Source organism: Phocoena sinus, chromosome 15 (genome assembly GCF_008692025.1).
Source record: "Phocoena sinus isolate mPhoSin1 chromosome 15, mPhoSin1.pri, whole genome shotgun sequence".
NCBI classification, from domain to species: domain Eukaryota; kingdom Metazoa; phylum Chordata; class Mammalia; order Artiodactyla; family Phocoenidae; genus Phocoena; species Phocoena sinus.
In genome coordinates, this window is record NC_045777.1 from 50,417,478 (window position 1) to 50,486,139 (window position 68,662).

Sequence of the window (68,662 nt, forward strand, 5' to 3'; positions counted from 1 at the left end):
GCGTGGATGCCAGGTCTCCTGGAGTGTCTTCCAGCCAGATTCCTTGTTCTCCCTTCCCCTTTACCAGGGGCCGGCGCTCTGGTCCCCATTGTACCCTGAACCTCCTGGGTGCTCAGCACAGCACGATGTCCACTAAGCCTGGGGTGAAGCCCCCCGCACCCTACCTCCCAACCCAAAGGCAGGGAAGCCGCATCTTAACAAAGTGCCCACTGAAGCCTGAGACCACGGCCAGGAGGGTCAGCCCAGCCTCTCCCAGGTCCCTAGGGGCTCAGCCCCCACCGAAGGCCCCATGCGTCTGGGGAGCCCACCGTGGCGCCTGCAGACGCTCGCTCACCAGCATTCACACCTCTGCAACCAGGAGGGATGTCGCCAGGGGGACACGGTCTGGGAGTGCTGGTGGCTGAGGGACAAACAGCCCTCATGGAGCATGGAGCAGCCAGGGGGCTTCTTGGAGGAGGGGGCATTCAAGCTGACAGGTGGGGAAAGGGAGGTGGGTTGCGGCCAGGGCAGAGGCTCCGCGGTGGGAGGCAGCATGGAGCATCCAGGGAGTGGAGAGGCCAGCTTGGCGGGAGGATGGAGAGGGTTTCACAGCCCCCCAGGACCCGCCCCAGCTCCTGGGTGTTTCCAGGTGAACTGGAGTCAGCCTCCCTCGCTTTTGAATAATTACGGGGAGCCTCAGCCCGGGTGCCTGAGTACAGGCAGGGGCAGAGTGGCCGGGGGGATGTTACGTCCAGCAGCCGCTGGCCTCCACCTCTGGAAAGGGGGATCACAGGCCACAGCAGAGCTACAGAGAGGGTGGGTTTCCCGTGGGAGGGGTCCGGGGGTCATCCCTGGGGAGTCCCTCGGGCATTGTCCTGTTGCCATGGCTCCCGGCTGCCACTAATCCTCGCCCTCCTCTCTGGTGCTGGCGTGACCTCCGCAGAGTGTCTCAGGGCTTCACCTCACTTGATCTTCTGGGGCTCAGAACCAGGGCTCAGAGGCCAGGGGGTGCCTGGCAGGAGTGGGGGCAACAGAGGAGAGGAAGGCAGCCTCAGGGTGAACTGACCACCTCTCCAGGCATCTTTTCTCCTTTGGAATCAGAGCCCCCAGGGGGGCCCAGGTGAGACAACCCACAAATGTTATGGTGTAGGGGGCGTCCCAGCCTGATGCTGGGTTGTAACTGACCAAGCACCTGCCTGCTCACAGGGCCATGTCCCCCCTGTGTGCCAGGCACTGACCTCCCCCCCCCCCACGACCCTGCACCCAGGACAGTGAGCCTTGGAGAGGCTCTCCCTGGCCTCCTGTCTCCACTGCTCTCTTTCCCGTCACCCTGATCCTCTCCACTTATGACAGTCTAAAAGTACATCCATTGAATTATTTTTGATCTGTCACCCCTCTCTCTGCCAGCCTTGGAGCTCACAGAGTACGGCCTTGTCTGTCTTGTCCGCAGCAGCACCTGCACCATCCTGTGCAGCCACGGCACCCGGGCGCGCAGGGAACTCTGCGCCTCCCGCCTAAACGCATCCAGAGGGTGTGTGCGAATCTGCTGAGTATGCGACAGGCCACATGCACGTGCCAGCCAAGCGGGACATGCAGCCTGTCCCTGGCTTGCCACTTCGTCCCATCCAGAAGGCCTCCTGCACCCGTCACCTGGGACATCTGGACCTCAGCGTGGGCCGTCCCAGCAGGTCATCAGGAGAGACATCAGCTTCCTTTTGGGCCACGGAGCCTCCATCTGCAGGCCAGGCTGGCAGCTGCCCGTCTGATGGCCAGCAGGACTCCTCAGCCCTTGGACAGACTGGCAGGGACTACAGGGGAGAGCTGCACTCCGAGGGGGTGGTTTTCCACTCCCCAACTCCATTTCCCCTTGGCTGGGCTCCTGGCCTCATGTCCATGGGTGTGGGGTCTGTGCAGCCTCCTCAGAGAGAGAGTTGGGGGACACGAGGGAGATAGCCTGGGGTGGGGGAAGGGAGGCTGGTGACTTCCTGAGCATATGGGGGTCTGAGTCTGGCTGGGGAGGGGGTACTGTGTGTTCCAGGAAGCAGCTCAGCCTCCCCAAGGGGAGCCTGTGTGAAGAGAGGCATTGGCCTCCGGGCTGGGATCCTTAGATCTCTAGGTGCTTTTTCTTGATTAAATCATAAGCCATGCTCCTTGTAGAAAATGTAATATCACAGAAAACCATGAAGAAGAAACGAAAGGGTCTAGGCACACAGCCCTGCTGAGGGACCTGCCAGTACCTCCATATACAGGGGCAGCGGGACGCTGTCCCCACCTGTCCACGTGCAGCCCATGGCTGCCTGCCTCCCCTTGGGTGAGGGTCCTGCTGTCTTGGGGGTCAAGCCATCATCTGAGAGCAGCTCATTTCATTCAACCAGAGCTGAGCTCCCCCAGATGGGAGCAGGGTAAGGGTGCTGGGGGCTGCATCCTGGTGAGGGAATGTCCAGACGCCCACCCAGCTCTCCCTGCCTGATGGAGCCCAGGTGCTCAACACTGCTGGTTAAAGTCACTGGCTGTTAAGGTGCGGCCCCTGAAGCAGCAGCAGCAGCAGCACCACCTGGGAGCTTGGCAGAAATGAAGATTCTCAGGCCTGCCCACCTGTGGAGTCAGCACCCTGGGCGTGACAGGCAGACACCTGCGTTTAGATGCCTTCTTTTGGGTGACTCTGATGCCTGTTAAGGGGAGACCCCAGAGTGAGCCACCCAGCCAGCTGTGGCCACCTGCTGCCCCTTGGCCGTCGTCCTGACCCCCATCTCTCGGACACAGCCCCACTCTATCCGTCAGAGTCAGCCTCCAGCGCTTCACCCCGAGTTGAGGGCCCCTCCTCAATCCTCCTCAGACTTTCGGAAGGGCACTTTGAGTCCCCTTAAACCCCTTCTGGGGGCAGGACCCCCAAGCTCGGGTCTAAGGCCAGAGCGGACAGAAGAGAATGTGGTGGGGGTGCCGCTGTTATCGGAGTCGCCGCCTACAGGACGAGGGTTGCGGGTGAACTGCGGAGGCCCGGGGAGGAGCAAGGGACAGAGGTTGGACTGGGCGTGGGGCCCCGCGGGGAGCCGAGTGCCCGCCCCCAGCCCCGCCCCGCGCCCCGCCCCAGGCACCCCCACCTCCCTCCGACGCTTACCGCTCCCCGCCTCCCCGTCAGCACCCCGAGCCCCAGAGAGGAGCCCAGAGTCCTGAGCCAGCGCAGCGCGGGCACTTGGCTCCCCGAGGGCCCGAGGGGCTGTGCTGCCCTGCCCAGGTGAGTGCTGCGCGCCCCTGTCTCCCGCATCCCCGCCCGCGCCCCTTCCCTCCGCTCTCGCCAGGGTCCCTCACAGATCTCCTTTACCCTCTCCACGAGTCTCACCACCCTGCGCGCAGCCCTGCGCCGCCTTGGCACTCCTGGAGCTCTCCTGCCTCCGTCCTGAGTCCCTCCCCTCCCCTTCCGTCTGCCCCCAGCCTCGGCCGCCATCCTCTCCCACTCCCTCGCTCCCCACCCTCGCCACCCTCCGGCCTCTGGACCCGATGTGCCAGAGTCAGGGCAGAAACCTCAGGGAGACTGGGTCGACCCGCTCTGGCTCTGCCCACCGTGCCTTTCCCGGCCCGACCTCCCCACGGAGGGCGCCGCAGCGGTGGGCGGCGCACCCGGGAGGGTTCTCGAGGAGGCTGTGGCTGGAGTGGGTGCGAGAAAAGCAGACCGCGGAGGGCGCAGGAGCCGCGGGGGCTCCTGGGTGGGGAGTGCTGGCAGAGGGGAGGCGGTGGTCCGTGAGCGGTGGGAAGAGTGCAGGCAGTGTCGGGCCAGCTCCAGGGCCCTGCCTTGCAGAGCACAAGGTGCCTGGTCCTGGGGTTCCCGGTGTGCTTCACCCTGGACTGGGGAGTAGAGGGGTTGGGGCCGTGGCGGCTGGGGATGGAACCCTGGCGTGTCCAGGCCTTGGCACCTGTGCTCTGGGGGCCACCCTCTCCAGAAGGGAGCACGCGGCCTGGAAGTTCACCTGTGTGCTATCTGCCCACCCAGGGTCCAGGTGGGGCCCTCACCTGCCCATTTGCCTTGTCCCTGCCCCTCCTGCCAGCTGGGGTTCTGGGGAGAAAGCGAGTGGGAGAGTGCCTGCTGCGCAAAGTGTGAGGCAGTCCTGGCTGCTGCTGAGCCTCTTTTGAAGAGAACAGGTTCCTGGGGACAGCGGCCACTCGAGGGGAGGACGGGGAGCCTCCCGGGCAGACGTGGTCGCTGGCACCGATAACAATGACCCACCATTGGTTCCCAGTGAAATAGTGACCGGGAGTTATGAGAAAGTATGTTGGGGGCAAAATGTGGCTTTGGAAACTTCTTGCAGGGCATGCAGACCCTGCAGAGACCCTGAGGAGGGGGCTGTACCAGCCTGGCCTCCCTGTTGCTGCATGGAGCCTACCCTCACCCATGTGGAAGGGATACCCCAGACCAAGGCTGCCTTAAGGACAGATGGAGTGTGTTTCCGGGGAGGGACAGGAGTGGGGGTTGCCATCGGCTGCACCCACGATCCAGGCCATCCCAGGGGAGGCAGGCCTGGGTGGGGGCCCTTGGGTGGTGCTGAGGCCTGTCCTGTTAGCCACGACATCCTCCGCCCATTTTCCCCCACCCTGCACAGGTGAGGCCCCAGGACCAGCAAGCCTCGATCTCGATCTCGGTGGCTTCCACGGCTGCCCCTGGGCTGCAGGGCCGGCTCCTTCCTGCTGACCTCACACTGGGTGAGCCTAGAAGGGATTGGACCACGCTGATCCTCCCCCAGGGCATGGAACACTTGAGCACCGAGGTCCCCTCCCAGGTCCCCTGGGGAGGCTCTGGCACATTCTCCACAGAGCCCAGGGCTCCTGGTGCTGGGGAGGAGGTGCTGGGCTGTTTGGGGCACGGGAGCGGGAGCGGCTATTGAGTACTACTATGTGTCGGGCATCTCAGCAGCTACTGAGCGCCACTGTGTGCCTGGACTCATTTCCTCTGCTCAGTGGCTTTGTAGGTGTCACCTATTACAGGGAGCCAGGGCTCAGAGAAGTGGTGTGACTTACCTAAGACCCCTTGGCCAGTGTGTAGGGAAGGGCTGGGGCAGGGGGTGGGCTCTATTCCCTGTGCCACAGCAGTGGGCAGGTGGTCCCTTCCTGGTGGGGGCCTCTGGGTCAGAAAGCCCCAGTGTTGGCCTGTGGTCGTTCCTCAGCTACCCCCCACCCCGAATCCCTTACCTGCAGAGGGGAAGGGCTGGAGGGATAAGTTCCCCACGAGCGTGTGATTTCTGTGACTAAGAAGATTGCTCTCTCTGAATGATGGCTCTTGCAGAATTATGTTCCGAGAGGCAGGAGCGGCAGGATCAACCTCATTTCGCTCTTCACTTCTCTGAAGTTTAGCTCAGGTGTTGGGGTATCTGGGGGGATGCAGGGGCCTGGCGGTCTGCTCAGCACCCTCTGGGTTCTGGGCAGCAGGAACACCTGGCCGCTTCCTGAAGACAAGGTGCTCATCTGATTTAGAATCAAACTCACGTTCAGGTGCGTCCGAGCTCCTTCTCCACCCAGCCCCCAGAAAGCCTCTGCTTTGGATATCTTTGGGGAGACGGTGTAGCCCCAGGACTCTCCACCCTGATGCTCACACAATCCACCTGGCTGTCTCCAGACCAGCGTCCTTCTAGAATTCATTCCCCATTAGCACCTCAAGGGAGCTTTAAACATTATTTTACATTTAATTTCTTTTTTAAATGTGAGGGGGCCCCTCTGTGCCAGGCCCTGGGGAACAGGGATCAACAGGTCAATTCCCACCCACCAGATCAAGCCTGCAGGTGTCCAGTCTCAGAGTGTCCGGGGTGTCCCTCCTGCCACCTGGGCACCAGCCCCACCCGCCCCTGCCCCCAACCCAGAGCACAGCCCAAGGGACCCCCAAGCTTTGTATTTTAAAACATCTTTTTTATTATTTATTTTGGCCACGTCTCGCGGCATGTGGGATCTTAGTTCCCTAACCAGGGATCGAACCTGCACCCCCTGCAGTGGAAGTGCAGAGTCTTAACCACTGGACCACGGGGCAAGTCCCCCCCACCCCCACCTGCCGCCAGCTTTGTCTTGAAATGTGTCATCCCTTGGCAGCCTACCTTGGCCTTTTTTTTTAAACAGAATTTTTGTCATACACCTCATATCAGGTCATGATATACAGCAGGTGCGCTCAGCACCTGGACCAGCAAATTCAGCAACGCACAGAGAAAGGTCTCTTTCCCCTTCAGGCCAGCCGGAAGCCTCCTCCAGGTGGGGATTCCAGGGGTGACAGCGTTTCTCTCTCCCCCGGCTCCCCCAGGTCCCCCCCCGCTTACGGAACCTGTTGTCCTATCCTAACCCGCACTGTTCTGGGTTTCCGTACAGACAGCCCGTCTGCGTTCTTCAGGGTTTTCTCTTCGTCCTCGACTCTCTGTAGGTTGACTCTGACGCTGCTGTGTTTTTTCTTTATCCTGTTAGGGACAGGGTTTCCCTTTTGAGCAGGATTCTTGCCCTGAGTCAGTTCTGCAGGTACCTCTGCACCCCCACCTCTGCACCTGCTCCGAGGGAGTCCTTCAGCTCCTCTTCCGATTCTCCCATTCTCTCTTCATCTGTGTCCAGACTTTTGTGGGGCTTTTTTTGGTCCAAATGATGATGTTTTTCACACCCAAGAGTTGTAATTTTCAAAAATAGACACTTGTTCATTTTACTCCTTAGAAGCCAAATTCATTTCAGAATATTTTTATCCATACCTAGAGGATTCTAAACATTTTAAAACATATCTTAAGCACACTTGTTCAGTCATTTACTTTTATTTCACCTGAAACGAATCCACTGATCCATCTTCTCACTGTTGATTTTCTGGGTCGTGTTTCCCAGTGTCTGTTAGCTTCCGGGTGTGTCCGCCCATCTGGAACAGAGGGTTTTTCCCTGTCGTTGTCAGAGTTGGTTATTCTGTCGCCTTGTCTACAAGATTTCAGTTGCCCTCCCCAACCCTGGGGTCCTCAGTCCGGGCCTGGCGGCCTCTGTGCTGAGGTGACTTGGGAGCCCTGGGGGTCAGCTGACCCTGGCTTGTCATTACGGCCCTTTCCAGCCCCGCTCAGGCCCTTGTCTGGGTCCCCTGGGGGCACTTAGACTCCCTGCTAGCCCCACATCCCCTGCTGGAGGTGTCAGCCCCCATCTTCCCTTCCTCCTCTCCTCCTCATCAATGGAGGTATTTATTTTCTCCCGAGCATCACCGTTTTTATGAACAATTTAAACATAGAGAAAAGTACAAAAACGATATAATGGATACACGTGTGCCCATCACCCTGACCTGCAGATGCCATTCCCCCATCTTTGCCTCGGCTCTTTCTCTACAAAGCCCCATCACCCCTGAAGCCTTCCCTCCGTCCACGCTCCCCATATCGTTCCCCCGCCACACACGCACACATGCATTTCCTCCTGGCCAGTGGCTCAGGCTGTAATTCGTCTCTGCCTGTCGTGTGTTTGCTTGTTCACGGTGTGGGGTCCTCATATACCCCTTCCCGCTCGGTGCCCTCTGCCTGGGGCTTCAGACTTGCTGTCCTTGGGCTGGGGGTGATGGACCTGCCAGAGAGCATGTGCATCTATGTCCCTGGTCGTCTCCTTGGCCCAGTGACATCCGTGCTGTGGCGGACAGCTGTTGGGGGCAGGGAAACCAGCTCCTCTTGGCCATGCGGCTGGGGCTTTGCTGGGGTGACACGGACGTGGCTCACCAGTTGGACACCGGCAGAGCCTCTGCAGCCTGAGTTCCGGTTTTTCGGCCACACGGAAAGCCCGGCACCCTCCGATGGTTCTAGGAGGCAACCCAGAGTCCAGCTTTGGGGTCACCCAGGAGAGCGGGCCTGGCGGGTGTCACTGCACTTCTGGCTGGCCTGGGCTTGCGGTGCCCAGCCGATGTTTCAGCCTCCTTATCCTTCCCCCCACCCCTCTCCACCTGTCCTGCGAGTCCCTGGGGAGGTGACTCCCACCATCCTTAGTCCCTTATCTGCGAGTTGGGTGTATCAGTGCCAACCCCAGGACTCCACAAGGCCTCAGCGAGACGGTGCCAGCCACAGACTCGAGAGTGGCCATGGGTGAGCCAGGAAGGGGGGCATTGGGGTGGAGAGGGACGGTCAGGTCTCTGGAAGCCATCGTGGTATCGACAGACGGCGTCTGGGCTCACAGGGCCGCCTGCCCGTTGCCCCCACGGCAGCTGTCCTGCTGCTCCTTCCTCTCTGGGCTTGTTTTCCAAACAATTTGCTTAATGTGATTCCCGGCCCAGTTGAACATGAGTAATCATGTTTACCTGGCGCCATGGGGTAATCCTGCGCCTCCTGGGCCAATCCTGCGCCTCCTGGGCCAGTGGGGCCGGGCGCAGGGGAGACACCCTCCTGGTCAGTCGCTCCGTGTGCTTCATTCTCTTGCAGTGGATGTGCCCGGCGCTCCCGCTCACCCTGCCCTGCCCGCGGCGGCCACGATGGAGCCTCTGTTCCCGGCCTCCCCACTGACCAGCTGGAATGCCTCCTCGGCAGCCACAGGCAGCGGCGGCGAGAATGGGACGCTGGCAGGGCTGGTGCCCTCACCAGGTGCCCGGGCGGTGGTGGTGCCCGTGCTCTACCTGCTGGTGTGCACAGTGGGGCTGGGTGGCAATGCGCTGGTCATCTACGTGGTACTGCGTCACGCCAAGATGAAGACGGTCACCAACATCTACATCCTCAACCTGGCCGTGGCCGACGTGCTCCTCATGCTGGGGCTGCCCTTCGTGGCCACGCAGAACGCCATCTCCTACTGGCCCTTCGGCCCCGTGCTCTGCCGCCTGGTCATGACGCTGGACGGCATCAACCAGTTCACCAGCATCTTCTGCCTGACCGTCATGAGCGTGGACCGCTACCTGGCCGTGGTCCACCCCATCCGCTCCGCCCGCTGGCGCCGCCCTCGGGTGGCCAAGCTGGCCAGCGCCACGGTCTGGGCCTTTTCTCTGGTCATGTCACTGCCACTGGTGGTGTTTGCAGACATCCAGGAGGGGTGGAACACCTGCAACCTCAGCTGGCCAGAGCCTGTGGGCCTGTGGGGTGCCATCTTCATCATCTACACGTCCGTGCTAGGCTTCTTTGGGCCACTGCTGGTCATCTGCCTGTGCTACCTGCTCATCGTGGTGAAGCTGAAGGCATCGGGCATGCGCGTGGGCTCCACGCGGCGGCGCTCAGAGCGCAAGGTGACCCGCATGGTGGTGGTGGTGGTGCTGGTGTTCGTGGGCTGCTGGCTGCCCTTCTTCATCGTCAACATCGTCAACCTGGCCTTTGTGCTGCCCGAGGAGCCCGCCTCCGCCGGCGCCTACTTCTTTGTGGTCGTGCTGTCCTATGCCAACAGCTGTGCCAACCCCTTGCTCTACGGCTTCCTCTCCGACAACTTCCGCCAGAGCTTCCGGAAGGTTCTGTGCCTCCGCAAGAGCTACGGCACTGAGGACGTGGATGCCACGGAGCCACGGCCGGGCCAGAGCAGCCGGCTGCAGGAGGCCATGCTGCCCGCACGCAGCTGCGAGGCCAACGGGCTCATGCAGACCAGCAAGCTGTGAGCGTGGAGGCCGCGGGAGGGGAACCTGGGAGAGGCCGTCCTGGGTGTGTGGAGCGGGGGCAGGTGAGGGTACAGGAACCCACTGCCACCTCTTCTGCTTTCCTTCTCGGAGAAGGAGGGGGACTGGAGCAGAAGAGGAGAAATAGCCAGACAGCAGTGGGGGGAGCGGCCTCCCAAAGCAAACAGCAGACTGGAGAGGCCAGGCCGAGTGGGGCGTACGCAGATGCCAGACCCTGGAGGAATTCGGCTTCCTGTCCTCTCCACCCCCGAGAAATGCGCTCCTCCCACCCCCCAGGCCCGAAAACGGGTCCCAGAGAAGATGCCCTGGCAGCCTCACTGGGAAAGGCCTTGGGCTCCCTGGTGCTTGGGCCTCTTTGCGAGGCTGGAAGGAGAAAAGCCAGAATGTGGGGGTCACTTACCCGCAAGCCCCCATCTGAGACAGCCCTGCCCAGTGCCGCCCCCAACTCAGTTGTCCTTAGTTGTCCCAGAGCAGGATGCCGACATCAGGAGGGTGCGGGGAGCAGGCAGAGCCGTGCTGGGCAGGGGAAAGCCTGGGTCAGCGCTACCTGGGCCTCGGCACGGACCCCAGACAGAGGCCAAGCCCTGGAAACGAGATCACATAATGAGGGCGCTTGTGTTTGACAACCGCTCCCTGAATAAATTAGAGAATAAATGTTTGACTCTTTCCCAGAGCAAATATTGTCCCTGGAGCCGATTGAAGCCAGTGCAAATCAGAGCAAGTGGATCATACTCGGCTGGATGGGGGTAGGCAAACACCCAGCTGGAAGTGGGCAGCGGGACGCTTAGATGATAAGGCAGGGGAAAGTGTACACAAGCCAGCTAAAAGGAACGCCAGGGCTGGGGCTGTCCTGGCTCGCCTCCTGGGGGTGGCAGGGTTAGGATTCGGCCCCGGAGGATGCAGGGGATGCATCTGATTCTTCCATGGCTGGTGGGTGCGGGGAGTGGGTGGCTCGTTTGGGGCCCCTGCCCCCGTCCCTGATCAAGTGGGAACGCGGCCACCTCCTGAGCCCCAGGCTGTCTCTGCCACTCCTGGGCTCCATCTTGGGGGTGGGGGTGACCAAAGCCACCCCCGCCCGGCCCTAGGGGGACCAGCATCCCAGGGAGGGATGGGTGCCTGGGAGAAACAGGTTCGTTCAACCAACCACTTCCCACCACCCCCGGGTTCGGATGCAAAGTGCATCCACTCAGAATAATTTGGGGGAGCAAGCAGATGGCTCAGAAATATCTGCCCAGGTCAGTTTCTCCCAATTGATTTGGCATCTTGATCTCCCTCCCCAGGGTAGTGCCAGCAAAGAGTGCCCGTGTGGGGACTGCAGACACCAGCAGCAACCTGACCAGTCCTGCCTGTGAGGGGTGTGAGGGGCGTGAGTGTGTGTGCATGTGTGCCTGTGTGTGTATGTGCCTCTGTGCGTGCATGTGGCTGTGTGTATATATGTGTGAACGTGTGGGTGTGTATGCATGTGCATGTGTAGACACGTGTGTGCCTGTGTGTGTGCCCAGAGCCTGATGGACCCAGTGAGTGGAGGAGCTGATTCCAGGCAGCCCATGGACCCTGGGTCTGGGTGGGAGCTGGTGACCAGGACTGGCCATGGTAGGACACCGAATGGGAGGAAGTGAGGACTAGGCACTGCTGAGAGCCTGTAGGGAAGCGGGGACAGGAGTGTTCCAGGAGAAATGTGAGCCCAGGGAGCCGTGGACATGGCACGGTGGGCCTGGGGATGCAGCCTGGACTGGCCACTGCCCTCCGCACCCAGCACAGGCTGGGCACAGCTGCGGGGACCACAGAGCCGCCACCACACTGCTTGCAGGTCCCGGGTCCACAGGCCCTGAGTGGGGCAGGGGGCGGGGAGAGCAAATGCCCTCGGGGGGTGACCTGCTTTACTGTCTCTCTCTCCGCATCGATGGGTTTTATTGGCCACTGGGCTCCAGTGGCTCCCAGAGTGACCTTACTCAGGAAATCCGGCCTGCGGGGCAGGGTGAGGCTTCCTCTGGGATCGGGATGGGGGGGGCTGTTTGCCAGGCAGGGGGGGTGCAGGGTGGGAGGGGTGGGTGACAGAGGTGCAGCCCCCACAGGCAGAGCCGGTATTGTAGCCCCACAGTGAGGGAGACCAAGGCTGGCCCACCCTGAGGGCTGAGTGAGGCGTGCCCTGGGTAGGGCCCCAAGGAAGTGTCAGGAAGGGCCCACCCTCTTGGGCATTTTGGGACAGGAGGAGGGCAGACCATGGGTAGACACCAGGAAGAACTTCCCACAGGAATCTGGGGGCTGAGAGCTGGGACACCCTTTGGGGGTGTCAGGGAGGTGATCGACGTTGAGAATAGGGTCTTGGCTGGTCACCTGTCAGGGCCCCAGCAGAACCCTGGACTTCAAGGACTGGGTGGGCTGAGGACCTGGAGAGACTGCTGGGTCCATGACCCCCCTCCATCCTGGCTGATGGGGGATCCCAGCCCTAAAGTGCTGCCTCCCCTCCGCTGCTGTCCTGTACAGACTGGCCCATGCTATCCTGGCTCCTGAGGGCTGGTCTGGCCACCATGAACCTGAAGTGTGTTTGCTGAATGAATAACTGATTGATGTGATAATTGATTGATAATTGAGTGATGGCGGCTCTGTCCAGTTGGGGTCCTTACCTTGAAGGTCCAATGACTATCCAGGAGCCTGACTGGGGTCACCGTCTCCATCTTTCCCTCCCCGAGCTCTCACCCCTCTCCAGGGCCCTTGCTCCTCCCTGTCCCAGGCCCACCCCCTCCCCACTCCCTCAGGCTGCATATCTGGACGTGGTGGTGACAGCTATGCATTTGTTGTATCTGCACTGATGGGGGTCTGGGGGCTCCATCTGCGTGGGTCCCCACACTGGGGGCAGCAGTGTCTCTGCCCGAGCAAACCTCCCTCCCCTGGCCCCTGCCTCTGGGGAGGGGGATTGAGGCCCTTTCTCAGCCACTCTCTTCCGTGACATCTGCACAGACAGCTGACCGTGGCTGCGGGGTATAGGGCGCTGGGCCTGTGGGTGTAGGCACTGGGGCACCCCAGTAGGGGGAGGGGCATGGTCCTCCTGGTGCCATCCACAGGGGCCGGCTCTCCAGATGGAGGAACCTGACCGCTGGGCAGTGGGGACTGGCCATGATTCCCTTCTGCTCCCACCCTGAGTGGCTCCCCGCGCCCCCAATTGTCCCACCCACCCCCCCGCCCCCCAGGAAACAGGTGTCCCCTCCGTTTGGGCAGTTTGAGGAGGGTTTAATTAAAGGATGTTTTGCAGAGTGGTGGGTGGGTAGTTTTACCACCTGGCGGGTGGGGGATGGGGCTCTCAGGACAAGGAGACCCACGGCCCTCCTGCAGCCGAAGGCAGCAGCCGTTCTGGGGACAGAGTGCCCACCCTCTCCCCTTCCCCTTCCCACACGCTGCCAGGCTCCCATTGCTGGGCACCTGAAAGGTGGCCTGGTCCGTAGGGGTCCGTGCCCTTGTGGTCATCAGGCCTGAGAGGGCGGCCCTAGGATGAGGGTCAGCTTCCAGGGTCCCCCGACCTCTCCCCACACTGGAGCCCGGGTCCCACTCTCCCTCCTAGCTGAGCCCCCAGGGGCCATGCTGAGGGGTGCCTGGGACCAGGCAGGATCTGGAAGCTGTTGATGCAAAGGGGAGGGGACCCAGGCTCCCCTGAGCTGCGCTGCTGGGTTTCCTTCTCCTGACCCATGGCTGCGGCCTTCTCGGCCCTCTGGACAGTGGACCTGTCTGCCCATGTGTCCTCTGGAGCCACCCTGCTGGGGCCCACGAGGCCCGGCCCATGGGTTCCTTGAGGGACACAGATGATGGTGGTGATGGCGCTTGGAAACAATATCTGGACGCGATGCCCTTGGTGGTCGGTATAGAAGGAGCACTCCTTCCTTCACGGATGAATCTCCTGTCCTCTCAAGATTTCTCCGTCCATCTGGGGGCTCATTAGAAGGCAGGAACCCCACCCTTGCTCTCCCCAAGGCAGGAGCACTTCCTAGCGTCGTGAGTTTTGGCTTCAGGACTGATGTAGAACAATATTTTCTATTTTTACAAAATCAAACCTATCCCTCTTCTGCTTGGGAAATTCCTCCTTTTTTTAAAAAAAAAATGTCTTTCCTATCCAGAAATTAGCTAAATATTCCCACGTATTTTTTAGTTGTGGTACAATACACACTCCATAAAATGTGTATGGAGGGACCAACAACACTTTATTGGTTCATCATCGATAGATAACCTGGATGTTCCCACTTTTTGGCTGTTGTGCATTGTGTGTGTCCCACATATTTTTAATGGTTGTATTGCTGACAACTCTTTACTTCACTGATATCTGCTTTAGTCCATGAGGTGACCCTTGAACGCAAACGCCCCCTCATCCCAACCCCGCTTGTACCTCGGGCTCTTGTCCCCTGGGTGACTGGCCTCTGGGGGTTCTTGTTGTCTGCCTGGTGGTCACTGCACTCATCACCATATCTTCCAAATCTGTTTCCATGTCCGAGAGAGCACACGGAACTGAGCTGGTTCCTGCCTACCCATTCCTCCAAGCGCCCTTCAACACTACTTTACAAAGTTAGAAAATGGGTGTTACACGCAGGTGTTCACCATAGCACAAACAATAGCCAAACAGTGGGAACAGCCTGAATGTTTATCAACAGGTGAACAGGCAAAAACCGTGGTCCATCCGCACAGCGGGGTACCCCTCAGCCATGGCAAGGGGTGAGGTGCCAGCACACACTACAACACGGATGGACACGAGAGGCCACAGAGTATGTGATTCCACTTACACAAAATGTCCAGAAGCGGCAAATCCATAGACAGAAAGCAGGTGCTGGGGGCGGGGGCGGGGAGTGCCAGCTCGCGGGTTCGGGATTTCTGTGGGGTGATGAAAACGTTCTGGAACCAGATAGAGATGTGGGTTGCACGACATTGTGAATGTACTAAATGCCACTGTATTGTTCACTTTAAAATGGTAGATTTTATGGTATATGAATTTCACCCAAGTTTTAAAAATGGGTGTTTTGTTGGAATTCCACCAAATGGATAAACTGATATGGGAAACTGGCTCCCGCAGGATCCATCTCTCAGGCTGCCCTGTATTCTAGTCTTTTCCAGCTTTCTTCTCCTGCAGCAGGCCAGTCCTGATTCCACCGAGGCCCCGCAGAGGGTGCCTAGAGGCTGCTGCTCTGACTGGGGCCATTTCCCTTCTCATCTCCTAAGTGGTCAGGGCGGCAGCCTGGGCATGTGGATTTCTGAGTCTCGGGCCGCTCATCACTTTGCAGAGATTAACAACTTCACCTTATCCTACCCTGTTCTCAGTCGCTGTTTTTAAATAAACCTGGGCTGGGGGCATGCAGGCACCGCCGCCTTGCCCTGGACCCACCCACAGTGTCCCCTGGCACATCCCTGTGCTCTGAGGCGCTGGCCGGCTGCCTCCGAGGGGTTCTCGGCCACACTAAGGGGAGCCCCCACCCTGCCCCTGGTTCTCTGAGCATGGGGGGTGGCCTTGGATTTGGAGTTGGTCAGACACCCTCTGGCCTGACCTGCTCTGCTCTCTTGGGTCACCAGCTGGGAGCAGGGTCTGTCCCGGGAGACTCAGCCAAGCTGCCCCAGCACCTCCCTTCCAGGCACCGTGGACAGAGTGAGTGAGACCGAGGCCGAGCAGCCATGGGGTCTGAAGCCTTCACAGGAATGCCCACCCTGGCCCTGCACCCTCAGGGCCCAGTACAGCATGGAGGGCTCTGCACCCTGATGCCGGACAGGGGAGCTGAGGCCACACAAGGAGCCAGAAAGAGCCCAGGCTTTGTCTGAAGCTGCTGGACAGGGGCTGCTCTCCTGGCCCTGCCCGGCCAGGTTGGCCTGCAGCATGCAGTGGGTCTGGGTCCCTGTCAGGGTGGCAGGGGAGTCCAGGACCTGGGAGGAGAGAGGGACACTGGGGTCCTTCCAACCCCCCGCACTCCTGTTCGGGCACCTTTATCTCTACAATGGAACCTTCCCAGCCACCACGGCCCCCATTAGCGCTCTGAAGTGGCTCCTGATGCCCTGATGGTTGCCAAGCACCTTGGGCGTGTCCAGCTATTCCAGCCATAAAAGGACACAGGCCAAAGGGCCAAAGTGCAGCCTGAGGCTTTTCAGCCCAACTCAGCATCCCGGGAGGGGCCAGGTCCCAGGATGTGGATGGGGGAGAGGGGTCCCGGCCTTTCCTCTGGCTTCCCGAGGTCCCACCCAGCACCCTCCAGTCTCTAGTGGGGCCAGGGCCTCACCAGTCAGAATGTCCTACTCCAACCCCCGACCCTTTGGCTGTAACAAGCCCCCCAGAGTCTTGCTGCCACCTGCCATGTGCCACGGCTGGGCCTAGTCGGGCCTTGGGGCTCCTGGGGGCAGGAATCCCTTTGAGACCCTGATGCTATGCATCTTGTGGTACAGACCCCTGCCTGTGCTTGGGGTCTGGAGTCACAGGCCTGCCCTGCCCAGGCCTGAGCTCAGGGACCCATGCCTCTGAGTCTCAGCTTCCTCATGGGGCTGTAGGGCCTGCACGTGGGATGCGAGGGTCTCATACCTGGGATGCCAGGAGCCCCTATCCTGGTCCAGAGCTGGCCGAGATCCAGCCTCGGTGGGACTGTCACAGCCCTCAAGGGAGGCTGCAGGCCCAGGCCCTGGGGTGGGCTGCTGACAGAAAGCCCCCTCCCAACTTACCTCAACGTAATAAAGGCTATATATGACAAACCCACAGCCAACATCGTTCTCAATGGTGAAAAACTGAAAACATTTCCTCTAGGATCAGGAACAAGACAAGGGTATCCACTCTCACCATTATTCAACATAGTTTTGGAAGTTTTACCCACAGCAATCTGAGAAGAAAAAGAAATAAAAGGAATCCAAGTCAGAAAAGAAGAAGTAAAGCTGTCACTGTTTGCAGATGACACGATACTATACATAGAGAATCCTAAAGATGCTACCAGAAAACTACTAGAGCTAATCAGTGAATTAGGTAAAGTAGCAGGATACAAAATTAATGCACAGAAATCTCTGGCATTCCTATACACTAATGATGAAAAATCTGAAAGAGAAATTAAGGAAACACTCCCATTTACCATTGCAACAAAAAGAATAAAATATCTAGGAATAAACCTACCTAAGGAGACAAAAGACCTGTATGCAGAAAACTATAAGACTCTGATGAAAGAAACTAAAGATGATACAAACAGATGGAGAGATATACCATGTTCTTGGATTGGAAAAATCAACATTGTGAAAATGACTATACTACCGGAAGCAATCTACAGATTCAATGCAATCCCTGTCAAACTACCAATGGCATTTTTCACAGAACCAGAACAAAAAATTTCATAATTTGTATGGAAACACAAAAGACCCCAAACAGCCAAAGCAATCTTGAGAAAGAAAAATGGAGCTGGAGGAATCACGCTCCCAGATTTCAGACAATACTACAAAGCTACAGTAATCATGACAGTATGGTACTGGCACAAAAACAGAAATATAGATCAATGGAACAGGATAGAAAGCCCAGAGGTAAACCCACGCACATATGGTCACCTTATTTTTGATAAAGGAGGCAAGAATATACAATGGAGAAAAGACAGCCTCTTCAATAAGTGGTGCTGGGAAAACGGGACAGCTACATGTAAAAGAATGAAATTGGAACACTCCCTAACACCATACACAAAAATAAATTCAAAATGGATTAAAGACCTAAATGTAAGGCCAGACACTATAAAACTCTTAGAGGAAAACATAGGCAGAACACTCTATGACATAAATCACAGCAAGATCCTTTTTGACCCACCTCCAAGAGAAATGGAAATAAAAACAAAAATAAACAAATGGAACCTAATGAAACTTAAAACCTTTTGCACAGCAAAGGAAACCATAAACAAGACGAAAAGACAACCCTCAGAATGGGAGAAAATATTTGCAAATGAAGCAACAGACAAAGGATTCATCTCCAAAATTTACAAGCAGCTCATGTAGCTCAATATCAAAAAAACAAAAAACCCAATCCAAAAATGGGCAGAAGACCTAAATAGACATTTCTCCAAAGAAGATATACAGACTGCCAACAAACACATGAAAGGATGCTCAACATCACTAATCATTAGAGAAATGCAAATCAGAACTACAATGAGGTATCACTTCACATCGGTCAGAATGGCCATCATCAAAAAATCTACAAACAGTAAATGCTGGAGAGGGTGTGGAGAAAAGGGAACCCTCTTGCACTGTTGGTGGGAATGTAAATTGATACAGCCACTATGGAGAACAGTATGGAGGTTCCTTACAAAACTAAAAATAGAACTACCATATGACCCAGCAATCCCACTACTGAGCATATACCCTGAGAAAACCATAATTCAACAAGAGTCATGTACCACAATGTTCATTGCAGCTCTACTTACAATAGCCAGGACATGGAAGCAAACTAAGTGTCCATCCACAGATGAATGGATAAAGAAGATGTGGCACATATATACAATGGATATTACTCAGCCATAAAAAGAAATGAAATTGAGTTATTTGTAGTGAGGTGGATGGACCTACATCCACTCATACAGAGTGAAGTAAGTCAGAAAGAGAAAAACAAATACCGTATGCTAACACATATATATAGAATCTAAAAAAAAAAAAAAGGTTCTGAAGAACCTAGGGGCAGGATAGGAGTAAAGACGCAGACGTAGAGAATGGACTTGAGGACACAGGGAGGGGGAAGGGTAAGCTGGGACAAAGTGAGAGAGTGGCATGGACATATATACACTACCAAATGTAAAATAGCTAGCTAGTGGGAAGCAGCCGCATAGCACAGGGAGATCAGCTTGGTGCTTTGTGACCTCCTAGAGGGGTGGGAGAGAGATGCAAGAGGGAGGAGATATGGTGATATATAGCCGATTCACTTTGTTATAAAGCAGAAACTAACACACCATTGTAAAGCAATTATACTCCAATAAAGATGTTTAAAAAAAAAGCCCCCTCCCCCTGCAGACAGGGAGTCCCAGCAGCCTCTCCCCAGTGGGGGCCCATTTCCTGCCTCCCCCACTGTCCCAGGCCATACTAGGGGAGACAGCCCAGTCCATGGAGGGGACCAGCTCCCAGCCCACACAGGCTTGGGGGTCTACACCCCCTTGCCAGGCCTCAGTTTCCCCACCTGTCAAGGATGTGGCCTGGCCTGGCCTGTGTGTTTGGGAGGGTGGGCTCTGCTGTTCACGGGTGGGTGTGGGACATTCCTGGCTCCAGCCTCACTCAGGGTTGATGCTCCTGAGGGATAACTGAGTTCTGTGGTGGCAGGGGAGGATCACTGTGATCCCCGCTGTGTCCCCTCCCTGGGGACAAGGAGGTGCCTGTTTGTGAAAAGGATGAGGGGGCCCCCACCCCCTCCCCACCTCCCCCATCAGCCGATGATGATCTGGAGAGGATCTGCCAGGGCCAGGTGGATGTGGGGCCCCCAGCCAGTCAGAGATCCATCTCAGGATGCTTTGGGCTCCTGGTGGGAAGGAGTGGGGGCAGGGGTAGGATGTGATGAGGAGACAGGATCAGCCAGGCCGGCATTCTGTGGGCCCAAGACTCTGAGGTGGAAACCCCCATGCCTGTCCAGCACCTGGAAGGCCCTGGCCTGCTCAGCACAGCCAGCCTGCAGCTCCAGCCACCTCTGCATGGCCCGGGACCTCAGCCAGCTCGCCAGGCTCTGGTGATTCCAGACGCTGCTCTTGCCAGGGCCCCAGCAGCCTCACTGGCCCAGAATCCTCATTCGGAAGGGAGCAGCTGCAGGAGGGGATGCCAGGGGAGGGCCAGAGGGGAGGCGGCAGGTGATGGGGCCACAGGGGCTGGACAGAAGGTCCCAGAGTGGCCGGAGGACACGTGGCAGGAAAGGAAAGATTCAGAGTGGACTCGAGGGTGGGGTAGCCTGATGGCTCCAACCATGGGGTGGACAGGGGCTTCCTGTGGAGTGAGCATGGCCAAAGTCTACCCACACCCGTCCACAGGAACGAGGCCAGCCTGGTCACTTCCCGTTGCTGCCAGGCCCAGCATCAGCACACCTAAGTAGGAGGTGACACCGTGGGGGTCTGGGGCTCCCCGGGCTCAGGTGCACATCCAGGTATGAGCTTCCTCCCCCTTCCAGCCCATTCCAGACAGACAAGGGGATGCTGAGCCCCAGAAAATCAGCCCACCAGGGCTGGTGGCGTGTTCACCAAGGACGAGACCCGTCCCGTCCAGGCCAGCACCCTAACCTGCTCCATTTCATCCTGTCTTGTGGCCTCTGCTGCCCTCGAACACCCTGGAATCCATCATGCTTCCTGCTAGCGTTGGCTCCAGGAGGGCCGGCATCTGCACTTGACCCCCTTCCCCGCCTACCCTGCAGCCTCCCTAGCAACCAGCCCGGCACCCAATAGGTGCTTTGTAAAGCTCTCCATGACAGTGGTTCCTGGCACAACCTTTATATGCAAAGTAGCTCGACCAGGGGAGCAAACTCCATCGTGTGTGGAGGTGCTCCGGCCCACCCCCCATCCCCCACCCACCACGTGCCCGGAACAAGGGCCTGCTTCCTGAATGTCTTGGTGTGAAACCTTCGTCTGTGTCATCTCCAGCAGGGCAGGCCCGGGTCTGTCCTGCTCCTGCCACAGCCCTGTGCTCAGCTCAGCGTCTGCATGCAGTTGGTGCTCCATCTCAGCTGGCATCAGTCCTGGGCTGCGGGGCTACGGGAATGACTGCCGTTGAGGGCTGGATATGGCGTGGGGGCTGCTAGAGCTCAGCGTCCGGCTTGACCAGCTGGCCGCTGAAGGTGATGTAGAGGTCACCGCGCTCGCTGTAGATGGCGTTGTTGCCATCCCTCTGGAACATGCGCACCCAGACAGCGTCACCCGCAGCCAGCGCCAGCAGCAGGCTCTGTGTCTGCACCCTGCTGCGCTCACTGGGCTGCGCATACAGCACGGCTGCGGCCCACCAGTTGCACGTGATGCGCAGGTACGTCTCCTTGTAATTCCTGGTGTGCACGTTGAGGCTCAGGAAGTAGACGCCGGGCACGGCACAGAGGAAGGGGCCGGAGGCCAGGTCGAAGGCACCGTCCAGGTCCACCAGCTCCGTGTCGAAGGGCACAGCCTGGAGGGCATTGGTGCTGTGCAGCCCCTCTCGCCAGCCCACCGAGAAGGCCACGTAGGCACGCTGGCACAGGGTGCCCAGCGGCCCCACCTGCCCCTTCTGGCCCTTGTGGCCACGGAGGCGCTGGGAGCCGGGTGGGCCCTCCTTCCTGCTCCTGCTGGAGCGGCCTCTGACCCCTGCTTCACCCTTCTCACCTGTGAGGGTGTGCGGGTAAGGGGAAGCCCCTGGTCAAGGTTTCAAGGGTCAGATTCTCTGGCCACACGGCCTTGCAAGTGACCTCACCTCTGTGAGCCTCAGTCTCATCTGTCAGGTGGGCGCTAACCCGCCCTCCACGGGGCAATGAGAAAGAAGCCATACCCTGAGGTCCTGGCAGTTCTGAGGCCTGTGCAGATGGTCACATGGGGATGGCTGGGACGGCAGGGATGATGGGGGTCCAGTAGCTGCCAGAGGAAGTGTCTGAACTGGGTTTTGAAGGAGGAGAGGCCTGGGAAGTTGGTAACCAAATCCAACCTCAGTGTGGCCTCCGTCCAGCCTTCAGGGTACCTCCCTCTTAGAGCTCAGCCTGTCTTGCCTCTCAAAGGGGGCGCTGCTCCCAGACCCCCTTCCCACCTCCCCTTGGGGTGGGGGAGCAGGATTAAAGGAAAACTCAGCCCCGCCTGCCACCCCACCCCACCCCCACCATCTCCCCCAGTCCACAGCCCCTTCCCCAGGGCACCCTGTTCCCACAGGAGGAGGTGTCTATGGGGAGCAGAGAGCAGGCCCTTGTGTGCCCCCCTGGGGCCCAGCCTTCCCAGAGCTAGCCTTGGGCCGTCGCCCTGCTCTCCTGCCTCTCTTCCCATGCCCCTCATTGCAGAGTGTCCCTGCGGGGCTGGGGGCACTGGGGCCGCCTCTCCAGGAACACTCACCTTTGAGGATCGAGATGTCAATGGTGGGCCGCACGTGGGGCAGTCCCACCCACTCATCCCCATCGCTCATGTGGGCGTGTGGGCGTGCGGGCTGGGGGCAGCCAGGGGCCAGGGTGGGCAGCTGCAGTGCATACACAGCCAGCAGGGTGGCCCCAGGCCAGGCCAGGCCCCTGCGGGCAGCATCAGCAGGAGCAGGAGAGCAGAGGCTGGGTCGGGAGGGCAGGATGGGAGGAAGAGGGTGGGGGAGGAAAATGGGGAGTGGAGAGGGGACACCCCTGCTGAGCCCCCACCCCCGCAGCAGCCCAACTGTGCCTCCTTGTGTGGGGGAGACTGCGCTGGTGGGACCAGGGAGCTGCCTGGGTGAGGATGGACAGTTGGGACCCCTGGAGGGGCTGCAGTGGGCGTGGCCAGAGCCTCATCCTGCACCAGACAGGGCACCTGGCAGAGCCCTCCTGGACACTCAGACCCCTGCCCCGACAGACATCACTAATGGATCCCCACACACTTTCCCCTGGACCTGGATGTGGTCCCAGCATCCCCCCTAACACAGCACCTGGGGACCACCATCGATCGGAGGGGCCAGCACGGGGGACCATTCACACCTGCCCTTCCAGAGCCCCAGTGAGTGACCAAGGCAGTCCCACCCCATGGGAGCTGGTGCTTCCAGATTCCTTCTCTGGGGCTGCTCCCTCCTCCCCATAGCTGCCTCCCTCCTTGGGGCCTTAGGGCCTTAGCTCTGGGCAGTGGCAGGCACCCTAACTGTCCATAGCAGGGGAGTCCCGGGGTCCAAACCCCCCATGGCTGGAGACCCCACACCTGGTAGATGCAGGGAGAACTGTATGGAGGTGGGGGCTCTGAATCAGCCCTCTAAGTCCCCCACCCACCTGGGCTGGCCAGAGCCCTCCGGGAGGGACAGCTAGGCTGCTTCAGGGAACGGCAGCACCCCACCCACCGGTGGCTGGGCCCGGGGCCCAGGTGGTTGGGGTCAGACATGAGGCAGTTTCTGCCCGGCTGCCTAGCTTGGCAGAGGGCAGCACCCTCATCCTGACCTCCCGTGGGCCAGGCCAGGCCCCTGCGGGTAACTTGGGGGGCTACCCCATGTGGCCTCCACCCATCTGTGGGTAAGATGGTCTTTAAGCCCTACCAGTCCTAGGCCTCTCGCCTCCACCTCCTCTCCTTCGGAAGACCCTGCCTGACACCTGGCTCATCCACGCCAGGTGGAGGCTCCACTTTCCGGCTCAACCAGCAGCTGCTGGGGGGCCCTGGGTGAGCCCCACATCATTTGGGCCTCAGTTTCCCTGGCAAGTGGGCCCTGCCTGCCCTGGTTTCCCCATGTACGTATGAGAGGCTCAGCCAGTGTTGGTCTCCTGCAAGGGCAGGCGTGTGAGGTCGGGGCCCTCACTCTTCCCTGTACCCTAGCCATGCTGAGCAAACACTCAGGCTCCCTATTCCAGGAAGCCCTCGGGGACTGCGGCCCAGGGTGAGGTCCTTCTTCTTACATAGTAGGTCTGAGACCCACTCCCAGGCTGAGCTTCCCTGGCAGGTGGGAGCCCTCCTCTCCACCACCTCCCCCTCAGAGCCTAGCAGACCCTCACCCACCCCCCTAACCCCATTGGACTCTGCAAGACCCTCCTGAATTCCTCCCGTGGAGGAACCTTATAGGAGTGGGTATCTCCTGGGGAGCCCACTCCACAGACAGGCCTGTGTTGCTGGGGCCCTTACCTTGTTCCCCCAGAGGTCTGGGGTCCCAGGCATCCTGGCCACCTGGCCCTGCTCAGGATGGCTGTGAAGACCCCCACCCACCCCCACCCTCCCTGTTACCATTTCATGATTAGGTGCTGCTGCCTGCCTGGGGTCTCCGGCATCTCTACCCAGTGGCCCATGAAAGAGCTCTTTCATGCCCGCCCCAGGTGCCCGTGGCTTCCCTCTGGGCCATCCAAGACCAACAGGCCTCAGGCCAGCTTCAGAGCTCACGGGCAGGAGGCTCACGTGGCCCTGTCACCCACCGCCCAGCCTGCCACCTGCCGCAACGTCAGTGCAGCCCTGCCACAGGGGCTCCAGTATCCTCCTGACAGCCCATGGGCCACAGCGTGGCTCTGAGGGCCTGGGGTGTCTGGGACTGGGGAGTTGGGGGTGAAACCATGAGCTGGCAGCCATCCTCTGGGGTGCAGTGACTTAGAGAGGAGTCAGGGAGGCTGGTGAGGAGGCTGGAGGCCAAAGTCAGGGGAGACAGACCACCATGCCTGTGCTGAGCCCACCTGGTGACGGTGACGCCCTCCTGTCTCTGGCTGGGACAGGAGGGCTGAGCCTTTTGGGTGAAGCACGGGAGAGAAACGTCGGGCCAGGCCCATTGTGTCTGCCTCCACCTCCCGCTGCACCCTCCCAGGGTCACGGTGCCCAGCGGGGCAAGAGGCCTGCCGTGACACCGTGTTGGGGGCCCTCGGCATTAGCCCAGCCTTTCAGTGGATAAAGGTTGTGTCCCTGTGATGCCAACCCCCTGGCAGGAATGACTCACAGGGCCCCCCGGGCAGTGGCAGGCGTGGGCTACGCCCACACCAGGGCCTGGCCTCATGCTTGCTCTGGGCCTGAGCAGCTGGATGCTAGGTCCAGGGCCAGGGCCTGGCGCCTCAGCCTCTGAGCACGGGGACATGTGACTCCCTGGGAAGCACCCCACCACCACCACCAAGCCAGGCTGCCTGGCAGAGGGAGGCACAGATGTGGCCTGGGGAGCTGTGGCCGCTGTGCCGGAAGACAGGCCGTGGGCAGCTGGGGCTGGCTCTCTCGCCTCTGCACATGCAGGCACAGCCCAGGGTCCGGCTCTCCCCTCAGGCTCCCCATGTTGGCACTCCTCACTGATGACCAGGGAGGGGGCAAGGATGAGGGTAGAGGGCAAGACTGAGGGGCTTCTCGTGCCAGGCTGAAGGGGAGCAGAGCTGGTGAGGGCTGTGGTCGGGAGATCATGCCAGCTGGAGCCGGTTCCCAGATATCCCCCGGCCTCCCTGAGATGCCAGTTCACACTCCAGTGGGGCTCGGTGGCCTCCCACGCCTTGTCAGCAACCACTGCTGGAATTTGGATGTGGGTGGCCTGGACGAAGGGCTTTCTGTAGGCGTCACCCAGGGCTGGGTTAGTCCAGGCTCCGGCGGGAGCTGCTGACTGGCCTCAGTCAACCTGCGGAAGCTCCTCTCTGCCTGCCCCACTTTTGTCTCTGGGGCTTCTGGGGCTCCCAGAGAAGGGCAGACACCCAAGCTCTGCTGCCTCCTGCGTCTGACCTCGGTTTCCCAACCTGTTAAATGGGCACCAGTGGACTCAGAGTGGCCAGAGTGTCCTCTGTGGTGGATGGAAATGCCGCAGGCTTCAGCCACCCTCAGGGCCCTGATGTCCCCCCCGTGACTCCCCGCTCCCCACTCCTGCAGGGGCCGAATCCCTGTGGGTGGGTGTAGCCATCTGGCCAGACTCCCCAGGGAGGCTAATTCTCCAGTGAGACGCAGCCGCAGCCTCGGGAATTCACCGTGTGGCCCAGAGCTACCCATCAGCTCCAGGGCCTGGTCATTTGTCTCTACAAGGGGACACAAGTGCCAGCCTCACGGGTGGTCATGAGACAATTGCAGGCAACGAGTGCCCGGCCCCCTGGGGCTGTGCCCGAGCCCTCCCAGCTTTGGAGATAATGACCTTCGCACAGCACCTCCACTTAGCTCCCCATTAGCAGCCACCCGGCAGGGGTGGGGCGCAGGGACAAGGAGGCCCTCATAGCTGCTGGTGGGGACGCTGTGCTACACAGCCAGCCCGCCTCGGCCTCAGGCGGTAATGGGGGTCTGAGTGGCTGGCGTGCATGCGGCCGAGTTATTATCTCCCAGACTCTTAATGGACACTTCCTGAGTCCTGTTGATGAGCTGCCATGGGCGAGGGGCCAGTGGCCTGGAGCTCGTCCCCAGGGGGCACAGTGAGAGGGCCTCATGGCCACCATGAGAGCACCTGGCCCTGCTTGTGGGTAGCCCCTGATGCTGTGCCCAGTTCTGCCCAGAACCACGGACACAGAGTGTGGGGCCAGGTGGGCAGCAGGGTTCTGTGGCCCTCACCCACCCGCCCACAGCCCAGCCTGACTCACTTGCTGGCTAAGGAGGGGGCTGGACGAGGAGCCTGGCCACAGAGATGACCAAGGTGCTGGGGGTGGAGGCCCCTCCAGCCCTGACCCTCCACCCCCAGCTCAGGGTCTGGTGCCCACCCTGTGCCGGGTGGGGGTGGCAGGGAGAGGTCCCACAGTTCCCCCGGCGGTCACTGCCCCAGGCCCCGCCCTGCGTGGCCCCTCACAGCCTGGGGGCCAAGTCCCTCAGGGGAGAGCTGGGCCAGCAGCGTGTTCTGACACCGCTGCTCCAGGCTTACTCCCCACTAATGAGGGGAGTGCCGGCTGGCCTCCGGTGACAGCGTCCAGGGCACATGGAGGAAAAGGAGCAGGGCTTCAGTTATCACTGCGGCCACCAGAGCCTGTGACAAGTGGTGACAGGAGGTGACACTCCCTCTGAAGCATCCAGCAGGTGGCCCAGGTGAGCAGAGAAACTGTCGATGCTTTGGCTGTGCCCTGTGTGGTCAGCAGTGAGCAATGAGGGGGGACCTCGACGGTTCTTGGCTGACCCCTCTCCCCAGGTGGTGACTGGGGGTGCCCCAAGCAGGAGACTCCTGGCCCACCATGGCTGAAACATGGGGTCAACAGGCAAACCCCACCTGTCCAGGTACACTCTCTGAGTAGAAAGCTAACATGCTCTTTATTTGAGGGGGAGATGGGTCTCTGCGCCCGCCAGGGTGCCCACCCGGTCACTGGTAGCCGGCCAGCTGGAGGACTGTGGGGTAGCGGGTGCGGTGGGCCATGCACTTCTGGCGGTCGATGAAGAGGCTGTTCATCTTGACAGCGATGTCCTTCTCCAGGCTCATGCGCGTGTCCTCCAGGTTGCGCAGGGACTGCTCTGCTTCCAGAAGCTTCTCCCTCAGAGCCGCCAGGGACAGGTTCAGCTCCTCTACCTCGCTCACCAGCCTGCGGGGGTGGGAGGAAGGGGTGAGTTGGGGCTGCCCTGGGACGCCTGGCCTTCTGGGTGGGGAGAGCGAGGCCCAAGGTCAAAGCCTGGGGGCCCCTGTTGGGGGTCCTGGTCAAGACATTTGGCCATAGAAGGGCTCCCAAAAGGCCCAGAGGGAAACCCAGCAGCCACACTGGGAGAGGGCCGGGCCAGGATACCACATGAACTTCTATTCCTCTATTCTTGGCATCTGGAAGTGAGATGGGCGCCCCTGGAGCTGAGTGAGGACCCAGTTTTCTGAAGGAGTTGAGGGACAGGGAAAGAGGGATGCCCAAGGCAGGGGCACTTCTGCTTAAAAGGCGACTGTGAGCTCAATAAGTTAGAAAACAGAAGACGTGACCCCACCTACGCCTCAAGCCAGGGATGTGTGTCCACCGTGACATTGGAGGTGTGGACGGCCATGAGCAGGATGGTCAGGGCGGCCGTGTGGCCTGGGGAGCTCTGCCTCCCAGACCCTGAGATTTCTCACCAGGGTGAAGCAGGGAGTGTGGCCGCCCCTGGCACTAGGAGCCTGGCACAGTGTCCCCCAAGGGACGCATAGCATCCAGTCATGCTGGGGCAGGGTTGGGGACGTGGAAACCGTGTGTGTGTGTGTGTGTGTGTGTGTGTGTGTGTTGTGCTTGTGTGGGGCCCAATGTCTTTCCTCTTCACATCTGCAGGGCTGTGTGTGGGGGTGAGGGGAGGAGTTCAAGGGGGCCCCAGAGGCTGAGGAAAGCCCGGAGGTGGGTTGGTGACCAGGCCCAGCCCAGGACAGCCCCAGCAGCGACAGGCACCTGAACTGGACAGCGTCTCGGCACAGCTCCACGTTGGGCCGGTGGGAACGCTGGTACAGGCGGGTCTGGGCCACTTTCAGAGGCGCCTCCTTGTCCCTGATGGCCTGCTTCAGCGCTGCGACATTGTGCTCCTGGTTCACGATCTCCCGCAGTGTCTGCACACAGGACAGTCCCTGTGGGTCTCCCCCACCACACCCCAAGCCCTGTGCCACGTCGAGCAGGCGGCTCTGTCCGCTGGCTCTGGGGGAGGAGTGGAGGCAGGGAGGATGTGCATGGCCACCTCGTCCTTCCCATGGGCACCCACAGGCCTGGGGGCGGTGAGGACAGCAAAGCTTGTGGCACAGCAGCTCTGGCCTGAGAGCCCCCAGCCCTGTGGTCACCAGCCCCCGACCCTGGTCGGGAGCTGGAGAGACAAAGGCAGCAAAAGTCACCCTGAGAGCTTAGGGTCAGAGCCCTGCCAGGCCAGGGGCCAGCACCGGGGACACCCCACTAGGCAGCCAGGCCCCACCTCCTTCCACCCTCCTTGCTCCTGCTTGCAGCACCCCCTGGTCAGTCACTCCAGTGACAATGCCACCACCCCCAAATGTCACTTGGTTTCTCATCAGCTTAATGAGGGCCCAGGGAGGAGTGGGGGCCCTGCCTCAGGGGTCCCTCAGGATGGGCGGGGCCAAGGAGGGGCAGGAGCCAGGCCAGGTCGTGACAAAGGCATAGTGGCCAGTGGGGGAGGAGTGGTCTGGGTTACCCAGTCTGGGCCTGGTCTTTCTCTGTGGTTACGTTACCAGGGGGTGTCCAGCCCTAGAGGCTGCCCTGGGCGAGGTCAGGTCGTGGGCTGGGCGTGGCCTGGCGGCGGGGTGGGCGTGGTCTGGCGGCGGGATGGGCGTGGCCGGGCGGCCCCACCTCGCGCAGGTAGTGCTCCAGCTTGTGGCGCGCGCCCTCCAGCTCCTCACAACGCCGCCCGAAGGCCAGGTTCACGGCGTCGCACTGCAGCCGCAAGTCCTCGGATGCGTCCTGCAGGATGCAGTCGACAAGCTTCCGCAGGTTGACCGAGGCCAGGCGTTCGCGCTCGGCGCGGTACAGGTTTTCCTGGGTGAACTTGGCCCAGGTCTCGGGAGTGGAGGCACTGCGGGCAGGGAGTGCGCGGGCACCGCGGTCGGTGGGGGCACCTGCCAATGGCTCCGGTTTGCAGCAGGGCCTCCCCGCGCCCGCCGCGCCCGGTGTCCCCTGCGCCGCTGCATAAACTACCACCCCCAGTCCTAGCGCCACTCCCCGTCCCGCCCCCCGCGCCACCCGGAGCGCCTCCCCGCGCGCTCCCCGGGCCTCCTGCTCCCCCAGCTCCGCCCCGCTAGCCCCGCGACCCCAGCTCCCCACTCCGTGTCTTCCGTGCCTCCTGCGCCCCCCGGTGGTTCCCGCGCCCCAGTGCCTCCTACGTCCCTGGGCTCTGCGCCACGCTGGGGCTGTGTTGCGATGGGTGGTGGCCCAGCGCCCCCTGCCGGCCTTATGCGGAGCTGCAGTCAGCCGCCCTGCCTCAGGCGGCCCCGCACCCTGGGTCCTGCCTCCCTCGCAAACCCCAGCCCCTGTGGTGAACCGTGTGTGCTGGGCACTTGGGCGAGGTCCCGCTCGCCTGCCCATCCCCAGCGGAGGGACTAGGAGCCCAGGTGGGATCTCGCAGGTGGGGGCGGGGCGTTTGTGCACAGCCCCTGCGGAAGATCCCACCTCTCCTCGAACTTGGCGGAGTGCGGGTAGAACTGCAAGTCGGAGCTCTGGTTGTGGTAGCGGCAGCAGGCCTCGTCGATGTTGCAGGCCTCCACTTTGTCGGACCAGTCCATCTCGCACGTTTCCTTGTGCTCGTGATTCATCCTGGGGAGAGCGGGCAGGGCCTGCTGTCTGTGTGGGTGGGGAGCTGGGCCCACCTGGGCGCAGGGCAGGGTAAGCCCCCCAAGTGGCAGGGTAGGCCCTGGGATGCTGGCCTGGGTTCTGGATGCCCAGGCCCCTCGGCCATGCAGCAATCTGCCACCCCTACCTGCCCAGTGCCTCCACCCAGCCCCTTGCTCCTGGCTATGACTGGGGACAATCCCTCACTTCTCTGAGCCTCAGGGCCGGGTCACCCCAACTTCCTGCCCATAGCTAGCCTGAGGGGTAGGGGGACATCCTGAGGGCAGCCCTAGAGGCCACTCAGACCCACCGAATCTGGTTCACGACCTGCATCATGGTCCTTTTCAGGAGCTCCTGAATGTTCCGGATGAGGTCTGCCTCCTGGGGAAGAAGACCCCCGTCCCTGGTGAGAGTCTGAGAACAGCCAGGCTGGTGGGGCCCACAGGCAGCCTCTCAAACCTCTAGGAGAAGCTGAGATTTGGGGTGACCCCCAGTGGAACTGGGGGCTCTGCCAGCACCTAACCTCTGCGGGTGGCCTTGGGCCCCAGCTGCTTTCCTGGAAATGGGACATGAGCCTGGCTTTCTCGCCGGATTTATTCTGGGCTGTTTGGGGCGGTGCAGTGGGTCTTTTCTTCTGGGGGCTTCTATGGGCTGTAGGGAGGATCACCCAGAAGTGGTTCCCACTTGCTGGGCACTTAGCACCCCCTGGGCTCTGGGGCCACCCCTGCAGCCTGCCCAAGACACTGAGGGCACCAGCCTGCCCACTGGCCCCTGGACAGCCTGGCGACAGCCTATGAGGACCCCGGCCACCGGGGACCAGGAGCCCCCCTGGGGCTGCCCCTTGGGGCCTTGGGCTCAGAGAGGCCTTACCCAGACAAAGGACACAACGGGAAACCCTGTGTTTCCTCCTGCTACCCTGACAGTTTCACTTTCTGGGCAGGAAAAACTCTTACCCCCTGATTTGAATTTTCCCCTCTGTTGGGCTCTAAACCCTACGTGCCCAGTTCTGACCCGTGGGTCCATCTCCCTGTCCTGGCCCCTTTGTTGTCCATGTACTGCTGGGCGGGGGACCTGGCTCAGGGCAGAGGGTTCACTCCCAGAGCCTTGGGAGGTTCTTGAGTGAATGAGTGTGAGGGTGGGGTGTTGGGGGGACAGAGGAAGGGCCTGGGGCCAGGAGGAGGTAGGTACTCAAGGTTCTGTCCTGAGCTTGGGGTTTGCAGGGGGTCCCCGGGCACCTGGGCTGGCTGTCTGTTTCCCCCATATCTCATGAGTGCCTGTGGCCTACAGCCTGTTTGCAGGTGAGGCTCTTCCCTGCCAGCATCAGGGGCCTGGCCTGGGTGACTCCCTGATCCTTTGGGGGCTTCCCCAAGGACAGGTCCTGCCAGGTTTGGAGGGGAAAGGGCTCTTTGTGGGATGCATGTGGCCCCCACCCCGCTTTATCCCATCCACGCCTGCACACTGGTCTGAGGCTGGATTTCCAACACGGGCATGGGGGCGGGGCATGGGGGGCTCTGCCTCTGGGAACTCAGGGTCAGGCTTAATTTGCATGACCCAGGGTGACCAAAGGGGCTGTTCAGCAGGTGCCAGGACCCAGGGGTGACTGAGGGACCACACAGTGGGTGCAGGCACCACCATGACCCAACCACATCCCAACCTCAGTTAGCCACTCCTGAGGCTCAGCTCAGGCCCTTCCTGGTTTTCGGGGGTGTGTGGAGGGGCATCAGGGCTTATGGGGTACTGGCCAGGCCCCGCCCTGCCTCAGTGGCCTCTGACTGTCTCAGCCTCAGACAATCATCCCAATATACATTCCAGGTATGAATGCTGCCACGGCCTGGGCCCTGCCTCACCCCCTCGTGGGAGCCATAATGGGGCAGGGGGCAGAGCAGGAACCCTGGACCCGGGGCTAGGGTGAGTGGATAAGCACCAAAGTCCAGCCCCTGCCCCCAACCATGCTCAACCCCCATGCTGGGACCTGCCCCCAGGCCACAGTGCACCCAACCCAGCATGTCCTGGCTGGGCCCACCTTGCAGGGAGCAAGGCCTTGCCCAGCACCCACTATAAGGACCAGACTGTGGGAAGGCCAGACCCAGCACCCTCCTGGGGCCAGGGATGGCACCTCCCCCTGGGCGGTCTGAGCCCTGCCCCTGCCCCCAGCCGGGGCGGCCCCAGTCGGTTCTGGTCCCCCACCTACAAGCAGAGCCACCTTCTCTGCGCCTGGGCATGTGTTTGTGTGTCCCTGCATGTGCTGAGGGGAGCAGGCTCCCTGTGCCTGTGTGCAGCCACGTGGTACATGGGCACCAAGGCCTCTGCCAGCCATGCCGTGGGGGCATACGGGTGTCCACTCTCAGCCCAGGGAAGGTCATGCTCCCTAGGGAGAGGTGGGGCAGCCCGGTCTGCAGTTCTGGGGGCTGGGAGGGGCCAAACCTTCAGCAGCTCCATCTCCACGCAGTCACGCACAAGGTCGGGGTGCTGGCGGCGCTCCCGGCACTGCAGGTTGTCAGTGGCTATGGAGAAGGGCACGGCCGTGGCATCCAGGGTGCGCTCCAGCCGCTGCTTCTGGGCCAGCAGCAGGTCAGTCTCTGCGACCAGCTCTTCCACCTGGCGCTGCAGCTCCAACTTCCAGCAGTGCATGTCCTTCAGGCGCTCGCCCACCTTCTTCGTGGAGTCCTGCTGCGTGCGCTGCGCCAGCGCCTCAGTCTCGGCCACCAGCTGCCGGCTCTCGTGGTGCTGCTGCTCCGACTGGTCGAGGTCGGCAAAGGCCTGGTGGTAGCGGGCATAGCAGTTCTGGAACCACTCATCCACCAGGTATTTGGCCGTGCGGAAGCCAGCGGTGGCCAGGCCCGAGGACGTGTGGGCGCCTGTGTTTCGGGCCACATCGTACAGCTTGCGGGGCAGCTGGCATGCTGGCACCGTTTGCGGGGCGGGCTCCTTGGTCAGAAGTATATCTGTCTGCGCCATGGTGTGCCTGGGCACGGGGTGGGGGGGAGGAGAGGGAGGAGGGCCACTCAGCACGGTCAGCAGGGCAGCTCCAGCCACTCTGTCCCCAAGCAGGACATGGCTTCTGGTCTCGTAGACAGATACACACCAAGCCCTCCTGTTGCTAGGCAACAGGGATCCGCCCCCCCCCCCGCCCCCGCGGCCCTCTTAAAGGGCCAGGCAGGCCCCAGCCCCACCTGTCCTGGCCACGTCTGGCACCTGCCTGGAGGAACTGCATCTGCACCACACCCGAGGCCAGGCTCTTGTCTCCTGTGTCTTACTGGTTCCAGTGGGGCTGTACCCCTGGGCACACAGGTGTCTCTGACGGGGAGTTGAATTCAGCCTCCAGTGGGTACCTTGAATCAGATGCCCAAATCTTCCCCACAATGTAGGTAGGTCCTGTCCTGGGAACAGTGTCCCCAAGGCCACCCAGAGCCTGGTGTGTGTCTCCTGGTCCGCGGGGAGGGGTGAACATCTCTAAGTTCCCCATCCTGGGCAGGGAGCCTAAGTGTCAGGGCGATGCCCAATATGGCCAGCAGAGGGCGCCATTGGCCGTGAAATACTGTGCAGCTGGCAGGGCAGCGTCTCCTGGGGTTCTCCTGAGTCAACCCAGCCGGCAACGCTGTGGCCTGGATGACCTCTGGCACCTCGCACTCTGACCCATCCCATGGACCCACCAGTGCTCGTAACAGGACATACACACCCCACCCCCAGCACAGTCCCGTGGTCCCTGCCCCTCCACCTCTCCCACTGCTGCCCCATCCCCCACTTGGGCCACACAAGCCCCCAGAGCACCTCAGATGCACCAGCCTGGGCTTACCCTTGGCCTGGGCGCCCATGCCCTCCTCCCAGGGCCCTGACCCTTGGCACTGGCACCCCTCACTTGACAGATGACATTCGTACCACCTGGCACACAGTAGGTGTTTCAAAAATGTAGGCTTTGGAGACAGCAGCCCAAGACCTCCTCCAACTCAGCCCATCATCGGGGCTGATGGCCTGAGGAACCACCTTGAACTTCTCTGTGCTTAGTTTCCCAGGTGGCAGTGGATACACAGGGCCTGCTGGTGGGGGAGAACCACGGGAGGGACCACTGTCCACCTTTGACTTAGAACCTGCTCTTCACACACCATCTTTCCCAGAGCAGGATGGACCTGCCCGGGGTCCAACCCAGGGAACCAGCCAGAACACGTGGGACTGGAACCGAACTCCCTGACATTGCACGACCCTGGGGTGTGGCGGGTGGGCCAGCAGGGGGCCCTCTTCGCATGTGGGGGTCCCAGTCTAACTCTCCCCGTGATAGGATATGGTCCCCAAGGCGGGGCTCTGGGCCAACCTGGCCCTGACCCTGGACAGCAGTAGATCCCACGGCCTCCGGCCTTTAGTCCAGAGGCGAGTGGCGCTCATGGGATGAAGACTTCTGGGACGACTCAAGCCCTGCGCTTTACCACGTGGCTGGACAGGAGGCCCGCCCCCCCCTGCACCCTGAGCCTCAGTTTCCCCATTCGGGGAGTGAAGTTACACCGGCCTCTGCATGGAGCTGCTGTGGGCATGGCCTGAGTGGAGGCCAGGAAATGGCTGGCCTGGTACCCGGTGCTGGGAGTGACAAGCGCCCCCCTTGGCCCCTTCCCACCCCCGCACAGCACCCCTCCCCAACCCAGCCTTGCAGGGTCTCTTGGGGTGAATCCCCCATTGCAGGAGCTGAGGTGAGCAAGGTCTGTGCAGGCAGGTGTGTACAGCCGCGTGTCAAGACGCAGAGGCGGGTGCATTGATTTATTAAATTTATGTTTCCAAATTGCATTAGCGTCGGGAAAATTGAGTCTTAGGGCATGCCAGGACTGCCCAGCACCCTTCTCTCCAGCAGCATTCAGGCAGTGGCTCAGAGGCTGCGGTAGGGCCAACAAAGCCCTGAGGCCCCAACACTCCCCTCCAGACTGCTTGCACGCCCCCAGGGATGGGACACTCCCCTCCTCCCAGGGCAGCTCTGGAGGGCGCCCCCCAGCATGCTCCTCCCTTGGGGTCGGCCCCTTTAACAAACCCTTCCCAGGCCTGGGCCTGATCATTCTGGATAAACTGAGATAGGAGGAGGCAGATGAGGAGGGAGAGGATGGCGGGGTAATGACACCCCTTCCTGAGAGCTCGCCGGCAGGCCTGCACCAGCATCGTCGGGGGGGCCCCGGCAGCTACTCTCCCTCTGTGCAGAGGGGACACTGAGCCATGGCCCCAGCAGCACAGCCGGGAGGCAGCAGGCCGACTTGGCACACAGGCCGCCGGCATTTGCCCCAGGACCCAGCAGGGGGAGCAGCTCAGAGAGGATGCGGCTCGGCATCTTGGGAGAAGCCCCTCGCAGGGAGGGGGCATGCCCAGGGTCCCCGATTTGGGCCCTCTGCGCCCCGTGGCTGGACCTCCTGACCCCAGTGCCCCCTTTTATGGACTCAGAGTTGGATGGGTCAGCTGAGCCCCTAGAAGCTGGGGGTGGGTCTTCAGTCAGCTGGGGGCCATGGAGGGCACTCTGCCTCAACTGAGCCCCCGGGTTGGGACCCGAACACGGGGAGGGCAGGGCCAAGTTCACCTGGGCCACAGATGGGCCTTCCGGCAGGGGATGGGGAACAGGGTTACAGCTCCATCACGGGCGTCCCTGTGTCAAGGACGATTAGGAGGGAGATGGCCCACCTGGAGGACGGTCCAGAGGCTGCCCTGGCCCGCACCCCGAGCTCCCAGCAGGCATCCTGCAGCACAGCCCGGAAGTGGCTGCAGAGCACCGACCCCAGCTGTGCAGGATAACCAGGACGCAGGGCAGCCCAGGAGACACACACCCCTGCCCCAGGCCTGGGGTCCTGTCCCCACACAGGGCCTACAGCAGGGTCACTCTGGAACGGCTCTGACCCATTCCATGTCACCGTCCCTGGGGACCCCTGTGGGCACCAGTAGTGGATGAGCCTGGTGAGAAGGGCTCCTCCTGCTGGGTCCAGCCCAGCTTGCCCCTGGCCCAAGGCCCCTGCTCACTCGCGGTCCAGCCTGGAAGTTGCCAGATGGGGAGACAGGAGCCTGTCACTTCTGCTCAGCTTCACAGCCTGCAGCTCACCCTGAGAGGCCCAGGTAGCCATGATGGGCCCAAGGTCACTCAGATGCCAGGGGCAGAGACTCAGCCATCTGACCTCCTCAGACCATACCCCCCCACCACGCCCTCCCCACTCTCCCACCTGAAATGACAGCTCAAGGAGCCTCTGGCCACCAGCCGACCACCTGCCAGGCACAGGCAGGAGGTGCATCCTCACCTGTCTCTCCTGGGGCCAGTGGAACATTTTAATAACGGGAGGATTTGCAGCGGTTCAGACAGCCCTGAGCCCGGCCTTGGCCACGGTCACAGTGGATGCCGGGGAAGTCACGGAGCAGGGAGGGGCCCCACATGTAGGAGGGGAGGATGAGCAGGCCCACTCCTCCAGGTCCAGCAGCTCAGAGTGTGGACAGGAGGCCGAGGGGGAGGGGGAGGGGGCTCAGGAGGGCTTCCTGGAGGAAAAGTCCCCTTGGCTGAGGCTTGAAGGGCACACAGTCCAGATGGGGGCAGGCAACCCCAAGGCTGTGGGGGGGGGCATGAGGGTGGTCTGACCCCCAAGACGGCCGTGGAGCCCCTTCCCTGGGGGGTGTGAGGCCCGGCAGAGGCACTGGTGCTGCAAGACCGGACAAGTAGACAGGACTTGAGTGCGGGCAGGCGGGCAGGCGGGAGTGAGGCTGCAGCCAGAGGCCTGGCCCCCGGCCGAGGTGGGCTCCATGCCACATCCCTCAACTAGGCAGCCGGGTGGACGAGAGAGAGTCTGACAAGCTGAGGACTCACTTGGCTCGGCTCCCCGGCCTGGTCCTGCGTGGTGGGGGGAGGGGGGGCTGAGGGCCACGAGCGCTGTCCTGCCCACGCCTCACCAGGGAGGACATCACACGTGGGACGCAGTTCATCCACCCGGAGGTGGGCGCTACATGTGGCAGCTGCAGGTGGCCGGGGCCTGGTCACCCAGAGGCTGTGTGGCTGGGAACCATCATGGGATCATGCCTCTGTTTCCCCATCTGTGAAACGGGGATTCGGGTATTCTCTCCCTTGTGGTACGTGAGGATGGAGGGAGGCGTGTGTGCAGCTCCTGGTACGGCTGCCCCCTCGTTTGGGTGGCCTCACCCCCTGGCCTTGTTCCCACGCTCAGGTCCTTCCTGTGTGAGGTCTGTGGCGTGGAGAGGTGGCCACAGGTGGAAGAGAAGGCTGGGAGGGCCCAGAAACAGGTGGTCCTGGGTACCCACCCGGGGTGGGGGGGGCCGGCAAGGAGCTGATGGTTGTCGAGCAACAGGGGGCTGGGAGGTGGACACCATGCCCTCAACCTTCACCGCCGCTCGGGAACCCTGCTCTCCAGAACTAACTGCACACATGTCCGAGCTCAATGGGTTTTATTTTTATGTACGTGGAAGGTTAGTTATGCCTCTCGACCTCGGAGAACTGGCCCTCCGTAGGGGACGTCCTGTGTGCCCCCGCAGTGCATGCCCCCTCTCATCACCCAGGGGCCAGCGGGCCCCAGGGTAGGTTCTGGGCTGTGTTTGTGGATTTGCTCTGCAAGCTGCCGGATTCTAGCTTTCTGGCTTCTGGCTTCTGCCCCCAGGTGGGTGAGGCTGGTGTAGAGGCTTAGGCCGGCTTCCTGGGGGGTGGGCCCAGTGCCTGCCCACTGGTGGGAGGAGCTGGTGGGTAGGGCAGGTCAAGGGGCGTGTCTAGAGGTGGCTCTGGGCTCAGGAAGTCTTAGGCAGCCAGTCTGCTGATAGGTGGGGTTGTGTTCTCGACCTGTTGGTGTTTGGCCTGAGGTGTCGCAGCTCCGGAGCCTACAGGCTGTCGGGTGGGGCCAGGCCTTGGTGCTAATGACCCAAGCAAGAGATCTGCCTCCAGCGAGGGTTTAACACTCCCGGACAATTTCCGTCACCAGTTTTTGTGACCCCAGAGAGAGCCACAGCTGCCCCCACCTCCCCAGGAGACCCTCCAAGACCGGCAGGTAGGTCCATCCCAGGCTCCTGTGGAGTCACTGCCTGGGTCCTGGTGCAGGAGACCTTGTGTGTGCCCTCCAAGAGTGTGTGCGCCCTCCAGTCCTGTGGAGCTCCTGCGATCAAGCCCCACTGGCCTATCAGAGTCAAATGCTCTGGGGGCTACTTCTCCGGATGCCAGACCCCCAGGCTGGGGAGCCTGATGGGGAGCTTAGAACTCTCACTCCTGTGGGAGAACTTCTGCTATATAATTATCCTCCAGTTTGTGGGTCACGCACCTGGCAGGTATGGGACTTGATTATATGGTGAGTGCCCCCTCCTACTGAAACCATACAACTCACGTGGGATTTGAACCCAGCCAAAACCCAGATTGGGACTTGAACCCACAGGCTGGGACTCAAACCACTGTCTTTTAATTGACACACACCTGGTCTCAGGACTTAATGAAGCTCAGGTTCTTTATGTCTCAGCACAGAAGGAATTCAGCGAGAGGCAAAGTGATAGGTAAGAAGTGGATTTATTTATAGAGATACACATTCCATAGACAGAATGCGGTCTGTCTCAAAAGGCGAGAGCAGCCCCAGAGCATGGGGTCCTCTTGGAAAGTGAGAGCAGCCTGCCCTGAGAGAAACCCTCTGCAGACAGAGTGTGGACCATCTCATGAGGCGAGAGGCCCAGAAATATAGTGCGGTTAGTTTTTATGGGCTGGGTAGTTTCATAGGCTAATGACTGGGAGGATTATTCCAACTGGGAAAGGGTGGGGATTTCCAGGAGTTGGGCCACCACCCACTTTTTGGCCTTTGATGGTCAGCCTCAGAATTGTCCTGGCACCTGTGGGGCTGTCATTTAGCTAATGTATTACAATGAGCCTATAATGAGGCTCAAGGTCTACTGGAGGTCGGATCTTCTGCCAACTTGGGCCTAATCGGTTCTAACCAGTTTATAGTCATAACCACAATGGCTATGTCATTCATAAAGGGTTGTGCCATGCCCCTTTCCCTCGTTTTTCACTACCATCTCATCTCGTTGTGGTTTCTTCTTTGTCTTTGGATGTACAATATCTTTTCTCGTAGGTTCCAGCCTTTTTGATCGATGGTTGTTCAGCAGTTAGTTGTGATTTTGGTGTGATCATGAGATGAGCTCAGGTCCTTCTACTCTGCCATCTTGTCTCCTGTTCTCCTAAACAGGTTTTAGAAGAAGCTTTAAAACTCCAGAACGGATGAGATAGCGTGTAGAACCCAACTGCAGGAGGCATGTGGATGTCTGGCTCTTGGCAGAAGAGGAGGAATCACTGGGCGCAGGACAGACAGGCGAATACTTATTGAAATGGCTTTACAGAGAAACTTCTGCCCAAGGAAGAGGAGCGGGACGGAGCTGCAGGGACCTAAGGAACGAGGCGCGGATGGGTGCCCGCCAGTGAGGTGACCCGGGAGAGCCTGTCCGCATCTGTAAATCGCAGTAACGAGCCACCGCTGGAGGTAAGAACCGTGCCTGGCACAGGGCAAGCCCTGAAGGAGCGTTTGTTACTACTGTCACTGCTTCTTTATTGTGTATAACACACATAACAGAAAATTTACCATGTTTACCATTTTCAAGTGTACAAGTTGGCAGCATCGAGCGCATTCACAAGGCTGTGCAAGTACCACCTGCATCCAGTTCCAGAACTTTTTTGTCACCCCAGATGGAAGCCCTGTCCCCATTAGCACTCACTCCCCGCCCCCTTCCCCCAGCCCCCAGCAGCCCCCAGTCTCCGTCTGTCTCTGAGGATTTCTCTGTTCTGGATGTTTCCGGTAAGTGGAATCATAGGTATTTGTCCTTTGGCATCTGGCTCCTTTTGCTGCACAAGCTGTTTTAAGGGTGCATCCAGGTTGTAGCCTGTGTCAGTGCTTCACTTCTTTTCATGGCTGAGTAATACTCCACCACGTGGCTCTAGCTCATTGTGTTTATCATCTTCAGCTGGTGGACCTTTGGGTTGTTCCCACCTTTCAGCTTTTGTTAACAGTGCTGCTGTGAACGTGGGCATCAGGTTTTTATTTGAACACTGCTTTCCATCCTTTGGAGTGTGTTATTGTTTTTATTACCCAGACACCACTTGAAAATAATAGAAACCTGAAGGACTTCCCGCCACCAACACACCCCCATCGAACCAGGGGAAACGACAGCAGTTTGAAACCCAGTGCAGGCCGGGCTGCGGAGAAACCCACACTTGTCTGTCCTGTGGGCCCGGCCAGCTGGGTCAGCTTTTCTGGGAGCAGTTTGGCAGGTGATGTCGAGAGCCATTCCTGCACCCGACACGGCAATTCCAGCCCTTGAAATCCAGTCCTAGGAAAGAATCGCAAATAAGGGGGAATCTTTAAAAAAAAGAAAAAAGTCACTTGTACCAAGCTGCACAGCACTGAAATTTATAATCAGAACAAAGTGGAAAGAAGCAGTGTATCCAACAACTGGGCCGGTGGAGCCACAAGGAAGATTCAGTTCCAAGGACATGAGTGTCTGGGATCTGGACACAGATGAGCAATGCCTGAGATGTGTTCATGAAACAGAGGGCCCCGAGACGTGGGGTGACTTAATCATAGCATGGTGCGACAAGGTTGTGCTTCCCACAGAGAGTGAACTCCCCATCCGTGGAGGAGTTCAAGCAGCCATGTGTCAGGTTGCAAGGGAGAAGCCTGGAACCGGAATGGGTAGGCTGTCTGTGAGGCCTGGGAGAGTTCACACTGCCCACTACAAGGATGCCAGCACAGAGCAGGCAAGGGAGTAGGACCTGGAGTCAGCCCACAGGAGCTGGACAGAGGCCAGGCAGCTGGGAAAAGCCCTGGCCATCCCGAGGAGGAGGCGGCACAAAGGGAGGACTTGCCCTGGTCTCCATGGGCTCCCACGAGAGATGAGTTCCTGGCGTCCTCCATCCACTGTCTAGTGGGCCTGGACTCCATCCGCCCACCCCGCAGAATGGCAGAGGGATCGGGGACAGCTGGGGGACGCCAAGCAGCTCACAGAGTCACCATCCCCACCATGTGTCTCCTTCCAACGCCCCTGACATGCGACACTCAGGCAGCTTGCACCCTGTCCTGTGCACATGTGCCTTGCCCCTGGGGAGAAGGGGACCAGCCTCGGATGCAGCACCTCGCTCCGTTGAGGGAGGCCTTTGGGCAGACGTTGCAGGAAGGACCTGCACCGGGCCCACCGGCTCCATGTCTCTCCTGGGGGCTCTGGATTGCCGGTGTCCCCAGTCCTTGGGCTCTGTCCCTGTCTGTCCACTCCACCTCGTCCTCTGCAGGAGCGTGTGGCCCACCGAGACCCGGGACTCCCACCCTCGGGCTCTGAGGAACGTCCCTCGAGCATGCCGGCTGGTGGAATTTTGGGGGAGCCATGGGGTCCAGAGCCGCACACCCCACTCTCACTTATGCCGGCCTGTTCCTGCTGACCCCCACTCCTGTGGCCTCCGGTGGCCCCACCCCAGCATCTGCTGGACAGTCACCCTGAGTGCCGCTGGGTCCCGTTTACAGATGAGGAGACCAAGGCCCAGAGAGGAGCAGTCGCTCTGGCAAGGCCGCACAGCTGGCATCCATCTGGACTGGACAACTCTAGAACCTTCTCCCAGGGCAGCTGCTGGGGCATCTCTGGACAGCCAGCCCCTGCCCTTCTTTTAATTCCTCAGCCTTCTGGGAATGGGGGTCTGCAGCTGCTCAGGAGCAGAGGGTCCAGGGACAGCCCCTGGGCAGCAGACTTGCCGCTGTCCAGGCTCGGCTGCCATGGGTCACTTCACTTCCATCTCCAGAGGCAATGTTAGGAGAAAGGTCACGGCAGGAATTTCAAGGAAGATTTTAAATCATGTCTCTTTCCAGAAAGGTTTCCTCCTGGGGCCGCCAGGCTTCTCGCACTCTCTGACTTCAGGGGCCAAAGGCTGTGTTCCACCCCAGATGTCTGTTCCTCCAGGGCATGCCCCCCCTGGCACTGCTTCTCAGTGGGGGAACCCGCAGGCTCTGAGGTTAGGGGTGGGCCCAGTGCACCCACCTGGACAGCAGGGGTTTTCTTCTCCTGGCTGGAGCCAGACCCCGAGTGCCCGGCATCCTCTGTTCAGCAGCAGCCTGTGGCCCCACATCTGTGCACAGGGGGCCCCCAGCAGCCCCCTGAAGCTAGGTGAAGCCCTGGGCCCCACTCTGGTCAATGACAGGGGAGCAGAAGTGACCCGAGTCACTCACGGGCAGAGTATTAAAGAGCTGGCGCCGCTTCTCCACCTGACCTGCCCCTGCTAGGTGGCTGGTGATGTGTCCCTGAGTGAGGATGACATGGGGCAGGCCCTGGATGGCCCACCAGGGACCTGAAATACCTTTGCTGTGGGAAGCCACCAAGATGACCAGACCTCTGTCACTACTGCAAAGCCTGGCCCAGCCAGGACCTGGGTCATCCCAGGCTTCAGCACACCCACCCTCCCCACATCCACACCCATCCTGGAATGCTCTCCAACACCCTTCCTTCTAATTCACCCCTCCCCCAGGAAGTCTGCCCTGATTGCCTCCTGCAGTCTCAGAACTGGCTCGGGCCTCCTCCTTCCTCTGCCTTCAGTAGTCCAGAGACAGGGACACATCCCAGCATTCACAAACCTTTGTTGGAGTAAAAGGAACTCAGACCCAGCTAAGGAAATGCAAGAAACCAGCTAGAGGTGTATGCAAGGGAGAGGTGAGAGGCAAAGGGAGGACAAGGGGGCCAAGTGGGCAGCTCACAGCACAGAGCACACTCTTGGGTTCGAGCCATCACCTGTCCACTTGCTGAACACCACTCCCATTAAAAAGACAAATCCAATAATAATGAGCAAACCAGACAAGAACTGCCCTACCCACCAGGATTTCTGAGGCCCCTGGTGGACATCAGCCAATAGGTTTCAAGGCTGACAAACCAAATGTCATTCAGGGTCACATTAAAAGAGGTATATATTCCCAAATGAGGGAGGTTATCATCCTACTACTCTACTCTACACTGGCCACAACTTGTGTGGGAGGTTGGAAGAGACTATTCAGGGGTGGCAGTGTTGGCTAAGTGGGGCACGCCCAGGGCAGAGCAGCCAGCGAGGGCAGGGACTGACACCACACCCCCCAGGGAAAGGGTCTTTGGAAGCACAACTTTGAGAAGAGGGTTCAAGGGATGGCTGAGCATCAGCAACCCCCCTCCCCCACGTAATTCAGCCCCTCAAGCTCTTGAAGTGCGTGGACCCACCTTCAAACAGCGCCTTGGGGGTGTTCCTTGGGGTCTGACCCCCATGTGTGTCATGCTCACCCTGGTGTCCTTCATGCCCATCACCCTGGGGAGACTGCTGACCCAGCTGTAGACTCTCTTCAGTCCTGTTGAGGGGGGGCCTGTGGGTGCTCCGAGGGGGGACTCCTAAGCCAGGCCCGGCCGACTTAGGCATCCTGGGCCTACCTCCCACCTCCCAGCCCAAGAGTTTTTGCAAGAACAGCCAGATCCCTGATTTATCAGCTCAGCTTTATCTCCAAAACCTCCTACAATTTCCCAGAGAACAAAATTAAATACAGGATTTAGGAGAGATTTTGCAGGGCCAGGAACAGGCTGACGTCTCGAGGCCGCTTACGCCTGGGCTGAGTGTGGGAGGGTGGGCAGAGGGTGCCCAGCCCAGCCCCCACCCAGCCCTGGAGCTCAGTGGCCACAAGGCACATGCAGGGGTCACAGGCCCCCTGCACCCGCATTCCCCTTCACCACCCCTGCCCCATCATTACTGGTGAGCTTTTCAGAACTCGTAGAAGCTCCATCACCTGGGCCCCAACGCCCAGCTGGAGTGGACACACGTGTGGTCCTGCCATGGGCAGGGCAGGATTTAACCTACCTCCCAACCAGCCCTTTTAAGGGCGAGGAAACTGAGGCTTAGTGAGGTCAGGGCATCTCCTGACTCTCAGACCCCAGGCAGTATTGGGGTGCTAGGACGTGGCCTCAGATGCAGCACTCAAGCTGCACAGTCTTGGAGAGGCTCCCGCAGGGCTCTCCTGCCTGCCGACCCACGGGGCTCCCCCACCTCGCCGCATCCCCAGTAAAATCCCTGGACACGGCTCGGGGAGCACCCCCAGCTGGCACTGCCTGTGTGCCCTCACAGTCTGTGCTGGGGGGAAGGTGTGCTGGCTCCGTGGCGGGGGGACAACAAGGGCTCTGGTGTCTGGTGCCTGGACCCTGCCCCACGGGGTCCGCACCCTGACCCATGTCCACCAGTGCTCTGTCCCCAAGGCAAACCGCGCCCGTGAGCATCATGGAGCTGTGCGTCCTTCTGGAGAATCATGGGACATCAGGGTGGTCTTGGGGACCTCTGGGCTTGCAGTGGGGTCAGAAGTGAGGGTCTTAGGATGGTCCCTAACTTCGTAGCCTCCTACAGGCTGAACAGGTGGAAGCCGGTGGGCCAGGCAGGGAGCCTGGGGGGGCACTGCCTGCCCTGTGTCCAGGCACCTCAACCCCAGGCTGGTGTCCACTACCGGGAGGCTCTGCTGGCCTCAGAAGGACTGCAGGCTCTGGCGCCTTTGCCCGGTCACCCCTTAGCCAGGCTGGGCCCAGCAGACGCCCGTGGAAGTGACTGGACTGACCAGCGATGGTCACATCCCCATCCTGGAGGCCCTGGTCCTGGGGAGGCAGATGTGGCATCATGGTGGAGGCAGCGGGGGTGTTGGACGTTGGGTCGTGAGCAGGTCCAGGGTCCGCCGAGCCCCCCACCAACTGGGGGACTTTGCGGGAGCCTCCTGCTGCCTCTGTAACAAGAATAACAGGACTCGCAGGCCTTTTCCTCGGAGCGAGGATGGACCGGGCAGTGGGGAGTGGGGCTGGCCCAAGGAGGGGTCCAGGCAGCTTGGGGTTGGGCTGAGGCCTTTCGGGGTATTGGTGAGGTCAGGCCCCATCTGGGGGACAGAAGGGCCATTTTGACAATGTTAGTGTTCGGGCCCGAACCCTGTCTGAGCCCTGTGTCTCGGGCCTCAGCGCTGGCTGTCCTGGACGCCCTGACGTTCCGCAGGTCTCAGGGGCTGCTCACACACCCCTCCCCATCTTATGCCTCTGCAGCCCCAGGAAGAAAGATGTATGGGGTCCTGGGGCGGCCTGGGGCCGCACAGCAGTAACACGTCCTGGGCCAGCCGTAAGCTGCAGACCCTGAGATCCAGGGGACCGGGGCCTGGAAGGGGTGTCGGGGGGCCCCCTTTCCCCCACTGCACAGGGGAGCCCGGGCTGCAGCAGGGATACCTGCCCCCCCCCGACTCTGACCTCGGCTGGCCTGCCCCTGGCACCCCCGTCCCTCCTGGCCAGCCCCCGGAGGCAGCCACACTCCCCACCCCCAGTTCTCCACACCCCGCAAGTTGTGGCCCCAGCGACCTTGGGCCGTCCCGGTGGAGTGTCGGCGAGGGAGCCGCTTCTGATGTTAAGAGTCTCCAGCAGCAGCATCTGGAAATGCCTCTGTCGGCAATCGAGCCGATTAGGGGTGTGCAGGCTCCAGATAAGAGCCCAGGGGTCATTTGGAGGGCAGACACAGAGGACCGGTGCAGAATGCATACTCTCCACCCAACCCCTGCCTCCCGCCCACCCCTCCCTCTCCTCCGGCCCCTCTGGAGGCTCTGGTCAAGGGCACGGAGCTGCCCTGAAGTCAGGCCTCCCGGGTGAACCCTCATCCCGCCTGAGCGCTCTGTGGCTTCTGGCGAACCCCTAAGCTGTCTGTGCCTTGTCTGCAAAATGGAGCCATGGTCTGCTTCTCTGGCTGTGGGGTAACTAGCCCTCTACATGGCGGGCTGCAGGCCACGGTGGGCCAGGGGCTCCTGTCTTCTCGGTGCTGGGGGATTCTGGGACCCATTAGGGAGGTGGGTGAAGTCTGACACTCCTCCCATAACCCCGAGGCGCTGGCAGTGGAGTCCGGGCCCGATGCCTATTGGGCTGGGCTGCACTACGCCCCCCAACAGACGAGAGGAGTCAGGGTCCCACATGCAGTGTGACTGGGGGGTCCCCAGTCCCCAAACATCCCCACACCGGGGACCCCAAGGGACCCTCACATCACCTTTCTGTGGTCAAGCCCCATGGGACAACCTTGTGCTCCCCCTGCAGCAGCAGATATCAGCTGGGTGTGACTCTGCCCCGGGGACCCTTGGCAACGTCTAGAAGCATTTTTGGTTGTCACAATGCCAGGCAAAGGGGTGCCGCTGGCATCCAGTGGGTAGAAGCCAGCCCTGGGCCCCAGTGCACAGAGGCGGGGAGACCCTACCCCGGAAGGGGCATTGCTTTTCCTGTGGGAGATCCTGAGAGAAAGGGTTCTCTTCTCTCCAAGACAACACCTTTCCAGCAAGAAAGAGGAGACGGCGCCCACCCACCCCCAGCCCAGTGTCCTTGGCCAAGGGCATCCCAAGTGCATCTGAAGGGATGTCAGCCCCGAGGCGGCGCCAGGAGACCAGTGGCCCCAGAAAGGATGCAAACAGCCCCATTGTAGCCCCTCCAGGGCTGTGGCGGGAGGCTGGAGGCCCGGCTCCACCCAGCACTTAGCCCAAAGAGGACCTGAAAATAGACAGAGGACGTCGGCTGGACGGCACACCAAGCCCCAAAGGCCCTCGCGGGAGTGGTGGACGTGGCGTGGAGCCACTTAGCTGAGAACCAGGGCCACTCAGAGTCTCCAAGAAGGAGCAAGCGGCCAGTTAAGTGCTTGGAGGAGAAGGGCAAGGTCACCACAGGGCCTGGCCAAGGGGTCAGCTGTAACCCTTCCCATCCTGCCGACCTCTCACTCCCTGACCTCCCCGCACCGGCACACCCATCCTTCCCACAAAGCCCCCCAGCCCTGCACCCGCTGCCCTGCTCCGGGCTCATGTGCACCCCCCACTGACGGCCCCCAGCCCTGCCTGGTTTTCCAAGCTTGGGGGCCAGAGTGGAAGGCACGGTCCCCAGGTAACGTGCGCCTCCCTGCTTTAGCTCCTCGATTCTTGATCTCTGTGGCTGTCGGAAGCAGCCTCAGGTGGAAATTTAGCTCCTGGGTGTTGTTCCTTCCCAGGCAGGCAGGCCGAGGCAAGCTGGGACACGGATCTCCGGCCTGGGCTGGCCAGCTGGGGCTCCAGAGGTCAGTGCAGACACAGTGTCCCAACAGTGACAGGGACCCCAGGAGGCAGGGGCTCAGTTGCTGCCCTCTGAACTCTAGGTGCTCCCAGAGATGGGGGGGACCACCGTTCAGGCCTCCATCCTGGAGACCATCCTGGAGGGCCACAGCACAGGGGCCAGGGGGGTCACAGGGAGGCCCCCGTCCCAGGCCCTGAGCCTGTCGGAGGCCAAGGGGAGACCCTTAAGTGGGCCTGGCCAAGGCCGGAGCCCTCCGTCTCTCTCCCCACAGGCCCAAGTCTGCTCAGCCCGGGAACCTCTGGGAGGGAGGTGGGCAATGAAATCCAGGTGGGGCTCCCCCTGCACTTGGTGACGCTCGCCCGCCAACGGCAGTGAGTCATGCTGGTTTTCTAAGACCCTGTGAGCACCCAGGGTGTGCCCGGAGCTCTGGGAGTTAGCGAGGGATTGGACGGGCCTGACCCCACCAGCCCATCAGAGATCCAGTCTCTGCCTGCCTTGCACCTTGGCGCCTCATGACCACGAACCCAGCTAACGTCCACCCTCTGGGTCCCCCAAGAAGGGCAAGGAGGTTCTTGGGACTTGGGGTGTTCTTTGTGGGTAAGGTAAGGTCAAATATGGCCTCCGAGGAGGGGGGAAGACCTCTCCCCCAACCAGGCAGGCCCATGGAGGGAGGGCGCACTGGCACGGGGTGTGGGGGGCAGCCTCTGCCCGCTCCCAGCCCCCCATTAGCGCCGCCCCTCCGTCACAACCCTGGGCAGCTCTAAATAGCCGTCAGCCAAGGCATCGACCGACCGCAGCCCCGCTGCCAACACAAAGGCCAGTCAGGAAGCCCAGCCACCAGCTGGTGGGACCAGACCCCCTCCCGCCCCCGCCGCACTAATGCACTTTGCATTATTGTAAATCTTGCTTTCCTGAGAAGAGCGGGAAGGTGCTCTGGGGACCCTGCCTCTGTAAGGGAGCTGGCGCCTCGTCCTCACAAACACCATTTACTCCTGATTTACAGAAAGTTCCTTCCTGGTGGGTTTTGTGTGCCCTGTCCCGCACCCCCGCCCCAATGGCGCCTGCCAGCCCCCAGCCCCAGCCCCTCTGCTGGTCAGGCCGACCTCGTGGCTCCTCAGAGCCCAGGTCATTCTGCCCCCAGGCCTCCCCCAGGCTGCTCTTCGTCCCATCTCTCTCCATCCTCAGGACCGGCCTTGGGACCCCTCCTCCAGTAAGCTGTCAGGCAGCCCCAGCTCCTCCTGGGCCTCCAGCTGGGCCTCCGCGTCTGCCCACACCTCTGCCTCCAACAGCGAGTGGCCCCATGAGTATACGGACTGACTAAGTGGAGGGACCCCACCAGGCTGAGCCAGTGTCCCTCCTCCAGGTGACATCGTGACCACTGCCAGAGGGGCCACCGCTGGCTGGACGGACACTGGCCAGCACGAGCTCCGCCCTGGAGTGGGTTGGGCGAGCCACCAGCCCAGCCTGGCCCAGCTGGCCAAGCCCCGGCCACCCCGTGGCCAGCTGATGGGCCCGCACGGCGTCACAGATAGAGGGAGACCCTGGCCGGAGGCACCCGAGCATCACTGCTTCCCGGAGAGCTGGCACTGCAGTCCTGGGGGAACCGGGGGGGCTGTCTTGAGTATACAAGGTTTCCTTTGTATATTATAAACCAAGAAGAGCACCAAAAGATGTAAAGATGCGTTGTTCATATTCTACATGAGACAGTAACTGTCCATGTTGGAGAGTACCATGATAACCATTATTTAAGGTAGAATGTTAGCTTCCAAGGGCTCTCCTGAAAAAGGACCACAGCCTGGGGTCTTCACCCAGAAATTCATTCTCTCGCAGTCTGGAGGCCAAAAGTTGTTAAGGCAAGGTGTCTCGGAGATGTTCTCCCTCCGCAGGCTCCAGGGGAGGATCCTTCCCCCCTCTCCCAGCTTCTGGGGGCTCCTGGTGTTCCTTGGCTTGTGGCTAATTTGGGTTCTGAGCCCAGGATGGGCTTGGACTCAGCGTGTTGCTGGCCAGCTGGGGGCTGGCACCAGCATGGCACGTCAGGGGAACAGGGGAGTTGGGGTCAGGGGGAGGATTGATTCCTGCATAATGGGAAGCTGGCACAGGGGGGCCGTGCGAGCGGAGACCTGACCCTACTTGTCTCATTAACAAATCCAGTGGGGAGAGGCCACCTGTCCCCACCCACTCCCAGCCCTGGCCAGAGAAGGACACAGATGGCGGTGGTTTACTCTGGGAACGTGGTCCGTTTCTATGGCGACAGGGCCTCCTGGTCTTGGTGGAGAATTGCTCACCAGGCCTTGGGAATGGGGTGAGGGGGTGGGGGCTGAGCCAGTCCCCCCATCTTTGAGCAGGGAGCACACCCTGCTTACTGGGCATCCAGGGCTCCCGGGACCCATGAGGTGGGGGTTGGGATTGGTTAGAGCAAAGCTTCTTGGGCCCTGAGTGGACATGAGCTCCCAAGCAGAAGGTATGCCCCTCCCGACTACCCGGGGAGACAAGATCCCCCCGCAGCCGGGGGTGACCAGATTCGCAACATCCCCTCCCCCACGTCCAGAGTGGCACCCTCACCATTAGCCGCAGAGCATCCTGCCCTGAACTTTGGCCTCGGCATCAGTGATAAAGTGTTATTTTTAAATTGTTTAATGGTGCGTGAGGACCTAATGGGGTTTGCCATCCAGAAGTTGTCCTGGATCAATAGGGAGAGTCAGGGTTTAGTGGCCCCACCTCAGTCCCGAGCTGTCTCCCGAGCTCAGCCTGGAACACTCCAGAAGGTTCCAGAGACTTGGTGGCTGGGAAATCATTTCTGGAAGGACAGAGTTGTGGAGTTGGGAGTAGGGAGAGCTTGGCTGTGTCCCACGACCACCATGGCCTGCAGCCCCACCCACCTGTCTGCAAGCCACTCCCATTCTCCTGGAGGCATCAAAGGCCTCAGAGCCCCCACGAAAGGCGCCCTCCTCATGAGGTGCCAGTGACAGGCAGAGACTCCGGGGTCTGCGTGGAGCTGAGGAGAGGGGTTCCATGGCCTCTGCCTCGAGATTCTGCACTGCCAGGTCAATGAAACACTAAAACAAACTGCTTCAGAGTGTGGCGTGCAAACACACACAGGCAGGTGGGTACCAGGAAGGCACTGATGGGGCAGAGTGACCATCTGAGAGAGGAAACAGGGTTCCCAGGCTTGTGGGCAGCTCTTGCTGGACCAACAAGTGTGTGAAGTGGCCTGATGCTGGGGCTGGTTTACCCCGAACGTGGGGGTGTGCATCAGGTTAACCTCCTCCATCAGGTTAGAGGCTTGGGCTGCCCCATGTTTTCCAGGGTGGGCTCAGCGGAGTGTCTCAGCCTGGACGGAAACACTGAATCCTCCGCCCCAGGGGCAAGGGCTGGCCCAGCTGTCAGGTGCAGGGGGTTCTACAGGGGCTTCCCAGAGGCCTGTGTGAGCAGAGCCACCAAATGGGGAGCAGACCTGGATGCAAGAGGGATGGGGACATGCAGCTTGGCCCTGTCTCCCTCTGAATGCCCCTCGGAGAGGCCCGGCTATCGGGGTGTCAGTCCCAGGGTTCCCCCCACCAGCTTTTCCAGGGCCCCACAGTGTCTGGTCTCTGGTGTACCCAGTCTGCTCCCAGGGCCTTGGACAAGCCCAGCGTTTGTCCAAGGAATAATAAACCCATGGCAGCCAGGCCTTACACAGAGGGACAGTAGGAGCTGTGAGCCTCCCCAATCCAGAGGCTGGAGGGAGGGCTGCACTTAGAAACCTCATGTATGCGTTTTATGCTCAACAAACAGAAGGTCTGTCTGACTCACGTGTGTAAATCTGCATGTTTGTGGCGGCCCCACCTCCTGAGCCCACATCCATCTGCCGGTTTGGACTGCGACTTCACGGGCTGGGGAGGGACCTTCCTCCCAGGAGATGCGAGTCCTTGGGCCTCGGGAAACCCAGGACCCCTCAGGGAGGCTCAGGTGAGGCTGCCAGCCTCTAGACAGACCAAGGCCTGGGGTGTCCAGGTGCCCTAATACCCGGCCGCCCTGAGCCAGTGTGAGGAGGGCTGTGCCTCCAGGACCCTTGGAGGGAGAGTTTGTCGACTCAGCTGTCTGACCCCCACTGAGCGACACCCCATCGGTGCCTGGACAATCCTTAAGACCTGAGAGCCCCCGTGATGCAGAGACCCCCACATGGACCTCAGAGGCGGCCACCTGTTAACGAGGCCCCGCATGGGGGGGCACGGAGATCCCCTACCCCCCAGGGCGCTGACCTAGAAGCCCCAGGGCAAAGGGGGTCATCACGTCACTTCCCCCTTCAAAGCCCCCGACATACACACACTGACATCTGCTCCCTCTGGCACTTCCTGATTCCTGCCTCTCCTTGAAGCTCCCAGACCTACAGGAGGGCCTCGGGCTTGTGTGGCCTGGACCAGACCCACTGTTGGGTTGGGCGGGATGCTGAATGCAAGCAGGGGAGAGCCTGCAGCCAGGCCCCAGTGGCCCTGCTTGCCTCGCTCCTTGGCTGGGATGCCTGAGCGCTCAGCGCCTGCTCAGGGGACACCCTCAGATCAGGGATGCCCTGATCTGTGTGAGGATGTGGACATGGAAGGAAGAGGTAATCCAGGTGTGTGGCCAAGCACAGACAGCCCAGGACCTGGGGAGCTTCCCGGGGGCATATATCAGGGCACCTCCAAACTGCTTAGAGGGGGTGGGGCCTGCATGATGGGTGGGGAGACCAAGGCTCTGTGTCGCCTGCAGGGTGGGGGGTGGTCCTCCTCGGTGGCGCCCACGAATGGATAGGGTCACAGCCAGTGGAACCCTCCTACAAGGCTAGCCTCCTCCCTCATCCGGCCCCCAACGTTCCCCATGTGCCAGCAGGGACCACCCCCACCCTCAGCCCCACCCTGGGTTGGCAGGAGGCCCGGGTGCGGAATGGAACAGGACCACAGAAGGTGCTGGAAAACCCAGACACCCAGCAGAGTGGACTGTCCAGTTCACCTGGCCAGGTGCTGGGGTTTGGCCACAAGGAGTGGACTGGGGTGGACCAGGCTGGAAACTTGGCAGGCAGTGTTCATGTCCTGCTGTCCCCAAGCCTGGATGGAGACCCCCACTACCCTCAGCCTTCACTCCCCAGGAAGCCTGGCAAGTAGTCAGTGCCCCAGGGCAGTGCTGGGCCTCCAGGGAGGGGCTGTCTCTGGTCACCCCAAATCCTCAGGGTACAACCAGGCCACAAGGACACCTATTGCACTTATGGGAAAACCGGGGCTTTAGGAACCTGGGGACCACTCCCTGGTCCCCCACCGGCTGTGGAGTCAAGCTCAGAGCACCACGCTGGGGAGGCTCTGCTGGTGTGACACTTGCGCTGAGGGCCACCAGGAGTGGCTGGGCCCCGGATTGGGACTGTCCCTCACTTCGGCCAGGCAGAGGGGACTGCAGCAAGGCCTCAGGCCTGAGTTCCACTGTCACAGCTTCCCAGCCTGCAGCTCTAAGCTGCTTGGAGAACTTCTGGGACCCTCTCCTGAGAGCAGGACTGGGGGCGTGGGGCGTTCTCTCCAGGGACCCAGGGCATCTGGGACATGGTCCCATCCTGCCACCTTAGCAAGTGGCTAAGCACGGCTGCTGGAACCTGGGCCTCCTCCACCCCACGGAGCCCAGACACAACCGGATGCATGTGGCAGTTGCGTGGCAACCCCACTGCCAGCGCCGTGCCCCCACGCCCACACAGGCCGGTCCTGCCTCCTTCAGCACCTCCAGCTAGGCCAGTGTGAGGGAGGGGATGGTGTATGGGGGACATCCCGGCATCTCAGCCGGGGTTGGCCTCTCTGCAGATGAGCCAGACAGCCTCACCCCTGTCACCTGGCAGGGCTCTGGGCTGCAGGCCCCGGGGGGAGGGGTCCTGGTTGATGGGGGTGTCTGCTGGTCCACCCTCTGTGCTCAAGGTCTGATGCCCAATCCCCGGAAAAGGAAGAGAAAATGGGGCCCCAACCACCAGGAGCACCTGGGACGTCCTTAAGCCTCCGAGTGATCCCTGGCACTCAGGCATCTGGGGTGGCCTCAGACCAGGAGACGGAGGCCAAGCAGCGGTGCTGGGCCAAGGTCTCAAGCTGCTTGGGCCCAGTCGGAGGCCAACTGGCTTTTCTGAGAAGTGGAAACACGATTTTAGGCCGGCAGGTGATGTGCCCCACCCCTCACATGTGAAGTGTGATCTGAGCTCACCTGGTAGGGTATGATGCTCCCAATTAGAGCCAGTGACATCTTCAGAGTGAGAGGGTGAGGCGCCCCCCAGCCCCATCACACCTGGAGATGGAGCCCTCATGCCCTGCATCACCCGAAGTCACACGCTGGGCCAGAGCGGGGACTGGGACCCAGGCCCACCATGTCTCACACATCCTGGGCTCTGGGAACAAAGGAGCCCTCTCCCCACCCCTTTATGCCATTTGCTCTCTTCAGGGCCTCCCCAGCCCCGGGTGCCCAGACAAGCCCTTGGGTGGCCCTCCAGCCACCCCCACCCCCATGGCCTGGGGCTTCCCCTCCCTGCAGCCCCCACTCCGACAGAGGTCTGGGGGTTTTGCTGCTGTCTACCTGGAGGCAGGCTGACCACAGACACCAGCTCTTCCCTCGTGGTCCCAGGGCCTCCCTGCATCCTGGCCAAGACTGTGTCCCCTCAGCAAGGAGGGGCCCAGCCGGCCCTCTCCTCTGGGGCCACACAGGTTGTTCTGGGGGATGGAAGATCGGAGAGCAGGGCTGGGCCCAGGCTGCTCCTGCCTGAGCCCCACTGACCCACCGTGTCGGAGACACGCACCTCCCCATGTGTTATCTCTCCTCTGATGTCTGAGCTCTGGACGAGGTTGAGGGGCTCTTTAGGCTTAGCTGTGCAGGACACCTCAGGTCCTGGGGAGATTGTGGAGAGTGCCTGAATGGGCCTGGTGTCCTCCCAGGGGTCCCCCGCTTTTTCCACTGGGCCGGGAGGGAGGCCAGCCTGGGCCCTCCTGCCCCATCCTCTCTGCGGCACCTGAGAAGGTGTTCCAGGCAGGGGCAGGGCCCATGCAGCCGCCCTGAGGGCTCCTGGCCTCAGCACAGGGAGCGGGGTGTGTGGAATTTCCAGGAGCCTCCATCTCCTGACAGCCCAGGGAAGGGCCCTGCGGGTGGGGTCTGTGCCTCTGCCACTGCCCCCATCCATCCCTCAGGGGCTGCCAGCAGGGCTGGAGCTGAGGAGCCCAGGAGTTCCGCTTTTCTGAGATGAATCTCTTGGCAGGTCCTGAGTGGGAAGGAAGCAGCCTTTCCTGCCTCATCTCACTCGGCAGGTACCCCCACCCCACCCCACCCCCGCCCCGGGCCAGGACAACAAAAGTCCACACCTGCTTGCAGATTTCGACACTTAAACTTGCCTCAGACTCCCCTGGTCTCCTCTGGAGAAAACAGCGTGGTTTTCGGTGCGAAACTTCTGTGTCGTCCCTGAGTCCTCACCTGCAGAGCCCACGTGCCTGAGGGTCTTCGGATTAATCCACACGCAGCCCCTCCCTGTGCTGCCCTGACCGTGTGGGGAGGGGCTGGAACGCACAGCACAGCACAGCAAGTGCGGGCTCAGGGTGGCTATGCTGGCAGAGATGGGATGTGAGGAGACAGAACGGAGGAGCTGGGGGGCCCCAGCAGGCTCGGGCCTCTGTGCCCCCAGACCCACTGCGCAGGGCTGAGCTCTGCCCTCAGCAGCCTTCTGGCCAGTCGTGCTCAGGCAGTGTGCTGGCCTCTGGGTCCTGGAGGGGAAGGGTGGGGTGGGTGCTCATCCCTGCTCGCACCCATTCAGGCGCGAGGGCAGTGCACAGCCCCAGCCCCACCCCCACCCCAGCAGCATCTCTCCCTCCTTGTCTTGGCTCTGAAGTCCAGGCGGTACTGAGCTGCCGTCTGTGGTTCCCCACGCCTGCCCACTTGTGAACAGCCTCTGGCAGGGTCATCTGGCCAAGACAGACCAGTGTGACCAGTGGACTGGGCAGAAGCACCTGGGGACCGGCAGCCCCCTCCAGTGTGGGCCCCTCCTGAGAGCCTGGGGGTCCCAGTGAACCTCAAGGAGCCGAGGCTGGCCCCACCCAGAGCTGAGAGCTCTTCTGGCCCTTGGGGCCTGAGCCTCCGTTTCCTTACCCACAAAATCGGTGGTGGGGTCCTGCACCACTTCCAGATTGTTGGATGGTAGAGGGGCCACCCCTGCCTGGCTCTCGGCAGGGCCAGCGGACACTGGTTATCTCAGCCAGGAGCCAGCTCAGGGCTCCAGGAGCCCAAATGTGACTGTTTGTTGGAAACAGAGAAGCAATATTTGCATTTCAAGGCCATCAACCCTGGAAACAAAGTTTTTTTTTTTTTTTTTTTTTTTTTTTTTCGGTACGCGGGCCTCTCACTGTTGTGGCCTCTCCCGCTGCGGAGCACAGGCTCCGGACGCACAGGCTCAGCGGCCATGGCTCACGGGTCCAGCCGCTCCGCGGCATGTGGGATCTTCCCGGACCGGGGCACGAACCTGTGTCCCCTGCATCGGCAGGCGGACTCTCAACCACTGCGCCACCAGGGAAGCCCAACAAAGTATTTTGTTTGGGGATCAGACCTCACGCACCATGACGAGCAGATGCCCAGTGCCAGTCTGGGGCGGAGGTAAGGACAGACTCTGAGGGTCCCTGGCATCTCCGAGTGCCCACCCCGAAGCGAAGTGGGGACACCCACACCCCCATTGGCCGGTGGTGCAGACCTTTTCCTGGTCCCCCCGTCCCCTCACGGTGATCCTCTAGACATGGGGGGTTGCTACCCACACACTCGGGGGACAGCCCCTAAGAGCGCCTGACCGGGACACTGGGTGTAGCCCCAGCCATCCACAGGGCTCCTGGGGTCCCCTCCGAGGCCTTTGCACCTGGCCTGTGCCCCCACGATTTTCCTGGAAGCCTCCACCTGAACCCTCTTCTCAGGGGCCCAGTGGCTCTAAGGCTCACTGAGTGTCCATTTCTCCCACTCTGCTCCTCAGAACCCCCCGGGCTCATCCTGTGCTAATACATTTACTAGGGTGTTATCTTACTTAACCTTCAGGATGAAGTCCTGAGACTTGGTTTTAGGAGCCTCCTGGCAGGGATTGCCGGTGGAAGTAGTAACCTCTAATCCTGAGGTCCGCCCAACCTGCACTTCCTGTTGGGGGCAGGGGGGCGTCCTGCCTTGCTCAATTCTGCTTTTCTGCCTTGTCCCCAGGACCCTGTCTGTCCTCATCACCATGCTCCCTGGCAGTCGGGCAGTGCCTGGCACACACGGGCACTCACTGTGTGCTTGTGGAATAGAGGAGTGATTCAGGGCGCCGTAGCCGGGGGTCTCTGTTCAGCCCCTGAGAAGCCCAAGTTCTCCTCTTGCCCCACTGTCCACCAGACTCTAGCTGAGCCAGTCTAGCCCTCTGCCTCAGAGGCCAGCTTTGCCCACTCCCTGGGGCACTGGACAGTCTACCCCCACAGACCGGAGGCACAGTTTGTTTATATGAACTGTGTGGGCAGAGGGTCTTCGGTCCCTGGGGCCTACAGCAGTCATAGCTGGCCATGCACCCTCCTTGGGAGAACCCAGGGTCGGGGCTGGGATCAGGTCACCAGGAGGCTCCACCTTGGGCTCCAAGATGCCAGACGAGACTTTGGCCTTTGTCAGCCTCAGTTGCCCCTCTGGGAGGAGGGGTGGAGCCCCCACATCTCATGGGGTCCATTTATCCAGGTGAGAGCTCCCCCTCCCCAGCACACTTCTGACTTCCAGGAGCCTCTAGAGCCATCTCCGCTCTCTGGACCCCCAACATTGGACGGCCCCGGGGCGAGCACACTCTTTCCCCTGGGCCTCGCAACCCCATCAGGCTGTCTGGGGGAGGCTGAGGAGTCAGAGGTGGGGTCTCCACCTCATCACTGGGTGACGGGCACTCAGGTGGGACGCATGGAGCAACACAGGGGGTCCACGGGGCTGGTGCTGCTCATCACTTGTGCTGTTGCCCCAGAGTGTGGGGCCGGGGCACAGGGATCCCACGAAGGGCGGTGTGGGCCTCCCTAAACTCATGCTGCTCTGTACGCAGCTTCAGAGTGCCTCTGCCTCTGCTGGCTCAGCCCTGGGCTGTGGAGGGAACTGATCTGGGCGTGGCCTGCTTGCTGCTTGCCAGGTATTTGAACTCTGTGGTGTCTGGACATGCAGCCAGGTGGAGCACGTGATTGGGACACTCCCCAGGCCCAGCTGGCCAGCAACGGGCAGGGGCGGGGAGGGGGGGTGTTGGTGGTGGGAACGGGGCGGGGGGCCGGAGCAGCCCGTTCCCAGGCTGGCCCCTCCTGCTGGGCTGTCACTGCTGCCCTCTGGAGCCACCTGAGCGGGGAGCACCTGGGCACTGCGGGACCACCAGGCTGATGTGGGGGCCAAGGGGCTGCATTAGGAGGGAGCCAAGCTCTGCCTGCCAGCTTCAGCCCCCAGCCCAGGCCTCCCCCCCCTGCCCTGCAGCCTGCCAGCCGATACCCCCAAACTCTGGCACCAGGTCCCCACGTGGCCTCTTCTGGCCAACTTTCTGTCTCTGGATGGCGTCAGGAGGCCTTCCGCAGCCACCCACCACTGGTCGTCATGGATGTTTCCGTGGAGACCACCCCCCCGGCCACTCCCAGGATGGCCATGGAGGCAGAGATGGACACAGCGAGGCCTTGAGGGGAGAGGGGGCAGGAGCTGGCACTAAGGCCAGACCAGAGTCCACACGGTCCCTCGGGACACAGGCAGAACTCAGGACTCGGCACAGGACCCTGGGCGCAGCAGTCCAACAGGAAAGCAGGACCCCCTCCAGCTCCTCTTGGTGGGGACGCCTGTGGTGACAATAACGCCTCCCCCAGCCACCTCTCTCAGAGGGAGGAGTGGTGGCTCACGGTCAACCCAACAGGTTTCTTCCAGGGGCCCACACTGTCCACACCTTCCCACTCGACCTCGACTCCCAGAGAGGGAAACAGAAGGCACTTCCTACTTCACTAATTTTTCCGAGGTCTTTACCTCTATTGAGGAATAACTGCATGCAGTGAAAAGCTCAAAATTTAAGAGTACAGATCTCATGGGGTTTTGAAGACTGAATAGGAGTTTGTTCTGGTGGCCAGAACGAGGAAGGACATTCTTGCTAGAAAGACTGACCAGCAGCAGGTCAGTTTGTTTTTTTCAATTTTTTTGGCGGGGGATGAGCCTCGATGTGCGGGTCATGTGAGATTTTAGTTCCCCGACCAAGGATTGAGCCTGCTCCCCTTGCAGCGAAAGCCCAGAGTCTTAACCACTGGACCACCAGGGAAGTCCCAGCAGGTCAGTTTGCTGATGTGAACCATGAGGGAACAGTGATGCTATATGCTGCTTCTACGGTCACCCATTTATCAGAGCTACAAAAGAGATTTGCTGAAACTAAGAAAAGGCTGCTAATTAAACCCCTTGCTTGGCCTCTTCCAGGTCTCAACATCTGTTACACTCCAGTCACCGCCAAGTAGACAAACAACTTTGCGCGTGAAGCTTGAAGACCTTTCCTGGGAGAGCAAAGGGGCCCTTTTCCCCCACCCCCACCCCCACCACTGTCCCCACGGCCTTCACACAGAGCTGGCCCAGGAGCTGCGTCACCGCCTGGTCTCCGCCTCCAGCCTGCTCCCCGCCACACAGCATCTCATGGGCTCTGGGGCCCCTGGGCATGGAGGGGCCCCCTTCACCCAGGGTGATGTGAGGCAGGCAGCGTCTCTTCTTCCCGTGCCCCCTCCACAACCTTCCCTGCAGCCCCAGTGCTCCCGCCCCACTTGACATCTGTGAGGGGAGTGGCTCCGTTCCCAGGTCCTTCTCAATGAACCCTGACCCCTGACCCCTGACTTGCCTGCCACCCCAACAGTGTTGCCCCCTTTGGACCACAGGGCCCAGGGCCCCACTGCCACCGCGGATGGGGAGCCCGCAGAGCAGGGCAGAGCCCAGAATGAGGGTCGAAAGCACGGAGTCAGGGTGCAGAGTGGCAGGGGGGCGAGAGGTGAGCAAACTGAGTATCCTGCCTGAGAGCAGCAGGGCGGGGGAATCTGGGTCACAGTCTTCTCCTGGCCTGGCTGCCACCTCCCAACAGGCCTCCACTCCTCCTGGGCTCTGTCCTGCTTCCCTCTGTCTGTGTGTCTGTCTCCCTCTGGCGGAAAACTCTGACAGGTAACCAGGGCCCAGCCTTAGTGCTTTGTTTGTTAATTTTACAGCCCTGTGACCACCCTGCGGCAAGCACGATTCTCCAACCCATTTTACAGATGAGGAAATGGAGGCTCAGAGGGCAAGTCGCATAGCCATGAGGCAGAGTGCCCAGACAGCGTCCCTGCCAGGCCTCAGGCCTGAGCCCACACCCCCTCCCAGTGGCCAGAGGAGGGTTAAGCCAGGTTTGCACGTGTCTCCAGACCAGACGTGCGATGGGACTGCCTGCTCACGAGTGCCCCCTGCCCCCTGTGAGGATCCAGGCTCCTTCTGGGCCTCCCCCTCCCTGCTCTGTGTCTCCTTCAGCCCTGTTCATGCCCTCGGGTCCAGCCCCAGACCTGCATGGCCTCAGGAAGCTCTGGGTCCACTTGGAACACGGCCGTCATCCTGGCCTGCGGTGTGGGCTCTGTCTCTCCCGGTTCCCAGGGTCTGCAAGACATCACGAGGGGCTGGCCGCCCTGCTCACTTCCTCTGTGCGGCCTTGACATTCCACAGACTCCGCTTGGCTGGCCACGTGGGGTGCTACATGTGGGAAGCTTCCCCCCAGGGCGGGAGCGAGCAGGCGGGGGCGGGGGCTGAGACAGACACCTGGCACCCCTCCAACCTTGTTCCTCCTGCACACCGGCCGCAACGTCTGCAGCCGCCCACAGGCCCGCAGGTGCAGAGGGCCGCGAGGTCTTGCTGGACCCCTTGGAGTCGCTGAGGCCTCGTGGGGTGAGGGCTTCTCTGAGAGCCCTGTGGGGACCCTGGGCCCTGCAACTGGATGGCTGCCTCCTGCCGACCATGCGGGGACACTGGGGCCTGGAGACTGAAGGCCCAGGAGCTCCGCCCAAGCGCCATCCGCTGTCTAGTCCATCCCAGTGCTCAGCTCACTGACACCTTTTGGGGGAGTCAGGGGATGGGGTTCGGGGAGGACGGTGCCACCTGGAAGTTCCAGAACAACCGTTCCGGCGGCACCAGTGCTTTCTTGGGGGATAAAGACCAAACCTTCCAGTTCAGAAGGAAGATTGAATGGAGGGGGTAGTTCTCAGTGTCTGGGGGCGGGGTGGCGGGCACAGACCGATGTCTCTGGTCACTGAAGGTCCCGGCTCTCCCCAGCACAAGCCCATACCCTCCTTGGTCTCAGCCCCCTCCGTGGACTCCGAGTCAGGAACCTCTGCCCACGTCCTTGGCCATGCTTGCCAATCCACATCGAGGGACTAGGGCCACACACAGTTGGGCCCCCACCTCAGTGCAAGTGACCATGGGTACTGGGTTGAATTGTGTCCCCCAAAAGATAAGTCCAGGTCCTAACCCCCAGTACCTGCAAATGGGACCTTATTTGGAAATAGGGTCTTTGCAGATGAGGTCATTGGGGGTACCCGAGTCCCACGGCTGGTGTCCTTACAAGAGAGGAGATTTAGACAGTCAGACACACGGGGAGGCCATGTGGTGACGGGGGCAGAGGCTGGAGTGACGCAGCTCCCAGCCAAGGAAGGTGGGAGGGGCAGGAAGAGCCCCTGGGGCCTCCTTGATCTAGGATTCTGGTCTCCAGACTGTGGGAGGATGAGCTTCCATTATTTCAGGCCATCTGGAAGCCCCAGGAGAGTCACACGCCCTGTGTCCTCCTCACCCTGCTCCCTGCGACTGTCCCTCCAGCCGCCCACCCGCAGGCAGCCTCCCCAGCCGGACAGCGCCGGACGTGAACCAAGTCTGGTCCCACTGCACCCCCCCACCCCCACCTCCACCCCCTGCCCCCATGTCACAGACTCTGGTGGGTCACTGGGACCCCAGACGGGAAGCCCTAACTGGCACTGCCCCAAGAGAGCTGGCGGCGGTGGGGAGCTGGGCTGGGCCTCCCTCGCAGCCATGTCCTCTGGCTAGGTCCCCCGTGCCGCAGGCTGGGAGCTGCTCAGTCAAGGATGGAACTGAGCACCCACTGCGCGCAGGGCGCTAGAGGTACCGCTGACCCTGCAGCATCTGGGGTCCTTACAAATGGCAGGGTGCAGGGGCCCGTGCAGGAGGTGACAGTGTGTGGGAATTGGCCCAGTCCAGGCGGGCTTCCCGGAGGAGGCAGTGCCTCACTGTCACAGGAGTGCTTGCAAGGCAGTCCCAACCCCCAGCCCTGCTTGGCACAGTTGGCACTCAATAAACAGGGCTCCACAGAGGGGGCTGGAGACGTCCTCTGCTCACCCAGCCAGTGGCCAGCACAAACCTCCTCTGGTCAGCCCTGAGAGCTGGGACCAAATCATCCCCTCTGAAAGGAAACTCTTGAGCTCCTGCTGTTTACCTGGAAGGCGGGCCTGGGTGTCTGAGGCCTGCCCCCATCTTCAGGACCTGTCCCTGCCGTCTCCCGGGGCTACAGCGCTCCCTGTCAACTCATCCTTTTTAAATATTTAATCCTGTTAAATATTAAACCTCTTCCAAGCCCCAGTTATAATCACATCGATTCGGGGCTATGGCTGTGCTGCTCCCTGGCGCTCTGCCTCCTGGTGCCCGGGTTGGCCTGGGGTGTTGGGGGGTGAGGGCCTCATGGCGAGGGCGGCCCTTGGCCCCACAGGTGCTGTCTCGGCCCAGCAGTGCCACCCAGCACCCACCAGGGTCAGGAGCTGGTGCTCCTCCCTGGCTCCCTCAGCTCCCAAGGAGCCTGGGACACCAGAGAAGGTTTCTCTATAGCCCGAAGCAAGCGTCAGCCCTGAGCTCCAGGAGCAGGGATCATCAAACCCGTGTGACACTGTTGCTTTCCTGGTCACAGCTGGAAGTGGATGGAAACATTCCCAGGAGATGGGGCATGGGGGAATCCCATCTGGAAGGGAGACCCTGGGAACCAAAACCAACCTCTGTTTAAAACCAGTTTCAAACTGTGAGATATTGAGACCACCCTGGCAGTCCAGTTGTTAGGACTCCGTGCATCCACTGCAGGGGGCAAGGGTTTGATCCCTGGTCAGGGAACTAAGATCCCACATGCCACATGGAGTGGCCAAAAAAACAAAACAAAAACAAATTGTGAGATATTTCCAAACTGCTAGAAAGTTCAGAAAATAACAGTGCTAACCCTGGACACTCCTTGGAGATTAAACACACACATGCATCACGTGGCTTCAGGTGTTGGGTTGTTGATGGAAGTTACCTTGAGTTTATAGGTTAATTTTGGGAGAATTACCATCTCTGCCATATTGAGTATTCCCACCCATGGACATCATAGTTCTCCAGTTTTTTAGATCTTCTTTTATATCTTTGAATAACATTTCTTATTGTTTTCTTCGTAATTGTCATGAGCATCTTCCCTCTCCCTCAGCAGTCCCTCCAGCAGGAGTCAGGGAGTAGAAACCCTTTCGGTCCAGGTTTGTCTGAAGTGTCTTCACGTCTTCACTGACTGGTGGCCACACGCAGAGTCTCGCCAGCCCCTCCTCCCTCCAAACCTTGGGGATGCTGTTCCATCGTCTCCAGGGTCTGCTGTCCGTCTTCTGGCCGTTCCATGAATCACCAAACCCCCCCTCTCAACTTTCACCAGGACCCTGTCTTCACCTGGGTCCTGCAGCCCCACCTGGCCCAGCCTCGGTGGGAATTTGCTCCTATTCATCATATTTACCCATGTTTGTGTCTCTGGAATCCGAGGCTTCTTAGCTTTCATCAGTTTTAGGAGAAGTCTCACCTGTATCCTTTCAACACTTGCATCTCCTTCCTTTCTTTTCTGTCTCCTCTGGAGCTCCTTCTAGGGCAGGGATCAGAAGTATTTTAGGCTTCATGGGCCCAAGTGTCTTTGTCAACTATTTGACTCACAACATGTGTACTCCTGGGTGAGGTTGGTTCCAGTAAAAAGACGGCGGGGAGTGGGGGCGAGAAGGCAGACGCAGCCCCGGTCACCACCCCTGGTCTCCTGGCCTCTCTTTCATTTATTCTGTCTTTCGGCCCCTCTGTGGGGCACTCAGGGTTGTCCCCAAACCTTTCTCTTCCAATTCACTAATTCTCTCTGCAGCTTTGCCCAGTTTGCCGTCCACCCTGCCGTGCACTTTGTACTGTCAAAGGTCGTCTTCACATCTCCGAGTTCCACTCCCCTTTCCCATGATGTCTCATTTTTCCCTTGGGTATTGGCTCCTTCTTTTGTGTTTTTCACACTCTTTGACACCCTCTTGCTGGTGCTCGTCTCTGACATTATGTAAGCTCATGTTTTGTTTTAATTAATTAATTTATTTTTTGGCCATACTGCAAGGCATGTGGGATCTTAGTTCCCTGACCAGGGACTGAACCCATGCGCCCTGCAGTGGAAGCACAGAGTCCTAACCACTGGACCTCCAGGGGATTCCCCAGCTCATGTTTTTGAGCTCACGGTGCTGGTTTCCTTGTGAACTGAGCCCCAGCAGGACCTGGTTGGAGGGTTATCCCTTCAGAGGAGTTGACAGCATGTGGTCCAAGGGCCTGGGGTGTCGCTGGCCGGCTTTTATGTCATGCCTTGGCTGGAGGATTTCTAGACCAGCAGGGCCTGTGTCAAGCCAGCCTGTGGTTTCAAGTTCCAGGACACACCTCTCTCTCCCGCCCAGGGGCCAGGCGGACACAGACAATGCCTGTGCCTGGATCTTTCCAGCCTCCTGGGACCCCAATTCCAATCCTGCCTCGCCTGGACGCAAAGCCTTGTCTCCTCATGGCAGTCAGCACCAAATCCCCTGGTTAGGAGACAGGAACTCATGCTGCTTCAGCCCCTAATCCAGACTGTGGATGCAGATTCCAGGCTCATCACCTGGTTCTTCGCACCCTCAGCTGTGGTCTGAGTGTCTGTGTCCCCCTAGATCCATGTGTGGTAACCTGACCCCCAGGTGATGGTGTCAGGAGATGGGGCCTTCGGGAGGTGACCAGGTTGTGAGGGTGGAGCCTCACGGTGGGATTAGTGTCCTTACAAACAAGACCCCACAGAGCCCCTCCTCCCCATAAGGACACAGAGGGAGGTTGGCTGTCAGCAATCCGACCACGTTGGCACATGGTCCTGGACATTCAGGCTCCAGAACTATGAGACATAAATTTCTCCTGTTTATAAGCCTCCCAGTATGGCATTCTGTTACAGCTGCCCAAGCGACCATGACACCCCCTTCATTTATTATCCCCTTTCTTTCCTGGTGAGCCCAGCTAAGCCCTTAAAGTAGCCCTTAAAGTCTGTTGTAGTTTCTGCAGCATTTCTCGGTGTCATTGGTTGGGATTTTCAGGTTACACTTTTCTCGTCACTGCTGCTGCCCGGGACACCCCGGGTCCGTCCTGTATATGCCTGCAGAGCCTGGAGCCCCTAGGCCAGACCCCAGCTCCCCTGAAGACAGGGAGGCAGAGTCCACAGCTTCAGACAGGTACCCAGTGGCCAGTGTGGGCTCTGGGGACACAGAGCAGGCTTTGTCCTCCTCCCAGCGGGGCTCTTAGACACAGACTGTCCACGTTCCAGATGAGGGAAAGAAAAGAGAGCAAGGAGGCCAGGTCTGGCACCACCGGGAGGGGACTGGCTAGGCGGCTGCAGCGGCTGCTTGATAAAGCTGCCAAAAAGCTGCAACAAAGGAGACCCATGTGACAGTGGAGGGCATTTCCCGGGGATGCCTGGGACAGCCCAGGTCTCCCCCAAGGCCACAACGAGGCTTGTGCATGAGTCAGAATGCGGCCAGATCTCCAAGGGTGACCGGGCAAAGGAGGGCTGAACACGGAGGGGAGTCGGTGGTGGATGCTGGGGGTTCTTTCAGTGGTCAGGCGATGGGCTGTCATGTGGGTAGGGACCTCGGAGAGAGCCCCATGACCTGCTCCCCACCTGGCTGTGTCGTGGGACAAATGCTGCCCCCCAAAGACACGGCCCCATCCTAATCCCTTAACCTGTGAGCGGGACCTCATTTGGAAGAAGAGTCTTTGCAGATGTAATTAAGGATCTTGAAATGAGATGATCCTGGATTATCCAGGTAAGCCCTAAATCCAGTTCTTTATACGGTAAGAGAGGGAGAGATAAGACAGACACACGTGGGGAGTCGGCTGGGTGACAAAGAGCCAGAGATGGGGGTGATGAAGCCACAAGCCAAGGGACACCAAGGATGCTGGCACCTCCAGGAGCTGCAGGCAGCAGGACAGGGCCTCCCCCCACATCTTCGAGGGAGCATGGCCCTGCAACACCTCGATGTTGGATCTCCGGCCCAGACCGTGAGAATAGATGCCCGTTGTTTTAAGCCCCCTGGTTTGTGATGGTTTGTTACCATGGCCCCCAGACACTCACACTGGGCTCTTCTAGAACAGAGACCCCTTGGTGAGCACGAACACCGCTGTTTTGGGCACTCACCCAGCATTCCTGTGTAGAGACCGTGCACGGTCACAGGGCCCTGTGGGGGAGTGACCACTTTCAGAGGGAAAACCGAGGCTCCCAGAGGTCAGCCCCTCAGCCCTGGTGATGTGGGCCCCAGGGACAGAGTCGGGTCTTGAACTCAGCCCTGCACGGAGTGGGGCGTCAGGTTCATCTGACCTCAGGTTGGAGGGGTGTCTGCCCCTGAAGGCAAGGTCAGCCTGCTGAGATGGATACACGGGACTCTGCTAGAGGGGACCTTCAAGAGGTGGGGGCTGAGAAGGGGTCTCCCGCCTGCCCCTCACGACAGCCCTTCCCTCAGACCTTCCCCAGCTGCCGTTGGAGGAGGAAACCCACTGCCCAAGGTCCCTGGGCACCTTCGCCCACCACCCCCGTCCTCCAGGAGGGCCGCACCCAACCCTCCCCTGGCCATGGAAGGAAGCACATGCTAGAGGCTACAGGGCCCCAGGGCAGAGGAGCCCAAGTCCCTGAGCCCTTTGCTGCCTTCCTCAGGGCTGAGATGTTGCTTCCTCTGCCTCAGGTGCAGGATCAGAGGGGAAGGAAAAGATAAGAGCATGAGTGAGAGAGGATGTGTGTGGCCTGAAATCAAAATCTCTCCGGGAACCCTGTTCGGTGGGAACCTCCGCCCCATCAGGATATGCGGCCTGGTGCTCAGGCCCGTAATGGAGCTGCCTTCCCCCTCTGTCCTCCAGCATGTGTGATTCTCTCTCTGGGAGCCTCTTCATGAATGAGAACAATGAGACCTAGAGGAAATGCACTGATACAAAGTGTTCAATTCACTGAAGGTGGGGGGCCATTATCTCTGAGCACAGATGGGTTTTTTTGTTTGTTTGTTTGTTTGTGTATTTTTTTGCGGTACACGGGCCTCTCACTGCTGTGGCCTCTCCGGTTGCGGAGCACAGGCTCTGGACGCGCAGGCTCAGCAGCCATGGCTCACGGGCCCAGCCGCTCCGCGGCATGTGGGATCTTCCTGGACTGGGGCACGAACCCGTGTCCCCTGCATTGGCAGGCGGACTCTCAACCACTGAGCACAGATATTTTCAAGCGCTCTTGTGAAGTGTGATTCACGTGCAATGAGCTGCGCATGTTTGAAGTTTGACACACGCGGAAGCCTGTGAAACCATCACCACAATCAAGACAGCAGAAATGCCAATCTCCCCAGAAGTCGCAAGCCCTCCCCCTCCCCCTCCCACGACCTGGCTCTGTCACTGCAGTTGGACCTGCGTGAACAGGATGGTGTGTAGAGTGTGTCCCCTTTCTGTCTGTCTTCTTTCCCTCAGCATCTCTGCTCTGGGCTCCATCTGCATTTACTCACCCCTCCCTGCTGCATCCTCGTGCTCCGGGGTTCCCCTGGTGAGGGCATTTGGGTAGTTTCCAGTGTGGGACTTGAATTTGGGGTCTGAATATTCGTGTCCCTCCAAAATTCACGCGTTTACACCTGACCCCCAGGTGATGGTGTTATGAGGTGGGGTGTTTAGGAGGTGATCAGGTCAGGAGGGTGGGTTAGTGTCCTCATAGACGAGACCTTGGAGAGCTCCCTTGCCTCCTCCACCCTGTGAGGACACAGCAGGAAGATGGACACAACAGAACCTGCAGGCGCTGTGATCCTGGACTCCCAGCCTCCAGACAGTGGGAGATAAATGTCTGCTGTTTGTAAACCACCCAGTTCGTGGTATTTTGTTCTGGCAGCCTGAGCCGACTGGGACGGGGGATTACAAGGAAGCTGCCGTGAACCTTCAGACAAGTCTTTGTAAGATTTAACGCTTTCATCTCTCCTGGGTAAATACCCAGCTGCAGAAAGACCAGACTGCATGTGTGAGTCCATTTAACTTTTTAAGAAATGGCCAAATTCTTCCCCAAAGTGGTCACACCACTTTTGAATCCTGCCAGCAGTGTGAGAGCTCCGGCTGACACTTGGTACGATGGGCCCCCACTGCAGTCCACCTGACAGAAGAGGGTCTCTCCTGTGGTTTGCGGGTTGGGTCTGCATCTACGCAGTGACTAGTGATGCTGGGCTTTTCTCCGTGCGCTTCTCTGCCATCTGCATGTCTTCCTTGGTGAAGTGTCTATTGCAGCCTTTTGACCATTTCCAAATTGGGTTATCATTTTAATGTGAATGTTGGTGTTTCTTTATCCATCCTGGATGTGAGCCTTTCCTGTGGACCTGCACTGTGAATGCCCACTCCCAGTCTGTATCTTCCTTTGAGTTTCTTTTGATGGACGGTTTATTTATTTATTTATGGTCGCATGGCATACGGGATCTTACTTAGTTCCCCCACCAGGGATCGAACCCCCTCCCTCTGCATTGGAAGCACAGAGTCTTAACCACTGGACCGCCAGGGAAGTCCCTAATGGGCTGGTTTTAGTTGATGAAGCTCGATGTATCAATTTTTTCTTCTATGGCTATGTTTTTTTGTGGTTTTTTTTTTGCGGTACGCTGGCCTCTCACTGCTGTGGCCTCTCCCGTTGTGGAGCACAGGCTCCGGACGCGCAGGCTCAGCGGCCATGGCTCACGGGCCCAGCCACTCCACGGCATGTGGGATCTTCCCGGACCGGGGCACGAACCCGTGTCCCCTGCATCGGCAGGCGGACTCTCAACCACTGTGCCACCAGGGAAGCCCTATGGCTATGTTTTTGTGTTTTCTTTGAGAAATATTTGTCCACATCAAAGTTGCAGAGATATTCACCCAGAACTTCTACGGACAGTCATAGTTTTAGGTTTTATGTGGGGTCTATGCTTTGTTTCAAATTGTCTCGTGTGTCCCCGGGTCATTTTCCTGCTGAGTTTGCCAGTTTTTCTGGCACAAGTTTTGGAGAAACTTCCTTTCTCCCACTGAACCCCCCACCCCCACCCCCTGGCTCCATCAAGGCCACGTCTGCCCTCAGCTCTGCACATCCCCTGGCATCCATGTGACATTGTCGTGGCGTCCATGTGACATTGATCACCAAAGCTTCCCCGCAGATCACGGTTAGTTGAGTGTGAGTCCTCCAACTCTGCTCGTCTTTCTCAAGGTTATTTTAGCTCTTCTATGCTCTCTGCATTTCCATGTGTATCTTGGATTCAGGTGGTTAATTGTTACAAAAAAGCCTTGGGGTTTTGTTTGGGGTTGTCCCAAATCTCACAGGGCAACGTGGGAGGGGTGACAGCTTGGTGACACCAAGGCTCCTGGCCCCTGATTGTGGACAGAAATCTGCGCCTCTTCCTGTTGAGATCTGGATCCTCTCGCAGCAAGTTTCTGCTACTCAGTTCACTCCAGAGGTCTGCACATCTTTTGTTAAATTGATTTTTACATGTTTTATGTTTTGTGATATTTTATTTATTTATTAATTTATTTATTTGATTATTTATTTTTGTGGCTGTGCTGTGTGGCACGTGGGATCTTAGTTCCCTGACCAGGGATCGAACCCATGCCCCCTGCAGTGGAAGCACGGAGTCTTAACCACTGGACTACTGAGGAAGTCCCTGTTTTGTGATATTTTAAATGGAAGTGCTTCTAATGTTACTTTGCTGTTTGGTGCCGATCCACACTCTTGTATGTGGTTCTGTGCTCTTGCTAAGCTCCATATTGGTTCTGGCTGATTTGGGGCAGATTCTGCAAGATTTCCAGACAGTCCTGATGTCTGTGTAAACGGTTTTACTCTTTCCTTCCCAAACTTTCAGCCTTCTATTTCTTGTTCTTGTCTAATTAAACGGCCTAGGGGGGCTTCCCTGGCGGACCAGTGGTTAAGACTCTGTGCTTCCACGGCAGGGAATATGAGTTCAATCCCTGGTAGGGGAACTAAGATCCTACATGCCACGCAGCACAGCCAAAGAAACAAAACCACAAAAAATCAGGCTAGGCCTCCAGCACCGTGTTGAAGAGCAGTGGGCAGAGCGGGCATCCTCGTCTCATCCCTGATCTGAGGGGAAAAG

General features: G+C 60.0%; 4 protein-coding genes across 4 annotated transcripts in view; 2 read left to right on the forward strand and 2 right to left on the reverse strand.

The window, feature by feature from the left end:
* Nucleotides 1–8,374: 8,374 nt before the first annotated feature.
* On the forward strand, nt 8,375–9,518 carry SSTR5 (somatostatin receptor 5). The gene has a single exon (XM_032606376.1). The coding sequence runs from the start codon at nt 8,411–8,413 to the stop codon at nt 9,506–9,508; it is 1,098 nt and encodes a 365-aa protein (XP_032462267.1). The 5' UTR covers nt 8,375–8,410; the 3' UTR covers nt 9,509–9,518.
* A 10,739-nt stretch (nt 9,519–20,257) lies between these two features.
* C1QTNF8 (C1q and TNF related 8) lies at nt 20,258–22,512 on the reverse strand. The gene is given in 4 exon segments (XM_032606096.1): nt 20,258–20,808; nt 21,520–21,594; nt 21,597–21,725; nt 22,404–22,512. Coding segments are annotated over 4 exon segments (864 nt in total).
* A 3,749-nt stretch (nt 22,513–26,261) lies between these two features.
* Nucleotides 26,262–32,278, reverse strand: TEKT4 (tektin 4). Its single transcript, XM_032606454.1, has 6 exons — nt 31,656–32,278; nt 29,542–29,612; nt 29,073–29,216; nt 28,257–28,479; nt 27,360–27,514; nt 26,262–26,546 (listed from the first exon to the last, which is right to left on the reverse strand). The coding sequence occupies exons 1-6, from the start codon at nt 32,187–32,189 to the stop codon at nt 26,330–26,332; spliced, it is 1,344 nt and encodes a 447-aa protein (XP_032462345.1). The 5' UTR covers nt 32,190–32,278; the 3' UTR covers nt 26,262–26,329.
* Nucleotides 32,279–57,448: 25,170 nt separating this feature from the next.
* LOC116740450 (basic proline-rich protein-like) overlaps nt 57,449–68,662 on the forward strand; it is a 23,963-nt gene continuing 12,749 nt past the window's right edge. Inside the window, exons 1-3 of the mRNA XM_032606097.1 lie at nt 57,449–57,461; nt 58,123–58,254; nt 58,761–58,851. Coding sequence (XP_032461988.1) covers nt 57,449–57,461; nt 58,123–58,254; nt 58,761–58,851 — 236 coding nt within the window. The remainder of the gene's footprint in view (nt 57,462–58,122; nt 58,255–58,760; nt 58,852–68,662) is intronic.

What these genes read in the sequence shown, in the direction of transcription:
- SSTR5 (XM_032606376.1), top strand. Translation starts at nt 8,411, where the DNA reads ATGGAGCCTCTGTTCCCGGCCTCCCCACTGACCAGCTGGAATGCCTCC.
- TEKT4 (XM_032606454.1), bottom strand. Translation starts at nt 32,189, where the DNA reads ATGGCGCAGACAGATATACTTCTGACCAAGGAGCCCGCCCCGCAAACG. An exon ending in CAGGTCGTGAACCAGATTCG is followed by an intron (nt 29,217 to 29,541) that starts GTGGGTCTGAGT and finishes CGCTCTCCCCAG; the next exon opens with GATGAATCACGAGCACAAGG. An exon ending in CGAGACGCTGTCCAGTTCAG is followed by an intron (nt 26,547 to 27,359) that starts GTGCCTGTCGCT and finishes CCACCCCCGCAG; the next exon opens with GCTGGTGAGCGAGGTAGAGG.